Source organism: Peromyscus eremicus, unplaced genomic scaffold (assembly GCF_949786415.1).
Source record: "Peromyscus eremicus unplaced genomic scaffold, PerEre_H2_v1 PerEre#2#chrX_unloc_1, whole genome shotgun sequence".
Lineage (NCBI taxonomy): Eukaryota > Metazoa > Chordata > Mammalia > Rodentia > Cricetidae > Peromyscus > Peromyscus eremicus.
The window spans coordinates 2,162,503-2,218,102 of NW_026734288.1; the positions used below are offsets into that span (position 1 = coordinate 2,162,503).

At 39.3% G+C, this 55,600-nt stretch overlaps 1 protein-coding gene across 4 annotated transcripts; it reads right to left on the reverse strand.

Annotated features, from left to right (window-relative positions):
- Positions 1–18,422: 18,422 nt before the first annotated feature.
- LOC131900983 (vomeronasal type-2 receptor 116-like) lies at positions 18,423–43,951 on the reverse strand. 4 transcript variants are annotated; one of them, XM_059252287.1, is made up of 6 exons: positions 43,746–43,951; positions 29,384–29,663; positions 28,201–29,007; positions 27,133–27,353; positions 26,236–26,369; positions 18,423–19,592 (listed from the first exon to the last, which is right to left on the reverse strand). In XM_059252287.1, the coding sequence occupies exons 1-6, from the start codon at positions 43,949–43,951 to the stop codon at positions 18,688–18,690; spliced, it is 2,553 nt and encodes an 850-aa protein (XP_059108270.1). In that variant the 3' UTR covers positions 18,423–18,687. The 4 variants fall into 4 exon arrangements, with proteins under 4 accessions (XP_059108270.1, XP_059108271.1, XP_059108273.1 ...); XM_059252288.1 differs by having other exon boundaries at positions 26,236–26,359; positions 27,129–27,353; XM_059252290.1 differs by lacking the exon at positions 27,133–27,353 and having other exon boundaries at positions 26,236–26,359.
- Between the last annotated feature and the right edge of the window lie 11,649 nt (positions 43,952–55,600).

Here is a 55,600-nt window from a genome sequence, read left to right on the forward strand (position 1 = left end):
TCTCATCATGTTGATGACTGCAGTGATGCTGCTACCTGGGATGAAGGGTTTACTGCTGCTGGTTCAGAGAAGAATTGCCAGGACCATCATGTTACAAGAAAGCATTGGCAAAGGTCAGTTTGGAAAAGATTGGCAAGACAAATGGTGGGGAGAAAGTGCTGTGAAGATTTTCTCTTCTAGGGAAGACCATTCATGGTTCCTAGAGACAGACATTTATCAGACTGTGATTACTCCAAACCACAGAGGAGGCACAAAAAAATCTGCAGGGAACCATGACCACGCCTAACAGCAACTTTGGAATCTTCAAAAGGATGACAGGATCCCACAATGATGTTTCCACATGGACTATGGTAAAACCATTAAGCTGATTAATACCAAGGAAAGATCGACTTTGGACTGCAAAGTGTTAAGGACAATTTCAATTTTGAGATGGCTAGCTGAGATGATCAAGCCTGACAGACTACTAAAGCAAGGATTTCTGACAAGCCCTGAACTTTCCTATTGTTCAGAGACTGGACAAATGATATAGGACTTGACAATTAACCCAAAAATTTTCTTTTCAAGATTCCCTAAAAATATCTTCACCCTCAGAAAGCAAAAAGAAAAAGAATAAGATATGAGATAGATCATTGAATCTACTCTGAGAAAAAAGATAAAAAAATAATAGGATAAATAGGTAGATCACTGAATCTACATTGAAGAAAAAGTGGAAGATATAAAAATGACAAAACGTAGACTACTGAATCTATTATGAAAAGAAAAAAGAGAATATGGATATGATAAGATAAAAAGGGAGATTGTGGAATCTACTTTTAAAAAGGAACTACTTGTTTTAAATAAGATAAGTAATGAAAATTTTTTGGTCTGAGTTTATCAGATGTTCCTGGACTGGACATTGTTAATATATATAATGGAGTTTTTATCTGAATCTGTCAAATGTTAATGCACTAAACATCGTTAATGTAATCTTGACTATATATTGTATATAATTACTGGATATAATTTTTCTTGTATTAGTTATAAGCTTTTTTAAATTTTGGACAAAAAGAGAGGAAATGTGGTATTGTATTTCCCCAAATATTGTGCATGCTAATAAACTTATCTGGGATCAGAGACAGAGCAGCCACAATATTAAACATAAAGGATAGACAGTGGTAGCACACACCTTTAATCCTAGCATTCTAGAGACAGAAATCCATGTGTTCAAGGATACAGACAGGCATGGTGACTCATCGTGCCTTTAGTCCCAGAAAGCAAGCCTTTCATCCCAGGGAGGGGTAGTAGAAAGCAGAAAGGTATACAAGGTGTGAGGACCAGAAATTAGAAGCATTTGGTTGGTTAAGCATTTGGACTGGTTAAGCATTTGGCTGGTTAAGCTTTCAGGCTTTGGAGCAGCAAAGTTCAGCTGAGATCTACTCTGGATGAGGATTCAGAGGCTTGCAGTCTGAGGAAGCAAGACCAGCTGAGGAATTGACAAGTTGAGATAGCTGTGGCTTGTCCTGCATCTGATCTACCAGCATTCATCGCAATACCTGGCCTCAGGTTTGATCTTGTTAATAAGAACTTTTAAGATTCATTCTACAAGTCCCATAACAACAAATACCAAAGAAGGGAAATATGCAACAATACTAACAAAAAATAACAGGAATTAACAATGACTGGTCATTAATATCCATCAATATTAATGGTCTCAATTCATCTATAAAAAACACAGGCTCGAAGAATGGATATGAAAACAAATCCATCCATTTACTATATACAAGAAACACACCTGAACTTCAAAGAAAGACACCACCTCAGAATAAAAGGCTGGGAAAAGATAATCCAGTCAAACAGATTTAAGACACAAGCTGGTGTAGCTATCCTAATATCTAATAAAATAGACTTCAAACTAAAATCAATTGAATGAGATCAGGAAGGACGCTACATATTTATCACAGGGAAAATCTGACAAGAGGAAGTCTCAATTCTGAATATTTATGCCTCAAATACAAGGGCACCAACGTTCGTAAAAGAAACATTACTAAAATTTAAATGGCACATAAAACACCAAACACTAGTAGTGGGAGACTTCAACATCCCACTCTCACCAATGGACAGGTCTGCCAATAAGAAACTTAACAGAGAAATAAGGGAACTAACAGATATTATGACTCAAATAGACTTAATAGATATCTACAGAATATTCCACCCTAACACAAAAGAATACACCTTTTTTTCAGTACCCCATGGAACCTTCTCAAAAACTGACCACACGCTTGGTCACAAAGCAAATCACAACAGATCCAAAAAAAATTGAAATAACCTCCTGTGTCTTAACAGACCACCATGGCTTAAAGTTAGACTTCAACAACAACAAAAATTACAGAAAGCCTACAATCTCATGGAAACTGAATAATGCCCACCTGAAACACCAATAGGTCAAGGAAGAAATAATGAAAGAAATTAAAGACTTAATAGAGATCAATGAAAATGAAAGTATATCATTCCCAAACTTATGGAACACTATGAAAGCAATGCAAAGAGTAAAATTCATAGCTCTGAAAGCACACATAAAGAAGGTGGCAAAATCTCATACCAAGGACTTAAGAACACAACTGAAAGCTCTAGTACAAAAAGAAACAAACACACCCAGAAGAAATAGATGCCAGAAAAAAAATCAAATTGAGGGCTGAAATCAATGAAATAGAAACCAAGAGAACAATAAGAAAAAAATCAATGAAACAAAGAGTGGGATCTTTGAAAAAAATCAACAAGATAGACAAACTCCTAACTAAATTAACCAAGAGGCAAAGAGAGAGCACCCAAATTAACAAAATCAGAAATGAAAAGGGAGACATAACAACACACAACAAGGAAATCCAGAGATTCATCAAGTCATACTTCAAAAACCTGTCCTCCACAAAATTGGAAAATCAGGAAGAAATGGACAATTTTATGGATAGGTACCACATACCAAAGCCAATTCAAGACTAGATAAACCATTTAAATAGACCAATAACCCCTAAAGAAAGAGAAACAGTCATCAAAATTCTCACAACCAAAGTAAAAGCCCAGGACCAGATGGTTTCAGTGCAGAATTCTACCAGAATTTCAAAGAAGAACTAATTCCAAAACTCTTCAAATTGTTCCACACAAGAGAAACAGAAGAAACATTATCAAACTCTTTTTATGTTGCTACAATCACCCTGATACCCAAACCACACAAAGATGCAACAAAGAGAATTACAGACCAATCTCACTCATGAACATTGAAGCAAAAATACTCAACAAAATATTGGCAAAGCCAATCCAAGAACACATCAAAAAGTTATCCACCATGACCAAGTAGGTTTCATCCTATGGATGCAAGGACAGTTCAACATATGAAAATCGGTCAATGTAATGCACCATATAAACAAACTGAAAGAAAAAGAACACATGATCATCTCATTGCATGCTTAAAAAGCCTTTGACAAAATCTAGCACTCCTTAATGATAAAGGTCTTAGGGAGATCAGGAATACAAGGAACATTCCTAAACATAGTAAAGGCAATTTACAGCATGCCAACAGCCACAATCAAATTATACGGAGAGACACTCAAAGTTATACCACTAAAATCAGGAACAAGACAAGGCTGGCTACTCTCCCCATATTTACTCAATATAGTACTTGAAGTTCTAGCTAGATCAATAAGACAACTGTAGCTGGAGAATTTTTCTCCAGCTCCTGCCACCAAGTCCCACCAGTCCCAGAGCCCACTTATAAAATAAACACACAAACTCTTACATTATTTAAACTGCTTGGCCATTAGCTCAGGCCTGTCATTGTCTAGCTCTTACTCTTATATTTAGCCCATTTTTATTAATCTTTTCTTTGCCGCATGGCTCATGGCTTACTGGTACCTTACATCTTCCTTGTCCTGGCAGCAGCTCCAGGCAGTCTCCCTTCCCTTCCTGTTCCCTCAATTCTCTTCTCTGTTAGTCCCGCCTATACTTCCTGTCTGGCTATTGGCCAATCAGAGTTTATTTACATATAGCGATATCCACAGCACTTCCCCTTTTCTTTTTTTTTTAAAAAAGGAAGGTTTTAACTTTAACATAGTAAAATTACATATAACAAAACAATTATCAAGCAAGAATTACAGTTACAATATTAAAGAAGAGATCTTATCTACCTTATATTTGTGAGTTTAAGGTTTTATATCTAACTTATCTTTTATTATAACTAAGGAAAATTGTAAATATCTAGACTTCAACCACATCAAAGACCTCAGAAGGATATAATACTGCCTGAGAAATGGGAGAAGGATGCAAGCAACTTTTGGGAGTCTTGCAGGGTAGACAGAGACAGCTGAGCCTGGACAGTCATCCAAAGTTTTCTTGTAAAGTTGGGGCATCTGTCTTCAGCCCACAGGCCTAGAGTCTCTTATTCACTTTTCTCTGTGTCTTGTAGAATGTCTGGCAGTTTCCTCTGCAAAGCAGGAACCTGAAGAACCATTTTGTCAAGCAAAGTTCAGTGGTCACCTTTTTATGGGTCCTACATGTCCAGTTGATCAAGCAGTCCAGGCAAGAACAGTTTCTTGCCCAAATGGCTATTTTTGTCAAGGTGAAGATAAACTCCATATGGAGTGTCTTCGATGCCCATCCTCCTCTCTGGAGTAAATCGGTGCTGTCAGGAGCAGACATGTCTCACTGTCCAAAAAGTCTAAATTTTTAAAACATTTTAAATGCCATATTCTGTAGGTCTTTGAAGTGTTTGAAGACTACCTATCTATCTGAAATATATCTATGTATACCTGGAAGACTTAACTAACATGGCTACAAATATTATCATAGATGACTAACTATTAATCTTTTTTTAATTATCCATTACAACTTTAAATGAGTTACATAAACATAATACCTCAAACAAGAATAGAAATATATATATGCAGTATAACAAAATTAAGTTTAAATTTGTATCAATAAACTATAATCTATAGCAATGTAAAACGTTTTAAACAAGTTGTTACTCTTTAAAAGTAGGTTCATTAATCTACCCTTTCATCCTATCATATCTAAACTATCCCCCCCTTTTTTTTTAGAAAGAGATTGTATTTATAATCAACCTGCTTTAAATAAAAATATTGGTTTTTCTCTGTCCCACACCAGAGGGCTCTTCTGATTTGGGACACAAGAATCTCTTAACCATTGTTTTTTTTTTTTTTTTGAGCAATATGTCTGGGTTTAGAGGGGGAGTGAGCCAATTCCATCTCTAAAGCCAGGTTGGTATATTTGGGAATTTGGGCGTAGCTTCTCCTACTACTTCCTGCTGGAGGGGGGCACAGTATCTTATGGGGAAAATTTTAGGATCATGGAGTAGTCCGTGAGGCTGTATCGTCTGAGCCAGTTGCCTTGAAACCATTCTGGATGTTGAATCATCTGGGCCATGGTGTCACTGAAGACCTTTCAGGGGGTCTTGGCTGGTCAAACCTGATGTATCTTAATCTGGAACAAATCCATAGTCTTTGGCTTTCTGTGGAAACAAAAGCAGAGAATCTTTTCCAAAGCAACATATCCTTATATCCAAATTTTGAAGTCAAGGTACCTTTAAAATTTACATTTTGGCATAACTCAACAGCTTTTACAATCAAATGTTTTTCTTCAGGTATGAATATCAAAGACAACATAATCCAGATTCTCTGTGTGATAGCCATTCTTTACATGGCTTATTACCTTTAATGTTTCTTTAAAGACTTTATTTTTAAAAACTATCTATTTGTTTATATAACTGTATATATCATCTTTTTTGTCTCTTTTAAGCCTACGTATATTTTACACACATTGTAAATTATTACATTTGAATCTGTCTTATTTTGAACTTATTGCTTTAAACTGCAGCCTTTTAAGCCTGAAACGGCGCTGTGGCTGCTGGCTCCGCCCACTTTTGCTTCCCAACATGGCGGTTCTGCCAGCTCTGGGAGCCATCAAGTCTCAGAAATAGTGGGTCTACGCTTTTATGAAAGCAGCGTGTAGCCCAGAAACCTCTCTCTCTCTCTCTCTCTCTCTCTCTCTCTCTCTCTCTCTCTCTCTCTCTCTCTCTCTCTTTTAAATACTAGTAAAGACTAAATCTACCACACAGCGTAATGTACCGCTGGCACACGTCTCATTCCCGCCATACTGCAGGTCAAGTGCACACGCCAGGAACCCGCCAGTAGCTCAAACCCGCGTTTTGCAGCACCTAGCTGCCCATATGAGACATGAAGCAGGAACCTGGTTTTGGCTCTGTTTAGAATTGGTTATTAAATATTGTTAGGTTTAAGGTGGAAACTTGAGCCGTTGGGCGCCATTTGTAGCTGGAGAATTTTTCTCCAGCTCCTGCCACCAAGTCCCACCAGTCCCAGAGCCCACTTATAAAATAAACACACAAACTCTTACATTATTTAAACTGCTTGGCCATTAGCTCAGGCCTGTCATTGTCTAGCTCTTACTCTTATATTTAGCCCATTTCTATTAATCTTTACTTTGCCACATGGCTCATGGCTTACTGGTACCTTACATCTTCCTTGTCCTGGCGGCGGCTCCAGGCAGTCTCCCTTCCCTTCCTGTTCCCTCAATTCTCTTCTCTGTTAGTCCCGCCTATACTTCCTGTCTGGCTATTGGCCAATCAGAGTTTATTTACATATAGCGATATCCACAGCAGACAACAAAAGGGGATCAAAGGGATACAAATTGGAAAAGAAGAAGTCAAACTTCCATCATTTGCAGATGATATAATAGTATACATAAGTGACCCCAAAAATTCTACCAGGAAACTCCTATAGCTGATAAACTCTTTCAGTAAGTTGGCAGGATAAAAGATCAACACAAAACAATCAGTAGCCCTCCTATACACAAATGAAAAAAGGGATGAGAAAGAAGTCAGAGAAACATCACCCTTTACAATAGCCACAAATAATATAAAATACATTGGGATAACACTAACTAAACAAGTGAAGGACCTTTTTGATAAGAACTTTAAATCTCTAAAGAAAGAAATTGAAGATGATATCAGAAAATGGAAAGATCTCCCATGCTCATGGATAGGTAAAATCAAAACAGTAAAAATGGCAATCTTACCAAAAGCAATCTACAGATTCAGTGCAATCCCCATCAAAATCCCAACACAATTCTTCAAAGACTTGGAAAGAAAAATACTCAACTTCATATAAAAAAACAAAAGACCTAGGATAGCTAAAAAAAATCCTGTATGATAAAGCAGCCTCTGGAGGCATCACCATCCCTGACCTGAAGCTCTACTGTAGAGCTATAGTAATAAAAACAGCTTGGTACTGATATAAAAACTGACATACAGACCAATGGAATTGAATTGAAGACCCTGACATTAATCCATGCGTATATGAACACCTGATTTTTTGACAAAGAGCCAAAACTATACAATGGAAAAAAGAAAGCACCTTCAACAAATGGTGCTGGCATAACTGTATGTCAATATGTAAAAGATTACAAATAGATCCATATCTGTCACCGTGCACAAAACTCAAATCCAAGTGGATCAAAGACCTCAACATAAATCCAATTACACTAAACTTAATAGAAGAGAAAGTAGAAAGTACTCTTGAACGCATTGGCATCAGAGACCACTTCCTAAATACAACACCAACAGCACAGACACTGATCACAACAATTAATAAATGGGACCTCTTGAAACTGAAAAACTTTTGCAGGGCAAAAGACAAGGTCAATAAGACAGAAAGACAGCCTACAGAATGGGAAAAGATCTTCACCAACCCCACATCTGACAGAGGACTGATCTCCACAGTATATAAAGAGCTCAAGAAACTAGACAGCAAAATACTGAACAATCCAATTAAAAAATGGGCTAAAGAGCTAAGCAGAGAATTCACAAAACAAGAATCACAAATGGCTGAAAGACATTTAATGAAATGCTCAACATCTTTAATCATCAGAGAAAAGCAAATCAAAACAACTCTGAGATACCACCTTACACCTGTCAGAATGGCTAAGATCAAAAACACTGAAGACAGTCTATGTTGGAGAGGATGTGGAGCAAAGGGAACACTCCTTCACTGTTGGTGGAAATGCAAGCTTATATAACCACTGTGGAAATCAGTATGGTAGTTTCTCAGAAAATTAGTAATCGAACTACCTCAAGATCCAGCCATAACACTCTTGGGCATATACCCAAGGAATGCTGATTGATACCACAAAGATACATGCTCATCTATGTTCACAGCAGCACTATTTGTAATAGCAAGAACCTGGAAACAACCTAGATGCCTGTAAACTGAAGAATGAATTAAGAAAATGTGGTAAATATACACAATGGAGTATTACTCAGCAGAGAATAACAATGACAGCATGAAATTTGCAGGCAAATGGATGGAACTAGAAAAAATCATCCTGAGTGAGGTAACACAAACCAGAAGGACAAACATGGTATGCACTCACTCATAAGTGGATTCTAGATATAAAGTAAAGAACAATCAGACTGCAACCGACAGAACCACAGAAGGTATATATTTATCATGGGGGACCCTAGGATGACTATGGCTTATAATAAGTTTTGGTTTTACTCAATTACTGAGCAAACCTCAATGAAACTTGTCATTATTAAGATAAGAATTTATACTATGTCAAGCTGATAATAGAATAATTAATTAATTAATTAATTTAAAAAGATAAAAATAAAAATAAAAAATAAAAAAAGAAAAGAAAAATTTAAACTATTAAAAAAAAAACCCAAACAAACATATTTTGCTAAAATAAAAAAGGGGAACTAAGGATTCATCATTCCTCTCCACATTCTATTCTTTCCCTTGTTTTATATATTTTCAATTTTTTATTGGTGGATTCTGCTGGAGTATCTGCTACAGATAAGCACTGGAGGGCTCCTGTTGCAAATCACCCTCTGGAGCAATGGAAGGATGCTGTGGGATGGTCTGTATGTCAAATGTGTTGCTAATTAGTCAATAAATAAAACACTGATTGGTCATTGGCTAGGCAGGAAGTGTAGGCAGGACAAGGAGGAGAATAAAGCTGGGAAGTGGAAGGCTGAGTCAGAGAGACACTGCCAGCCGCCGTCAGGACAAGGAAGATGTAAAGTACCGGTAAGCCACAAGCCACGTGGCAAGGTATAGATTTATAGAAATGGATTAATTTAAGCTGTAAGAACAGTTAGCAAGAAGCCTGCCACAGCCATACAGTTTGTAAGCAATATAAGTCTCTGTGTTTACTTGGATGGATCTGAGGCTGTGGGACTGGCAGGTGAGAGAGATTTGCCCTGACCATGGGCCAGGCAAGAAAACTCTAGCTACAGAAGGATCTTTCTACTGGCACTTGGAGGTGACTTGATCTGGTATTTGTCTGGGCCTAGGGTTCTGTTTATGTCGTTCCTCAGGACAATGAGGTTCCTCTTTGGATTCCTGAGTGCTGAGTGCTCCCTGTGGCTACTGCTGAAGCCCAACATGACAGAGACTTATTGGGTCTTTGTGATAAACTCTCCCCTTCTGATGCCAATGAGGATTGAGAGCCCAATATGGCCAACTTTGGCAAGCATTAATGTAAGCCTAGGAACTATAACCACGTGGTTGGATTCTCCAGAAGGTAATGTATGGTAACTGCTTTTTCATGTATGTTTGAGAACATGTCACCTAGACACCTTGGAGATTAAAGATAACACTGAAGGTCACTGACCTCTATTTGTTAACAGTTGCATGCCAGCTAAGCCTTCTCATTTTCAAATTCCACTTCAAGCTGGTTTAATACATACTTTTCAGGAGTGGCTCTGTGCAACATTTATTGGCCTCCTGAAATTCATTTAGCCCCCTTTGAAGATACCTTAAAATTTATCAGCCTAGCTGGGTGTTGGAGGCACACATCTTCAATTCCAGCATTTAGGAGGCAGAGCCAGGCAGATCTCTGTAAGTTCAAGGCTAACATGAGCTACCAAGTGAGCTCCAGGAAAAGTGCAAAGCTACACAGAGATACCCTGTCTCAAAAAACCACAAAAAAAATTATCAGCCTAAATGTAGCCATTACAAGACCATTAGTTATTCTCCTTGTGAGCTTCCTGTGTTTTCTTTATGGTTCTTAATTGTTCTTTTGCAGAGCAGCCTGATTAAGTCATGCTGGGATCAAGAAAAATGGACCTTGGCGGTTTGTGTTCCTGGAATTGTATCCATGTCATTGGATGCCCACATACTCCAGAAGAGAATTTGACATTGCTGCTGCTGTTGTTGCTGTTATAGCAGAAGCGGCCATCACTGGTACTGTTTCTGGGATTACCATTTCATAGTTGCTTACTACAGCTAGCACAGTGGAGACTCTGGCAGCAAAAGTAGATATCACAGTTAATTAATCTTTCATTTTATTGAGGATGATAAATTTAATTCAATAATTATATACACTTCAAATGTTTTTTAAAACTATAAATTTATAAACTCAAGTTCCATTTGCCTTTGAGATACCATCTTACAAGGACTCCAATTTGCAGTAAGGCTCGTTAAGGAAGGGAATGTCTCAGTAGCCTTTAGCCTAATGGCTATGGATGGGTTAGGACTTCTGTTGGTCTTTTCTGTGTTGAACACACAGATTGCAAGCCCAGCACCACTTTGAGATCTTTGGCAGCAGTTAAGTCTGCAGCTCACATACAATTGAACCTGTATGATAATGAGTATTCAGAGACAGGTAATGCCTAGAGGGCGTTCATCAACCTAAGACAGAGTGCCTATGTGGCCTGGGCAGGCGTCTGTATGATGTACGGTAAGGTGACCTGCTGACGTCCCATGCAACCTAAGTCAGAAGCTCATTTTTTAGTAAAAGGGGGACCTGTAGGTCCCTGGCCACTGTTTTGGATAACTGTTGCTTTGCTTGCTGAACTTGACCTTGATATCCTCCCTATGCTAATTTCCTCTGGGGTTTCAACCTCCTGAATGCTTAAGGCAAGTTCTTTGTCTATGTATCCTGCATAATGGGTGTTAACAGCTTAGATGAAAGATTGTAAAACATCTGTAGCAAACTTCTGCCCTCCAGGGTCTTCCCATTGTGCTATAAGCCTGTATTCAAAACCTTCTCCCTCCTTCAATAAATGGCAATTGGCATAAAAAAAAAGAAAAAAATCAGTAGCCCTGCTATATACAAATGAAAAGGGGGCTGAGAAAGAAATCAGAGAAACATCACCCTTTATAATAGCCAAAAATAATATAAAATTCCTTGGGTTAATTCTAACTAACCAAGTGAATGACCTGTATGATAAGAACTTTAAGTCTCTGAAGAAATAAATTGAAGAAGATATCAGAAAATGGAAAGATCCCCCATGCTCATGGATAGGTAAAATCAAAACAGTAAAAATGGCAATCTTACCAAAAGCAATATACAGATCCAATGCAATCCTCATCAAAATCCCAATACAGTTCTTCACAGACTTGGAAAGAACAGTGATTACCTTTATATGGAAAAACAAAAAACCTAAGATAGCTAAAAGAACCCTGTATAATAAAGCAACACCTGGAGGCATCATGATGTCTGACCTCAAGCTCTACTATAGAGCAACACTAATAAAAACAGCTTAGTACTGACATAAAAACCAACATATGTACCAATGGAATAGAATTGAAGACCTTGACATTAATGCACACATCTATGAACATATGATTCTCGACAAAGAAGCCAAAACTGTACAATGGAAAAAAGAATGTATCTTCAACAAATGGTGCTGGCATAACTGGATGTCAACATGCAGAAGATTGCAAATAGATACATATCTGTCACCATGCACAAAACTCAAGTCCAAGTGGATCAAAGACCTCAACATAAATCCAGTTACACTGAACTTGATAGAAGAGAAAGTAGGAAATAGTCTGGAATGAATTGGCACAGGAGACCACTTCCTAAATATAACACCAATAGCACAGATACTGAGAGTGACAATTAATAAATGGGACCTCCAGAAACTGAGAAGGTTATATAGAACAAAAGACACGGTCAATAAGACAAAATGACAGCCTACCTAATGGGAACAGATCTTCACCAACCCCATATCTGACAGAGGGTTGATCTCCAAAATATATAAAGAACTCATAGAGTTCATAATACTGAACAATACAATTTAAAAAATGGGCTACAGAGCTTAACAGAGAATTCTCAACAGAATAATCTCAAATGCCTGAAAGGCATTTAAGGAATTGGTTAACATCTTTAGTCATCAGGGAAACATAAATCAAAACAACTCTGAGATACAAAATGGTTAAGATCAAAAACACTGAGGACAATTTATGTCAGAGAGGATGTGGAGCAAGGTAAACATTCCTCCACTGTTGGTGGGAATGAAAACTTGTACAGCCACTCTAGAAATCAATATGGTGGCTTCTCAGAAAACTGGGAATAAGTCTTCCTCAAGACATAGCTATACCACTCTTGGGCATATACCCAAGGAATTCTCAATCATACCACAAGGACACATGCTCAACTATGTTCATAGCAGCATTATTCATAATAGCAAGAACCTGGAAACAACCTAGATGCTCCTCAACTGAAGAATGGATAAATAAATTGTGGTACATATTCATAATGGAGTACTACTCAGCAGTAAAAAAACAATGATATCATGAAATTTGGAGGTAAATGGATAAAACTAGAAAATATCACCTTGAATGAGGTAACCCAGATTCAGGAGGACAAATGTACTATGTACTCACTCATAAGTGGGTACTAGATATGAAGGAAGGGATGGCCAGACTGCAAACCACAGCTCCAGAGAGGATAGCTAACAGAGAAAGACCCTAGGAGAGACACATGGATGACCCTGCAAAGGAGAAGTGGATGAGATCTACATGAGCAGACTTGGTGTGTGGGGATGGCAAAGGGCGAGGAGTTGGGGATGAGAACCTAGCTAGAGAAATGGGAGGGTCAAGCTGGAACAGGGACAGAGTGGGAGGGCAGGGTGGGAGGTATCATGATAGATGAAGACATCATGGAAATAGGAAGAGGCAGGGTGCTGGGGGCGCTCTCAGGAATCCACAAGGATGACCCCATCTTTTCTGCTGGTAGTGTTTCAGAGGGTGCCTGGTCTAGTCTACTTTGGTGACCAGTCTAGTGCATAACCTAGCTGTGATCATAGAGCCTTTGTCCAGTGACTGATGGAGGCAGATACAGAAATCCACAGCCAGGCACCAGGCTGAGATCTGGGAATCCAACTGATAAGAGAAAAGAGGGCTTCTGCAGGCAGGGGATGTTGAGGTCATGATGGGAGGATGTGCAGAGATGATTGGTCATACCAGTGGAAGCCCATGAACTGTGGACTGGTGGCTGTGGAGCCCTCATTGGCCTGGACTAGGCACTCTGGATATGGAAGATGGTTGTTTGGCTTGAACTGTTTCGGAGGCACCCAGGCATGGGAATCGGGCTCTGTCCCTGGTGCATGGGCAGGCTTCTGGGAATCTGGGGCATGTGGTATAACACCTTGTGCATCCTTGGTGCAGTGGGAAGGTACTTGGATGTGCCTAGGCTCAGTGTGTGGGGCTCTGTGACTCCGCATGGGAGACCTTGATTTGGGAGATGTGGGGATGTGGGGTGGCTTGGGAGAAAGGGCTGGGGGTGGAAGGAGGGAGGAGGGTAGATCTGTGGGTGGTATGTGAAGTAAGTAGAAAATTTCTTAATACAGAAAAATGAAAAGAAAAATTATCCATGACTAATTCCTCTTTACATTGGAAAGTAGCTGGGGATCCAAAAGCCTGGGATGTTGACCGGATCTGGGAAGAGCAAACTGCTTCCTTCATTGTGTGTGCTCTGTGGCATTATCAGAGGCTGGGGATAGGCAGGCAACAGTTGGAGCAGTTAGTAGTTTTTTTGCAGAGCTGGGGGGCCATGGGTTGTCAAATAAAACACAGGATCTTTATTAACTTTAATTTTTTCCTGTTTTTATTTTATTAAATTTTTAAAATTCATTTTACATACTAACCACAGATCCTTCTCTCCTTTATCCTCCCTGCTCCCAGTCTTCCTCCCCAACCTTCTCCTGATTCCCACCTCCTCCAAGGCAAGGTCTCCCCATGGGGAGTGAGCAGAGCCTGGTGCATTCAGTTGAGGCAGGTCTAAGACCCTCATCCCTGCTCCTAGGTTGTACAAAGTGTCCCGCCATAGGCTCTGCACTCCAAAATGCCAGCTCATGTACCAGGGATGAATTCCAATCTCACTGTCTGGAGGCCCCTAAATAGTTCAAGCTAAACAACTTTCTTGCCTATCTAGAGGGCCAAGTCCAGTCCCAGGGAGGCTCCTTAGCTATTGGTCCACAGTTCATGTGTTTCCACTAATGTGTCTAGTCATTTCTGTATGTTTTCCCATCTTGGTCTCAATGTCCTTTTCCAACAGAATCCCTCTTCTCTCATTGATTGGATTCCCTGAAAGAGATACCATGATAAATGAAGATATCGCGGGAATAGGAAGAGCCAGGGTACTGGGGAAGTTTTCAAGAATCCACAAGGATGACTCCACCTTGGACTATTGGCAATGGTCAAGAGGTTGCCTAGACTGGTTTACTCTAGTTACTGGATTATTGAATACCCTAACTGTCATCATAGAGCCTTCATCCAGTGACTGATGGAAGCAGATGTAGAGATCCACGTCCTGGTGCCAGGCTGAGCTCTTGGAATTATTATTATTTTTATTTATTTAGACAAAAAAAGGGAAAGTGTGATATTTTATTTGTGGACATTTTGTGTTAAGTATTTGTTGAATTTAAAATTTTCTTTGATGATTTCTTTTATTGTATCTTCAATGCCCAAGAATATCTCTTCTGTCTCTTATATTCTTTTGGTAACACTTGCTTTTATAGTTCTTGCTTGTTTACTCATTTCCAGCCTTCCTTCAGTTTATGTCTTCTTCAATGCTTCTAGTTCAATTTTCAAGTCTAGAACTGTTTTCCTTATGTGTTTGATTGTTTTTTCTTGATATTTAAGGGATTTATTGATTACTTTCATTTTTCTATGTATTTTCCTCAATTCCTTTAAAGGAATTTTTCATTTGCCCCTTAAGGGCCCCTATCATCTTCATAAAGTTATTTTAAGGTTGTTTTCTTCTGTTTCATTTACATTGGGATGTCCAGGTTTTGCTGTTGTAGAACTGCTCATTTCTGGTGGTGCCATGTTGCTCCTTCTGTTGTTGAATGTATTCTTATACTACGCTCTACCCATCTCATCTTCCAACTGTTACAGGTGAGGCCTGGGTCTCCTGGGGTTTCCGAGACCTCAGGAGATTCTGCTTCCCATTTCCTGGGGCTCTTCCTCCATTTGGAGCAGGTGGGGCCTGTGGCTCCTGTGGTCATTTTTCCACCATTCAGTGCATGTGGAGTCTCTGGTTCTAGAGGTTGCTCTTCCACCAATTGGTGCAGGTGGGACCTTTGTTTCAGATGGTCACTCTTCCAACAATTGGAATATTTGAGGCCTTTGGTTCAAGTTGTTACTCTTCCACCTGTCTGTGCAGATGGTGCCTGTGGCCCCACTGGTCACTGATATGGTGGAGTATGGTGGCATAGGGAACAGGCTTTGGCCCAGTCTCTGAGGCTGTGGTGGGTTGGGAAGGGGCATGGAATGTGCCCCCATGGCCTAGGATCAAGAGAGGACTGTCTAATTGGGAACTAAGACACTCAAAGAATCCATCAATCAGTCCAGGGGGGTCCTGTGTGACATGGTGTCTTAACAGAATTTTAATTTTTATTTCCTTGATGGTTGAGCACCTTTTAGAAATTCACATTTTTTATCCCATTGGACATTTCATACAATATATTTTGTGGAATATGATTTTTTTCATTTTTACTTGATGAAAATTTCATGCAGAACTATATTTACATCATTTCTACCACATCCTCTCCCTCTACCCTATCTCATGTCACTATTTTCCATCTAAAGTTCAAACCCTCTCTTTAACATTATTTTTATATACCTGGAGAGATAGAAATGTGCACACCAACACAGAAAGAGACACAAACAGCTGATGAGTACAATTACTGTTTCTAGTTTGATCTCATTTGTAGAGAGGATGGAATCACCATCTCTCAGAACCACGCCTGTAGTTCTCCCTGCAGAGGTGTGGACATGTCAGAATTCTCTCATCTCTTTGACTGGTCTACTTTCACTGTGCAGGCTGTATTTAGATAACAAACTTGTTAAGATATCATAGGTTCAGCTTCATTGCCATAGAAAAGACACTCCTTCTCAGCAGACACCATAGTCTTCCAGGACTTACTGGTCTTTCTGCCCCTTTCCAAAATGGTGTGTGTGTGTGTGTGTGTGTGTGTGTGTGTGTGTGTGTGTATGTATAAAATTGTGTTGGGTGTCCCAGTTCCTCACCTATTGATAAGTTGGGTGTTTCTGCTTTGGATTCAGTGTATTGAAGAAGAAGCTTTATCATGAGTGGCCAGAACTATGCTTATCCAGGCATAGAAGAATAAGTTTCCAGAATTATACTGATTCAGGAAATAGGAAGCATTGATTCTCCCTTAGAGTCTAAGACATCACTAATCCTAGGTACTTGGCTAGGTTTACAGTAACAAACATAAATTCCCTTCTGTTGAGGGATGAATTAGAGATGACTAAACAGGTGTTGGTTACCCCAAATATAACTTTCCCACAATCACATCTTTGAATATATCTTGCTGTGATAGTCTTTATGGTGGTTCATAAGCTTTACTGCTGAAAAATTATTATAATTACATTTATTTCTCTTCTTTTAAGCATTTATTTATTTATTCATTTATTACTTATTTATTTATTATGTACACCTTTTTTTGCCTGCACACCAGCAGAGGGCACCAGCTCTCATTATACATGGTTTTGAGCCCCACTGTGGTTGCTGGAAATAGATCTCAGGACATCTAGAAGAGCAGTCAGTGCTCTTAATTGCTGATACAGGTTTGGATGGCCCCCTGGTGGAAGGATAAGAATCTTTCCCTGGTGCACGAGTGGGATTTTTTGAGCACACTACCTATGATGGGACACCTTGTGCAGCCTTGAGGCAGAGAGAAGGGCTTAGACTTGCCTCTACGGATGTGCCTCCCCAAGGGAGGCCTTGCCTTCTTGTGGGTAGGAGTAAGGGGTGTTGGGAGGGAGAGGCTGGAGGGGTAGGAGAATGGAAGAAGGGGACCTTTGGTGTGTAAAATGAATGAAAAAATTCTTAGCTAAAAATAATAATTGTGTTTCTTTCTTGGCAGTTTTTAGCAGCTTCAAATACTCTGAAAGCTGGTCCTCAGGCAGGAGGCTTCCCAGTCAATTCCATGTCAATACTTGCATATCTGTATCTGAAGTGTGTGGTGTCTTCATTAATAGAGCATATTTTCAATTTCTGGGAAGCAACAAGATGAGTGTCCTCAGCTTATATGGTTGTGAGCTTATTTTGGATTCCCCTGAAAAATGACCTAGAGAAAGGTTTCTCATGCCTGATATTGAGATTCTTGTAAGACGGTTTGTGTATCTAGGGAATTGCTATCATCCCCAAAGTGCAATTCATTTAACATTTATATGTAAACACATACTCAATTAGTTATTTCACACATGTATTTCATATTTTACTTTTTATTAAATCTGTCCTCTAAATACTATATTTTTATCATATTTTCCCCTCTATTTATGGCTCCCCAATCTTACACACAGATCTTTGAATCCAATTTTATATTTTTTCTTATCTCTCTTAAACAAAACAAACCACAAATGGAAATCATAACAAATAAGCAAAAAGAATAAAATAAACCAATGCCCGAAGAAAAAGAATAAAAGGAAGCCCCCTGCCCAGAACACAGAAAATAAAAACCAACGAAATATATCTTGTGTGTCCAGCTACAACAAAATGCATGACCCAAGAGTGTGGTTGAAATAATCATTGAAACACCATTCTAGAAAATTCTTTTGCAAAAAGCAAGAACTGCACACTATTTCTTCTTTATGGATTGGATTTGAGTCCACGTCTACTTGTTAGTACTGTGATATTTTTTTGGCTGGTACCACTGCAGATCTTATGTATGTTTCCAACACTGTTGTGATTTCATGTGATTGTTTAGTCCTGCTGATTTCTAGGTGATAATGTTACCATGAAGATGTCCACTACCTCTGCCTCTTTAAATATTTCCACATTTTTTCCCATATAGATCCCTGAGGCTTGTGGGTTAGGATTTCTCTATAGTACCAGCTACTGAGGTGATATTCCAGGGTTCAACACTTACTTCTGTCATCAAATATGGAAAAGTCTACCTGGTGCCCAAGTAGAAGCCTTTCCCCTACTGACTAGCATGCAAGTTGCTAGAAAGTACTCTTCAGAATAACACATAGAAAAATAGGTGGGAATAAAGACTAGCAGGGTCCATTTATGAATGATTCCTCCCATTCAATATATACATGTAGAACCAAACAATCAATCCATCTACAAAACCCTCCCAACCTAAGGCTCAGGGAACATTGAAGAAGGAAGGAAAGATCTTGAAAGCCTGAAGATGAGGGAGATTCCTATGAGAATATGTGTACTATGAAGAGCAGAATGTATACAGTAAAGTCTCACCCACATTATCACCAAAATGTAAGGTCAACAAAGATGACATTATGAAACTTGATAAACTGGATAGGAAATGATGAAAGCTGGGAATGGAAGAGAGGGTCACCCCAAGGAAATGGAACAGAGATATTTTAAGTGTCATCTAAAAGTCTTAAAACTAGGAATGGATCAGTAAAGTGATTTATCCCTGAACTTTTGAAGAGAATTTAAATCTGGTCTCATGAAAATAACATAACATTTTGGGACAAAGATGCACCCTAACAACCCTGCACTGGAGGCCAAGATGGAGAGCACCTCCACAGCCACCATGACCTTTCCTTTGGTGCTGTGGTAGATAGGGAGGAAGGTGATCCAGATACTGCAGAACACCAGCATGCTGAAGGTCAGGAATTTAGCTTCATTGAATCTGTCAGAACGATTCTGGGCCAAGAAAGCCACAGTGAAGCTCCCCAGAGCCAAGGAGCCCAAGTATCCCAAGACAAAATGGAATGCAATAGCTGAAACTTTGCTGCACACAATGATAATCTGTCCATGCTCAGAGTGTGTATCTGTGTCAATAAAGGGAGGGGCCATGACCAGCCAGATTCCACAGAGAATGAATTGGATCAAGGTACAGATGGGAATGACAAATTTAGGTGCCCCTGATACCAGTATCCCTCTCATTCTTTTTCCTGGAGTTGTGAGCTTGAAGGCCAAGACAACCGTAATAGTCTTGGCCAAGACTGTAGACACAGCCACTGTGAAAAAGACTCCAAATGTGGTCTGCTGAAGGATACAGGTGACTATGTGGGGATGCCCAATGAAGAGCAATGAACAGAGGAAACAGATTGTGATGGAGATCAGTAGGATGTAGCTGAGAATGCGGTTATTGGCCTTCACTATGGGAGTGTTATTATACTTCACAAAAGCACCAAGAACAAGAGCCGTGAGGGCAGAGAAGCACAGGGACATGCAGGCCAGAGTCATCCCCAATGGGTCTTCATAAGCTAGAAAGGAGACATGTCTTTGCAGGCAGCGTGTGTGCTCTGGGTTGGAATACTGATCCTCTGGACAGTGAACACACTGCTCCACATCTGCAGAAGGAAATTAAAAATTCCATCATTATAGTCTTAATCTTTTAGTGTCTGTATTAATCAGTGGATACCTCAATAACTGTTTTTGTCTTCATTGATAATTTTTTCCTTGTTGCTATATGGAGCAGCAAGGTCAGGCTGCTCTGTAGCAATTCATCCTTGGTGATGGAAATCACCACCTTTACCATAAAGGGAACAGAGTAGCTTCTTATTCCCAGTTATCAACTTGCATATTTATGCAAGTTTTTAAAATAAGGAATAACTTGGTTTCTTAGGGCTTATAAATGGTAATAAAAACAGCTCAGATTAAATTCTCAAACATTATACTTATTATCTACAGATCTTTGTACTGTGAATGTGTGGTGGATAAAGTGAGAGAGGCTTTTATATGCTCAGAGATGTGATTGCTCAGTCACTAGGGAATGGACCTATTTGAAAAGATTAAAATATGTGTTCTTATTGTAGTAGGTTTGACCTTGTTGGGAGAAGTGTGTCACTGAGGATGGGCTTTCATTTTTTCAAAAGCTCAAGCATACCTCAGTGCCTCTCTTTTCATGCTCCTGTGGATCTGTATGTAGAACACTCATCTTCTCCAGAACTGTGTCTGTCTCTGTTCTGACATGTTCTCTGACATTATGACAATGGTTTAAAACTGTAAGCAAGCCCCAATTAAATGCTTTATTCATAAGTCTTGTCATGGTTATGGTGTCTCTTCACTGTAATATAACACACACGAAGACAAAAATAATAGGGAGGAGTGAAATATTACTGTGACAGGCCCAGCCATGCTTCTCATTGCCAAAATGTGGCCTTTGGAACTAGGGATTAGGAAAGCAGTTGAATGTTTTAAGTAAGGCTTCATTGGCCATGCTATTGGGATCATGGAAAGTAGTCCTGAGGGATATTTGAACAGTGGGAACCTCTGAAACTCAAGCAGTTTCATAGGCATAAAAATTAGCAAAATGCTCAGATGATATTCCTTTATATTTTGACTAAGAGTGTAGTTCCTACTTGTTCCAGTCCAAAAATATGTCTGAGGCCAAACTGAAGAGTTTTGAATTAGGAAAATTGAGGAAATTTTAAGACAGTCTAGTGTTGTCTTGCTGGGGATGCTGTGAATGTGTTGCTCTGATTGATTGATAAATAAAACACTGATTGGCCAGTAACCAGGCAGAAAGTATAGGATATGTGGGACAAGCAGAGAAGATAATTGTGGGAAATGGAAGGCTGAGTCAGGAGATGCCATCCTGCCATCCAGGAAGCAACATGTAAAGGCAACAGGTAAAGCCATAGAACATGTGGCGTCATACAGATTAACTGAAATGGGTTAATTGAAGATATAAGAACTGGATAACAAGGAGCCTGCCAGAGCCAAACAGTTTATAAGTAATGTAAGTCTCTATGTGTTTACTTGGCTGTGGGACTGGCTAGTGATAGACATTTGTCCTGATCATAAGCCAGGCAAGACCAGGAAAACTTGAGCAACATTCACTTCCTTATGTGGTTATTAATTGTCACTCTTAGTCAAATCCATAGTGAAAAGGAGCTAGGTGAGCATGGAAAAATACTAAATAAATGGTTTGAGAAGAAAAGGAGTCCCAGGAAGTGTAATCCAGGTAATTTCAGAGCTTAAAGAGATAAAATATTTCAAGGAAAGCCTGTTGCAAAATGGAATAAAGGAAATGACAACATCAAGGTAAGAATGCACTGAGCTAAGCTTCCAACTTGTGAAATGAAATACATTAGGTTTTGGTGAAAGAAATCATTGAAAATAAAAATCAGGTAAAACTGTATTTAAACATCCTAATAAGCAGAAAACATTGCAAGATTTGGTCACATGGTTCTGGCTTTGAGCAAAGGATAGAAGAAGGCAGGTGTGGAACCTCCATCCATAGCTAAGTAAGGTCACTAGGACAGGTATTTGTCCAAGGTGTCCCTACATGGAGGCCAAAAGGTACCTTTGACAGAAGCAGGGAAGGTGAAGCACAGATTTCATTGGAGATTCCAAGATGTTGGACATGGCAGAGTCATGAAGCACCTGCCAAGGTACTTGCAGACAGGGTGATGAACCAGCCCAAGAGAGAGTAGTTTGGTACAATCAACAAAACAGAAAGGTATTGGAGATCTGAAGAGTGCTTTAAAATAGACACGGAGATTCAGAATTTGGAGTTTGTCCTGCTGGACTTTTGACTTTGGACGAAATGCATTTTAAATTATGATGTGCCTATGAGCCTAGGGGGACCAGAGACCATTATATAGGATTTTGAGTGAGAATGACCCCCACAGGCTCCTAGATTATTATGCTTGTTCTCCAGGGAGAGGCATGATTGAAAAGGATTAAGTGATTTATTCTTGTGGGAGTACCTGTGACATTTTTGGAGGAAGTGTGTCATTGACGATGGGATTTGGTTTCTGAGTAAACATAAGTAGCCCCAGTGTCTCTCTCTTCCTTCTGCCTGAGAATCTGGAAAGAGAACACTCAGCCACTTCTCCAGAACCATATCTACCTGTGTGCGGCCGGGGTCCTTGTAATTACAACAATAGACTGAACCTCTGATACTGTCAGTGAGCCACAATTAAATTCTTTCCTCAAAAAATAATGTTCATGCTCATGGTGCCTCTTCATAATAATAGAACACTGACTAAGACAGCATACCCAGATCACAAAGGCAGGGGATGCAATGCTATGTATGTGTATTTTGCTTGTGCCGTTGGTCTGTATCTTCATACAGAGTCAATGATTGACAATTCTCTCAGGTACACACTGTTTTCATAAATCAATATTTCCATTAAAGAAAGCTGTACTCTCATGCACCATTGGAGATCCCATTGGAGATCACCATTGGAGATCCCAAGATGTTGGACACGGCAGAGTCATGAGGCACCTGACAAGGTACTTGCAGATAGGGTGATGAACCAGCCCAAGAGAGAGTAGTTTGGTACAATCAACAAAACAGGAAGGTATTGGAGATCTGAAGAGTGCTTTAAAATATACACGGAGATGCAGAATTTGGAGTTTGTCCTGCTGGACTTTTGACTTTGGACGAAATGCATTTTAAATTATGATGTGCCTATGAGCCTAGGGGGACCAGAGACCATTATATAGGATTTTGAGTGAGAATGACCCCCACAGGCTCCTAGATTATTATGCTTGTTCTCCAGAGAAAGGCATGATTGAAAAGGATTAAGTGATTTATTCTTGTGGGAGTACCTGTGACATTTTTGGAGGAAGTGTGTCATTGACGATGGGCTTTGGTTTCTGAGTAAACACAAGTAGCCCCAGTGTCTCTCTCTTCCTTCTGCCTGAGAATCTGGAAAGAGAACACTCAGCCACTTCTCCAGAACCATATCTACCTGTGTGCGGCCGGGGTCCTTGTAATTACAACAATAGACTGAACCTCTGATAGTGTCAGTGAGCCACAATTAAATGCTTTCCTCAAAAAATAATGTTCATGCTCATGGTGCCTCTTCATAATAATAGAACACTGACTAAGACAGCATGCCCAGATCACAAAGGCAGGGGATACGATGCTATGTATGTGTATTTTGCTTGTGCCGTTGGTCTTGTATCTTCATACAGAGTCAATGATTGACAATTCTCTCAGGTCCACACTGTTTTCATAAATCAATATTTCCATTAAAGAAAGCTGTACTCTCATGCACCAAAATGCCCATAGTTTTAAGTTCATAACATCAAAGTTTAATATAAATATTTGGACAAAAGGACATGTACTTTTTCTACTATGTTTTATTCCAATGATGTCTGGTATGTGGATATCTATAATTTTACATTTACTTTGATTCTTGCCACTATTCATCTATGTATTAGAAAAAAATCCAAACAACTCATGAATTTTGAATATGTTACAACATAAAAATTTAAATATTTTTAACATTGTATTTAAAATTCATCCATACATATAGTGTATTTGGATTTAATCTACCTTCCTTGTCTTTTTGCTATTGACTTGAGAATTGAGTAGACATGTCACTGTGTTTCAAGTGAGGCTAATGCTGGTAATGAAAAGAGAAATGAAAGGGACATAATTAATTTTAAACTAAAAAAGATTTAAATTAAATATATGCTCATGTTTACATGGTATGCATAAATGTGCACACGTGATTTTTTGAGTGATTTTTTGCATGTTAGTGTAAGCACACATGCATCTGTGCATGTATTTGCAGTTCATAAGACAATCATCAGGTGTTTTTCTTCAGTTCCCTCTCTTTTAGTAAGTCTCTTTTTGTTCCCAACTGCACTTTCCAACCTGGATGAGATGCAAGATTATGGCTATTCTGAAAACTTTTCTTATCTCTTGGTAGGATGTGATTGCTGAAGAATACTATCACATCTTGGGATGTATTCTTGGGAGCTGAATACTCATCCCAATCATTTCACAGTAATTGCTTTGCTCTGTAAGCTATTCCTTAAGATCTTAAATACATTTTATTAAATACAAGAGTCTGAAACTCTCTCTGGTCCTCATCAGTGATAAGCTGTGTGCCAGGTGGACAATAATGTGGACTGGCTGATTCTGTTTTAAATTCAATTCATACAAATGGTGAAGGAAGATTAGACATATGGGTAGCAATACTGTGTTCAAAGAATTCTTGTAGAATAAATTACAAAATATTTCTGGATTTCATTAAACATTTTTTGGAGTGAGGGACTCTTCTCCCAACCAGTGAGTCCTGCCTCTAGGATCTAGGCCCTTGGACACAGCCAGTCCTGGGAACCCTTACCCACCTCTGCCCCAGTTGCAGTCCAGCAGAGAAAGCTCCTCCATGCCCCGCTCAAAACCATCCATTAGACCCTGCAATTTACAAGACCCCCACCCTACCCCAATTCCCATCTGCCTGTGACCCAAGTAACTTCCTGAGACACAGAAACCAAAGTGCCATCTCTCATTGGACCAAGAGTGGCTTCCTGAGACAGAATCTGTCAGCTCTGACTGGACGAAGAGCCCTGATAAAACCAGGAGTGTCTCCCTGATTCACAGAATCACCTAGCTTGGATTGGACCAAGAGCAGCTCCCTGAGATACAGAATCTGTCAGCTCCAATTAGACCAAGAGCTAAGTTTAAGACAGACACAGAGTGGACCATAGCAGCTCACTTAGACACAGGCACCACTTGCACCTGTTGGAGGAAGAGAAGGGCAGATATGAGTGCAAAAATACATATAACAACATAAAGAGCAATATGGCATCACCAGAACATAGCTGTTCTACAACAGCAAGACCTGAACATCACAATGTAGCAGAAGCAGAAGAAAGTAACCTTAAAGATAATTCATGTAAATACTAGAGGCCTTTAAAGAGCAAATAAAATATTCCCTTAAAAATTGAGGAAAACACAAACAAAAAATGTGAAAAAAATCAATAATTCCCTTAAAGAAACCTAAGAAAAACATGAAAAATATTAATCATGTGAAGGAAACTGTTGAAGACTCATCCTGAGTGAGGTCACCCAGACTCAGGACAAACATGGTATGTTCTCACTCATAAGTGGATACGAGATGTAAAGGAAATGATAACCAGACTATATACCCCAGCTCCAGAGAAGCTAACTAACAAGGAAGACCCAAAGAGGGATGCATGGATCACCCTAGGAAAGGGGAATACTTGAGATTTCCATGAGTGAACTGGGGGTGAGGTGTGGCAATAAAGGATAGGGTATGGAGGATGAGAAATAAGAGAATGGGATGGTCAAGCTGGAAAAGTGATGGAGAGAGAATTCAATGAAAGAGATACCATGATAGAGGGAAATGTCATGGGAATAGAGAGAAAGTGGGTACAAGGGAAGTTGCCAGGAATCCACAAAGATGACCCCATCTTGGACAACTAGAAATAGTGGTGAGGGTGCTTGAACTGGTCTGCTCTAGTTATCTGTTATCATAGAGTCTTCATCCAGTAACTGATGGAAGCCTATACAGAGATCCACAGCCAAACACCAGGCAGTGCTCCAGGAATCCAGTCAAAGAGAGATAATAGGGATTCTATGAGCAGTGACATCAAGACCATGGTGGGAAAACATGCAGGGATGTCCAAACCAAACTTGTGGAAACTCATGAAAGTGGGATCAATGGCTGTGGAGCCTGCATGGGATTGGACTATGCTCTCTGCATCATGACACAGTTGTGTATCTTGATCTGCTTTGAGGCCCCCTGGAGGAAGGACAGAATCCATCTGATACATGAGAGGCTATTTTGGAGCTCACTAACTATAATAGGACACCTCGTGAAGCCTTGAGCCAGGGGAAGGGCTTGGACTTGCCTCTACTGGATGTGCTTACCCGTGGGAGGCCTTCCCTTCTTGTTGTATGGAATGGAGTTAAGTTGGGGGGGAGGCTGAAGGAGGGAAGAGAGGGATCTCTGATTGGTGTGTAAAATGACTGCAAAATTTTTATTGAAAAAAGTTTTTTTTTTAAAATATAGATTGTGTAACCTTCATTGTGTGAGCAAGATGTGTTATTTAAGGAAGACAGTTCAATTTCCTCCCAGAGTTCTTATTATGGTTGATATCAGAGAAATCATTCTATTAAAATCACATATTTTATGTCTTCAGTTTCCTTCAAGGACTATTCTATTTTTGAAAGGAGAAGATATTCCATTTCAGCAATGTCTTCTGCAGACAAACACATACCAGTCTCATTGGAAACCTCATGCTCTGGGCACCAGGCACAGTCAAAGCAGCAGTCTGCTGCGTGTTCTTGATGAAATTTCCTGAATCCAGGAGTGCATGTCACACTGCATGTAGAAGTCGGAAGCTGAAACGAACAAAGTAACAGACACAGGTTTCAAATATTTTTCTATTATCACACATTACATATCATATTCAGGTATCTGAGCATTTTCTATATACCTGCAATGAAGTTGAAGGACCCACAATGTTTATTACATTGAGTCACATTGTATGTATCAAGTTTGATTATAGAGATTAGAAATTGTGTCTTCCCTGATCAAAATCATCCAAAAGGCTTGCTTAGGAGGCATGCATTGCTCCCGAAGGGTTTAAAATCAAAATCAAGGATGATAAATTGGGTGGGGGAGAAGACAGAGTGGGATTATATAGAGTCACAGAATGAAAAAACTGGGCATGTGGTAGGAGTCTCTCACTGGCTTAAAATTTTATGTTAAATGAAAGTTTGGGATTTAGAAATATGTTTCTGGAAACAATTGCATGCTATCCTTGATTAAGCTATAAAGATGTTGACACAGAATCACAAAATTTAATGGTTTCTATCTAGTTATAAAATTTTAATGATCTACATATTGTGTTTTTATTTTGTATATCTGTTTCTGTGGTATGAGATGAATTGAAATACAACTCTTGGTGTCTATGGATCCCCAAAGGATTGTATCACCATGACCTGGACATATTGGAAGTTGTGAATCATCAAAAACAGAGCTGTGTGAACTGAGCTTGGGCCCTTCCCAAGAGCAGAGACTGTTGTTAACCACCAAGCCATCACTCTGATCCCACACATTTTTATAGCACAGATGTACTGCAAGGAATGAAAATGATTGTGTACACACCAGTGTTGCTCCCATGATCTGCTCCAAGTCTTCAGAAATGTGCAGTTGTTGGCTCTGTGGGAAATAGGAGGAATAACCTCCTAGTTTCACCTTTAATCCAAAGCCTTGTGGGAAATTCCAAATGTTGTATATGTCATAGTCTGCACACAGTTTTTCTCTCAGATTCATGTCCACCAGCTCTCCAATAGGGTTAGTAAATACCCTCTTCTTCAACAAAGAAGCCATCTAAGTGAGATACATAATTAAATGATTACCTATGCTTATCCAGTAAGGCAAAGTGACATTGTGAATGACCCATAATTTTCAATGTGTTCCAGAAAAGACAAGAATATTGATAATATCCTATCTAGTTAATATAAGATATCTCATGTATAATTACATTTTGTTACACTTCATATGCATTATTCATGGTGCAAATAGAAGAAATGTTATCAAATAATAACATAGTTAAAGAGATCTGAACATTTGTTATTTGCATGGAAACTGTCCAAAGGGATGGTTTTACTTAAGTGTGTATGGGTTAATTTGAGTATGTGTGTGTAGCAAAAATTATTTTTAAAAAGAGACAAGTTGTGTAATTAAGCAGGGAGAGGACTGGAAGTTTTTGAAAGGAATAGAGGGAATGCATATCAGGCAAATACATTATACATATAAGAGATAAAAGTAAAATTATTAACACCAAGCAGTCATTATTTGTCAACATTGATACTTCATATAAATAATTATTTATGACATTTATTAATACATATTTTGTGTCTCTAGAAAGAAATTCTTCTTTAGTTGTCACTTAAGGATTTTATGATAACATTTTCAGTGACTATTTCCAATATTAAACACATTTGTTAAAATGTTGAGATACATTCTCACAAAAATACCTACTTCACATACAAATAGTTGTCATCCATTGAGTGTTAATCTTATGAAGTCGATTTGTTGACATAAAATATTCATATTAGGGAGATTTGATAATTCTTTGTATTGATAGAACAGTCCATGACAAGTTTATATGAACACTTGTGGGGCCATTTAGTAATATAATGACTTAAGAATGATGGAAAGTAAGATAATTTACCTGATGACAGTCACGGAATATTCCTCTGAGTTCAGCTATAGGCTGAGAATCTACTAGTTGATAAACAATTTCATGGTAGGTGTGGGCAACAGCGTACACAGCATTGTATAAATTGTAACCTTCTGCACTCATGACCATGTCAAATTTGTGTTGTGATAACCACTCAACTGTAGTGCTGAACAAATAATAATTCATTGAGCTAAAATTAGTCTCAGAGACTGAACAGTTAAAATAATTCCACTTTGTTCTCATCTGAGAAATGTCTACTGGATATTTGGAAATGTTCAATATTTGCATAAAATGCCTAAATTTGGAAACTTTACCACAGTGCTCTTCAAAAGTGACAGTCCCTTGGAAGGGGTCAAGGCTGAAATCTCTCTTACTTGTGGTGACATCCCAATGTGAGGTGGTGACCCAGATTCTCTGTACACCTAAATAGCCCCACCTTCTGAAGCTCACTTCTAGGGTAGAGTTCATTTCACCATAAATAATAACAACCTTTGCTGATGATGCCATGATTTGTTTGTCATATATTCCAGCCCTTGCTGTGTACAATTGCATGTTATCTGGGATCACATTCACAAAAGCTAAGCAAACTCCATTTCTTTGCATCTCTTCTCTTAAGTCTGAGAGAAACTGAATCCCCTGGTCATCATCTGAGACAACCAGCCCTACCCAGGTCCATGTAAAATAAAGCATCAAAGAGACCATGGCCTTGGGCAAACATGTATCCTTGTGTGCTATCTGGTAGACATAGGGAAATAGGACATTATCACTCAGGAGAGGATGAAATGGTCCAAAGAAAATCTGAAGGATAAAAACAAAGAAAGCAATGTGAGGAAATATAATAGGCAGAAACTTCATTCATAGATATGAGTTGTATTACTCACCTTCCAGACCTCCTACAGAAGACAGCTAGATAAACCTGTCAATGTTGAGTTGGATTCTAGAATATTTATGACAAGTCTGAATGTTCAACAAAGGTTTTGCATTTCTGCACCCCACCAATTCATTTATTTTTGTAATACAAAGAAATGTTGGTGACATACCAAAAAGTGATTTCTTAATCCTTTAGAAGATATAGATTAGCACACACCAACTCATGTTGCCCATTCATTCTCTGTAAAAGCTTGGGATTGGCATAGACAAGCTGCTATCTCTAATTTGTACCACTCTGTCATACCTTGGGAGATGTGATAATGGTTGTCATTTTTATAGAGGTACTCCATGATGGTCCTATAAGTGATACATCACATATAAAATTTCTACACTCATAATTAGGAATTATTGAAAAATTTGCTTGTGGTGAATATATTAAATCAATTACTTCTGTTGTATTAGAACACAGGCCAACAAGGATGGAAAATAGCAAAGACATGTTGGGTAAAAGGTAAGGGTTCCTGTTGATCTCTTCAGTAGCAAAAATCAATGCCAGAAAAAACTCAAATTTCTCTGTCGGTACTCTAAAAATGACACAAGAGCATCATAGAGGATATTACAAATATGAAATGTTCAAAGCCAATGAAATAAACCTTTTTCTATGCCCCCTCTAAATTTGTATATTAATTCTGGATTTCTTCATGTCAGGGTATGGAAAAAGTGATCTTTATAGGTGAAATCATTTCCAGAACTCATCTAAATAGATCATTCTGAGATAACAGTTTTCTCTTTGTCAAAATACATAAGGGGCTTTTGTGATCCCTGAATGCTATCTACAGGCCTAGACATTCAGTCTGCTCTACATTTGTTTTGTGATTGTCATTCTCTAGAGAAACATGAAAAAAACAATTACATGAACCATATATCTACAGAATGGCGCTTTATCCTTAATTTGTTAAAGGATAACTAAAGAAGGATTAAAGTTGTGCAGATTTTATTCATTAAAATTTTCATTCATATGTAAAAGTGTCTTGACCATATTGAGTATATCAAAAAAATCACACAATAGATCCTGGTCTTCAACCCAATGTAGAAGTCTCCTGCTCTTCCCAAGCTCATGCTGTAACTAGGAATTAAAAGAGATCAAGTGTATACAAATATAAAACGAAGAAGTCAAACTATTAATATTTGCAGAGGTTATTATAGTATACATAAATGACCATAAAATCCTATCAGGGAACTGCTACAGCTGATAATCACATTCAGTGTTGTGCATAAATACAAGATTAACTTAAAAACATCCCATGTCCTCTTATATATGAATGATCAATGGGCTGAAAAAACAATCAGAAAAACAACCCCATTGACAATAGCCACAAATTAAAAAAAAAATATATGGGTATAACTCTAACCAAGCAAATGAAAGTCCTGCATGAAAAAATCTTCAAGCATTTGAAGAAAGAGAAAGAAATATCAGAAGATGGAAAGATCTCCCATGCTCAGGAATTGGTAGAGTTAACATAGTTAAAATGTCAATCTTACCAAAATCCATATATAGATTCAAAGCAATTCCCATCACATTCCAATACAATTCTGTACAGATATTGAAAAAAAACAATACTCAATATCAAATGGGAAAACAAAAAAAAAAAACAGGATAGATAAACAATTCTCTACAATAAAATGACCCCGTAGTTAACATTGTCTCTGATTTCAAGCTCCACGACAAAGCTATAACAATAAAAACCACAGGTAACACAGGGTATTAGGATAAAAACAGAGAGTTTATCCAATGGGATTAAGTTGGAAGGTCCAGATATTAAACCAAAAACTGATGGACACCTGGTTTTTGAAAAGGAAACCAAAATTTTACAAAGGAAAATAGAAAGCATCTCAAAAAAGTGGTGCTGACATAACAGTGTGTCAACATATAGATGAATGCAAATAGATCCATATCTGTCACCATGCACAAAACTCAAGTCCATGAGGATGAAAGAACTCAATATAAAACAACTTACACTGAACCTGATAGAAAAGAAAGTTGCAAAGAGCCTTGAGCGCACGGCCAGGTGACATGTTCTTGAACAAAATACCAATAGTGCAAGCTCTAAGATTGAAAATTAATGAATGGTACCTCATGAAATTGAACAGCTTTTGTAAGGCAAAGAGAACCATCAATAGGGCCAAATGGCAGCCTACAAAATAGGGAAAGGTCTTCAACAACCCCCACATCAGACAAAATATAAAAAACTGATTTCTAAATATATAATGATTTGACTTCCAAAGCATATAATGAACTGAACTAGACATCAACAAACTAAATAATCTAATTAAAAATGGAGGACAAATGTAAAGAGAGAAAGTAAGTAAATTGGTTGCAACAACTCTGGGTTTAGTCCCTGATTTTAGCAGCAAAACGTGAGTATTGAAACTCTGGGAAAGGTGTCCTCTCTACCTGGGGAGTCAGGCAACAAATGGAGATGCACGGAATAGCTCTGATGGCTGAACTTCAAGGAGAAAGTTCAGCCCTGGAAGGTGAGGTATCTTGGACACCTGGAGTTGCTGAGAACAACAGATCTGCCCTGAAGGTTTCCTGGACACCTGGAGCTGTTGTGCAGAGCTCTGACTGCTGGAACTGCAAAAAAGCAGCCAAACCCTGGAAGGGACAATTTTTCTGACTTCCCAAGAAAGTCATGCCTGTAACTGTTTCAGCAGGCAAGGGTATACTGACTATTTGGGAAAGTCACAGTATAAATGGTGTGAAGGGGGATGATCTCCCAGCAGGATATAGCAATCTTGCTCCTCTCTTGGAGAGCTGCTACAGCTGAGCTTTGCTCTGTATCCACTTAAGGGGGCTTCCTAGCTGAGCTCTGCTTCTCTAGCCCAAGATGATGCTTCTTTTACTTCACACTGCAAAAGGGGAAACCATTGCATAAATGTAGCAATCTCCTCCAACTCCAGAGAAAAGTGTTATTTTTCAGCTCACTCTTTCTGTGTTCACTGAGAGACATCTCAGCAAAGATCTTCTGTTCAGCTCTTCCTTGCTCTGCTCTTTCAGCTCTCCCTTGTTTGGCCTCTGAGGGACATCTCAGCAAGGATCTTCTCTATGCCAGTGAATGAATATCTTCACACCCAAATCTCTGTTGAGAAAGAGATTTATTTGGGAAGAAGGTGTCCAGGAGAGTGGCTGCCTCTACCAGGGTGGAGAGAACAGCCATTTTTTTTCTAACTGACCAGGCAGGGTGGTTTACATAAAGAAGTCTTGGGGGTGCAGTCAATGAGGGGTTGACTTGGGGCCCAAGGTTCTACTGTCTTGCTCTGTGATTGGTTGGTTTCACAACTCATTTGGCCAAGGGCAGAGTTGGCTCTGATCTAAACTGAGCCAAACTGTGTTTTTCCTTCCCTGATCTGATCCACCTTTCCCTAGTTTTGGGCTCATGGTCAGGGTTGCTTTCTTTAGCCACCTTCTTTTCTCTACATTCCCCCTTGTTTTCTTTAGTAATAAATAAGCAGATGGGGGTTGGAAAGGGTAATAAGCAGCTGGGGATTGAAAAGGGAAATAAGCATTTGGAGGTTGGAAAGGGGGCAAAGTTATCATTAGACCGCTTCCTGCTGAATTGTGGCATCAAGGTTCTTGGTACAATCTTGATCTTCCTCCTCAAGATGTAACCAGGTTCTGCAGATGTCTGGCTTTGTTGACAGTGGCTGGTAATCCCGTAATATTAACATGTTCAGAGTTTGGTCCCAAATATTTTGGATCTGTTGTTGAATAAATCTAGCCGAGAAGTTTATGAGGGAGGGTGCAAATAGTAGAACCAGGAAAGTGAAGAAAAGATGGGATAAGAAAGGTAGCATCCATTTCTATATCTGACTATTAGTGCTCTACTGTCTAGGGGCATCAAGCTATTTCTGAGTTGAAGATGCATTTGGAGTTGTTGGGTCTTAACTTTCACTAACCCTGATTGATTGATATAAAAGCAACATTCTTACCCAAGAAACAGACAAAGACCACTTCTTTCTGCTGTTAAGAAACCCAATCCTCTCTGATTTTTAATACTACAGTGGCCAGTGAGTCTATTTGTTCCTGAAGAGTAAGGATGGTCTGAGCTACTTTTTGGAAATCCTGGATGAATTGTGAGAAAGGCTGATTATAAATAGCTAGAGAAGTAATCAGTTCTGCTATTCCAGTGGCTATACATGCAGTTATGCCCAGGATTGCTAGGAAGGGTATTATTTGGATGGCTTGTTTGTCATGCCTTGCTGCTATGAACTTAGTGATGGGAATTGGCAAGGGTTCTTCACCAGGTATCACCCCTGATTTAGGAAACAGGAATACTAGGGCAGAAGTCCCAGACCACCTAGCAGGTAAACAGTGATAAACCAGAGTACCACAGAGAATAGAGGCATTGTGAATGTTTGGACATAGGGGCTGGGTATTAGTACCAAGGGTAATGGTATTATTGCATTCTGAACAATCCAGAGTACCCATGAAGTGTACTCCTGAGGAGTTAAAGCAGTCTTTAATGCCAAAGAGAATGTGAGAGACATAAGGGGTAATGGTGAAATTTGGCTTGGAGTAATTAATAATTGGTAAGGTGGGAGAATCTAATAGGACAATGGGTGAGGCCACAAATGATGGATGAGTGTTTGACTCTGGAAGACTCATAACCAGCATTCTCCAAAATTGTCAGCCTGAGCATCATTCAATAGCTGATATGTGGTAGTTAGGGTCTGAAACAAGAGATGATGTGACAAGGAGGTGCTATCATAAAAAAAAAAAGAGGGTGACATTGAGGATGTAAGAGCCTTTGAGGATGTTGTACCACTTCTACTCTATCCATTCCTAGGGTCTGAGGGAGTGGAATGTGTGCCCTCTATAATTTGAGCATATCTGGTGGGCAAATTTGATAGATGCTATAGTAAAGTTTCCCAATAACTCCCATTTTTCAATTAGAATGCCATGGGTCCTTAATCAGAAAGTAAAAGATTCTCCATTTGTTATTACAGGCAGAGTTGTTTCCTGCATATGCATTATGTTTCCAGCAGTCTCCAGACCCTACCACATGAGTGGTCCAATTTAACAGCTGGGCATATGTCTCCTAAACCTTAAATCTCCAAATGTAGAGTTTAATAGCAATATGAGTGAGTGGGAAGAATTAGAAGGAGAAGAGGTAGGGCACGGCCTGATAGGGTGGGGCATGATCCTTGACAGGTTGATGAGGTCTCATTATTCTGAGACAAGGAGCAGGCTGGTGGTCTGTATATAGTTTTTGGGGTTGTCTCTTTGATAATTGACATGCATGGTTAGAACTATCAATTCAGCCTACTGATTTGTGGTATGGGCTGGAAGATATGGTGTTTTGACCACTATGGTATGTGAATTAATTGCATATCCTACTCCACGTACTCTTTGTTTATAAAGGTACTGCCATCTGTATACCATGTATAAGTAACCAGAGGTAGTGCTCTTTCCTGAGTATGTATCAGATAGTGTAGTAACTCTTTTAGAGTCTCAATGCATGAGTGTGATGGTAAGTATTCCAGGACTGGTTGGGAGAGAAGGTTTGAGATGTTAAGAGGTGGACAAGGTTGAAAAGTCATTGGTGTGTTCTCCACCAAAGCCACCTGAAGGGAGAGAACTTGAGAGGGAGGTAATATTTGAAGCCTGTTATATGTTAAAAGGTATGACAGATGGTGAGGAGAAAGGACAGTAATCAATGACCCAAATGTTGACTTCATTGGAGCTGGTTTCCATCTGGGGTCTCAGGATCCAAGTTGGTACAATTTGAGAGGGCCTACTCTTTCAGCTCTCCATTGTTTTGTCCACTGGGGGATATCTCTATGCCAGTGACCTTCTCTATGCCAGTGAATGAAGATCTTTACACCCAAAACTCTTTGGAGAAAAAGATTTATTCGGCAAGGAAAAGTCCAGAAGAGTACCTTCCTCTACCAGAGTGGAGAGAACAGACTTTTTTCCTAACTGACCAGGCAGGGCAGTTTACACAGGATGTCTTGGAGTCAATGAGGGGTTGACTTGGGGCCCAGGGTTCTACTGTCCTGCTATGTGATTGGTTGGTTTCACAACTCAGTTAGCCAGGGGCAGAGATGGCTCTGATCTGACTGAGCCAAACTGTGTTTCTTTCTGTCCTGATCTGATCCATCTTTCCCTAGTTCTGGGATCCAGATTCAGGGTGGGTTTCTTTAGCCAGACACTTTTCCCTATGGAGAATTCTCCAAAGAGAAATCTCACATGTCCCAGAAGTTTTAAAGAAATGTTCAATATCCTTAGTCATCAGGAAAATGTAAATCAAAACTTCACTGAGGTTACATATTATATCTGTCAGAATATTGAAGATCAGTAAAATAAATGATAGTTCACCCTCATGAGGATGCAAAGCAAGTGGAACACTCCTCCATTGTGGATGGGAGTGGACACTTATACAGCCAATATGGAAATCAGCATAGTTATTTTTCATGAAGATGAGAATTATTCTATCTCAAGATCCAGATATGCTACTCTTATGAATATACCTAAAGGATGCTTCATCCTATCAAAAGGACATTTTCTCAACCATATCCATTGCTGCTCTATTCTTATTTGCCAGAAAATATAAACAACATACATGTCTCTAAATGTAAAAATTGATAAAGAAAATGTATTGTACATTTCTACAATGAAGTATTACTCAGCAGTTAAAAAAATGACACCATGAAATTGGGAGACAAATGGGATGAACTAGAAAAAAATTACTCTAGGTAAGATAATGAAGACCCAAAACATAAATATGGTCCATACTCATTTATATGTGGATATTATTTGCTTAATACATGATAACACAGCTACAGACTGTAGACTCAGAGAGAAGAGGTATAGAAGACATGACGAGAGAGCATGTGGATTGCAATGGGGGTGGAGAAATAGAATACAAATTATGGGTTGACTGGGAATGGGAGAGTGAAAATGTGGAAGTAGGCATTAACTGTGGTACACCTGGTCATGAGAAAAAATTACACTCAGGGTGCTCCTAGAAGCAATGCTTCTTATAGAAATAACCCAAACAGGAGACTTCAACCTCCTGGATTATGCAGAAGATGTGGCAAAGGCTGACACTGGACTAATGAATGCAGATCGACAAGAGATACACATGGCAATCCTTTACCATTGGAAAACACCTAAGAGGGCCTCCTCCAGGCACCCAGATTGAATGTGGTCCAGTCATTTCCAGTCATTGTGGAGGAAATTCCTCCACAGGACAATAAAATAATCCAGGACCTATTGTAAAGCACAGTAATGCACTGGATGATAGAACAGCTCTGATCAAAAACTGTAAAAAAACATGATAAAACAAACATTTTGGAAGACCTCCATAAAAGAACAAAGACCAAAGCTTTGAGTATGAATTGATCACATTATTCTAGAAGGCTTTGAGGACACAGGTGCAGATCTCACTATAACTACACCAAAATCATGGCATCCGGATTGTCCTCTTCAAAAGGCAGATGTCCAGTTTCTAAGGATTGGAACCCCATCTCGGGTAAAACAAAGCACAAGATATGTTGAATGCATAGGGCCAGAATGACAATGGGGAAGGCTGAAGCTGTATGTGACTAATGTAGCAGTGAATCTTTGTGGCAGAGATACGTTTCAGCAATGGAATACCTAGATCAACATTTCTCCAATCTCAGAAGTGGAATATAGACCAATTTATGTTTCTTGGAATAATATTATGACATATGATAAATATAGCCTCCAACCATTCAGGCTGTACACAAACAGAGCACAACCACCATTAAACAATATACCTCTCAGAGGTACCATTGGCACTGCTTTTGAAATAGCTAGCTGGTAAACCTGTCAGGGTTGGACCATGCCCTATGACAAAGGACAAACTACAAGCCTTAGAACAGCTTGTTCAGGAGCAGTTAAATGCTCAGCATATTGAAGAATCTACCAGCCCTTCAAATTCTCCTGTATTTGTGATTAAAAAGAAATCTGTTCAATGGAGAATGCAGATGGATCTGAAAACCATCAATAACGTCATTCAGTCAACGGGATCTGTACAGCCTGGAACACCTTTGCTTTCTCTGTTACCTAAAAGATGACCTATTATAGTTACTGACTTAAAAGACTGTTTTTTAACACTATCTCTACAAGAAAAGCACAGGGAAATATCTGCCTTCACAGTACCTACTTATAGTAATTCTCAGGCAGTTAAGAGATATCGGTTGAAGTTATTCCCCCAGGGTAGGTTAAATTGCCTTACCCTGGGCAATATTTCATGTAAAAAATGTTGGAAATAATTTGTGCACAATTTCCACTATATATTTATCTGATCCAAAATCAGGTAAGTAAAAGAGCATGTATAAAGAAGTCACAAAAGTACATTTCTAACTCTATTTAAGATATTTTGTGTATTGTCACAATTTTGAGGTCACTGTCCATATATGCTATATCTGTTTACAGATTACTTATATGGATTATGTGAAACCTGAGTCCTTAAGTTATTTAGGGAGGTAAGACTTACAGATTAATAGTCACCCATGCTTGTCATATCAATAGTTAAGTTAGGTAAGCTTTCCAGATTTACAGGAAATCAGGTCAGATGGATATGTCGTCTGCTGTGGGATGGTCTGTATGTCAAATGTGTTGCTGATTGGTCAATAAATAAATCACTGATTGGCCAGTGGTCAGGCAGGAATTATAGGCGGGACTAACAGAGAGGAGAATTGAGAGAACAGGAAGCTGGGTGGGAGAGACACTGCCAGCCGCCACCATGACAAGCTGCATGGGAAGATGCTGGTAAGCCATGAGCCAAGTGGCAAGGTATAGATTTATAGAAATGGATTAATTTAAGATATAAGAACAGTTAACAAGAAGCCTGCCACGGCCATACAGTTTGTAAGCAATATAAGTCTCTGTGTTTACTTGGTTGGGTCTGAGTGGCTATGGGACTGGCGGGTGAGAGAGATTTGTCCTGACTGTGGGCCAGGCAGGAAAACTCTAGTGACAAATGGTGCCCAACGTGTTAGCAAGAGTTTCCACCTATAACCTGAGGAAAAAAAAAGATTTTAAAACAGAGCCAAAAACAGTTCCTAGTTGTTTCTCTCAAGTTAGTGGCAGCCTGCATGTTTGAGCTACTATGGCAGGTTCCTGGCATGTGCCCTCGACCTGCAGTATGGCGGGAATGAGGCCTGTACAAGTGGCACATTAAGCTGTGTGGTAGATTTAGCCTTTGCTAGTACAAAACAACAAAAAAAGAGGTTTCTGTGCTACACGCTGCTTTGAATGAAGCATAGACCCACTATTTCTGAGAGTTGATGGCTCCCAGAGCTGCCAGAAAAGGTACCACTGCCATGTTGGGAAGCTGAAGTGGGCGGAGCCAGCAGCCACAGCACCAGCGCCTTTTGAGGCTTAGAAGGCTGCAGTTTAAAGCAATAGGCTCAAGCTAATATAAGAAAATAAGCCACGTAAAGATGGCTACCACACAGAGAATCTGGATTATGTTCTCTTTTATATTTGTAACTGAAGAAAAACATTTGATCGTAAAAGTTGTTGAGTTAAACCAATATGGATATTTTAAAGGTACCTTGACTTCAAAATTTGGATGTAAGGATATGTTGCTTTAGAAAGGAGGCTCTGCTTTTGTTTCCACAGAAAGCCAGAGGCTATGGATTTGTTCCAGATTAAGATACATCAGGTTTGACCAGCCAAGACCACCTGAAAGGTCTCCGATGACACCATGGCCCAAATGATCCAACATCCAGAACCGTTTCAAGGCAACTGGCTCAGACAATACACCCTCATGGACTATTCCATAATCCTAAAATAGTCTTTGTGTCCCCATAAGATACAGTGCCCCCCTCCAGCAGGAAGTAGTAAGAGAATCTACGCCCAAATTCCCAAATATACCAAGCTGACTTTGGAGATGTATAAAGGTTAAAACCTTCCTTTATAAGAAAAGAAAAGGGGAAGTGCTGTGGGATGGTCTGTATGTCAAATGTGTTGCTGATTGGTCAATAAATAAATCACTGATTGGCCAGTGGTCAGGCAGAAAGTATAGGTGGGACTAACAGAGAGGAGAATTGAGAGAACAGGAAGCTGGGTGGGAGAGACACTGCCAGCCGCCACCATGACAAACCGCATGGGAAAATGCTGGTAAGCCACGAGCCGAGTGGCAAGGTATAGATTTATAGAAATGGATTAATTTAAGATATAAGAACAGTTAGCAAGAAGCCTGCCATGGCCATACAGTTTGTAAGCAATATAAGTCTCTGTGTTTACTTGGTTGGGTCTGAGTGGCTGTGGGACTGGCGGGTGAGAGAGCTTTGTCCTGACTGTGGGCCAGGCAAGAAAACTCTAGCAACAGTAGTCTTCAAATATTTCATAGACCTAGAGACTATGGCATTTAATAGTTTTGATAATTTATAATTCTGTTTATGAGAGGCACAATAGTTCCTGGCAGCACTGATCTACTCCCAAGAGAATGTTGGGGTTCTAAGACATTCCTTCTATAAGTTTGTCTTCTTCTTGGCACAAAATGGCCTCCTGGGCAAAGACTGCCCTTGCCTTAACTGATGACAGTATGCATACTGATCTTTTTGGATGAGTGGGACACAAGAAAACGAGACTTCTGAAACTTGCCAAGACACAGTAAGATGGTTTTCCAAAATTCCTGCTTCTAAAAATTGTCGGTCAGATATTCTCGGACTGTAGTCAGAATTAATGCCACAATGATGCTCCCAATTTTTAGGTGACTTTCCATATTTTCAGCTGTCTCTATCTATTTTCAAATTTTTTTGGTAATTGCTTGCAATTTGTATTTTCCCAGGTACTAATATCTTCCTTCTTAGATCTTTGATGGGATTGAAGATTAGATAGTTACAGTTATAGTCCCCTCATATCTTAGCTAAGAACATCTTAGATACTAAACTTAGTATATTAAGGCTAGGGCAGCTATTGGAATCATCTTGACAATTGGCCATTTACCTATGATCCAGACATGTAGCATGTGTTTCTTGTTTGATGTTGTTTTTGTCAGTTGTAGTTCCATTTTTCTTTATGTGATTTACTCTTTGTATTTCCTGGATAACATTTGATAATCATTCTTAATGTATATAGTTTGCATTAGGTTTAGAACCTTCTTATTGAGACAAAAAAGGAGGAAATATAAGGGTATTTGCTTTGCCCATAACCTGGGACTATGGAGCCCAAAGAAGCCAGTGCTGCTTGACATTGTATGTGACCTCTTAAAAGGAGGATAAAAGATAAAATAAATGGGTAAAACAGAGAAGAACTTCATGATCACTCTTTCCTCTCCTTTTAAGAGGTCACATACAGTGGCAAGAAGCACTTCTTACTTTGGGCCATATCGCCCAAAGTAAGCAAAAACCACTACAAACTGGAGGCAAAACAGTTGAGGGAGGGAATGTGGGCAAAGACATGTAGCATTTAGGGGAATTTAAGGAGTGACAAGGAAATCCAGTGCAGTGAATATTTTCTTAAATATGTGAAAGTGATCCTGATGATGTCTCCTAATTATGAGGGAGATGGCGTTCCAACTGGCAACCCCACTCACCAAATAATGCTTCCAGGACTAGAACTGGGTTACATACAATTTTGTTCTTGGTCAATGAGGTACCATGGAAAATCCAAGCAAAACCAACTCTTTGCAAGATAATAATATATTCCTGCAAAAGGATAGCAAGGCCTCATTGCTGAAGATGACATCCATACAATGCATTGACTATGCAGAGGTTAAGCTGCTGCCTCCATACAACCTTTGCACATACATTCTAGTATCTTTGGCATGTGAAGGTACTCTGAAGGCTATGAAAGAGAAACTTAAAATATTTGACCCAAAAAGAAAAACATATATATCATCTTCTTAGCATGTCGTGGAAATTTTTCCAAAAGTGATCACATACTTGGACACAAAGCTAGTCTCAACAAATATAAGAACATTGAAATAACACCCTGTTATCTGACCCTCATGGAATAAAAGTATATTTCAACAACAACCAAAAGATGACAATTCATGTGGAAGAAGCACTATATTACATGACTACTGGATCAAGACAGACCTAAAGAAAGAAATTAAAGACTTTCTGTAGTTCAGGGAAAATGAATACACAATATACAAAAACTTATGAGACATTATGAAAGTGATGCCAGCACTAAGGGTGTGTATGAAAACAATTAGATACCACACTAACTACTTCACAGCACATCTGACAGCTCAAAAAAAAAAAAAAAACAGGCAAGCACACAGAAGAGAAGTTGATGACAGGAAATCAACAGAGGGCTGAAATTGAATAGATTTTTGCACTTGGACTGGGAATGGGTGGAGATGTTAACAGGAGGGATCAGGTGTGGGACACATGGAGGAAAGGAGAGAGTAGAGAAAGACAACTGCAAGTTGGATGGCTCAGAAATGTAGAGTAAAACCAAACATGACTAACAGGAAGAAAGAAAAGTATGGAAAGGAAGAACAAAAGAAGAAAAAGAAAGGAAGGAGGGAAGGAAGGAAAGACAGAAGTCAATGAAATGATTTCTAATGTTACTCTACTATATCCATAGAACAGTGTAGTCTGATCATCATCAGAAAGACTACCTTGAGCACCTAATCGGATAAGGTGCAGAGACCCACACCTGAAAAACAGGCAGAGTTAGGGAACCCTGCAAAAGAAGGAGAGGAAGGATGGAGGCCCAGAGTGGTCAAGGACCCCAGGAGAACACAGTTCATAGAATCAACAAAGAAGGGTTCCTACAGGCTCACAGAGACTGATGTGACAATCAGAGTCTGCAGGCTCTGTGCTAGGTCCTCTGCATATGTTATGATTGTTTACCTTTCAGTTTTTGTGGGACGTTGAACAGTGGGATTCAGGGTATGTCTGACTCTGTTGCCTGCTTGGGACCATTTTCCTTTTTTTTTTTTTTTGTTTTTTCGAGACAGGGTTTCTCTGTGTAGCTTTGCGCCTTTCCTGGAACTCGCTTTGGAGACCAGGCTGGCCTCGAACTCACAGAGATCCGCCTGGCTCTGCCTCCCGAGTGCTGGGATTAAAGGCGTGCGCCACCACCGCCCAGCCCATTTTCCTTTTACTAGTTTGCCTTGTCCTCCTTGACATGAGTGTTTGTGCCTCATCTTAAGTTATGCTGAATACAATAAGTACCTATGATAATTAAGAGTTCATCAAATGTTTTGTTTCCATTGGTAGAGATAGAAAGGTTTTCTATGTTTATTGTTCTATGCTATTTATATGTAAAAATTATGTGAAAGACCCTAAAAGCTATGTGATGTGTGTTTAAGTTTGGTTCAATACATTTTGCAATAAAAGATCAGCCATGCAAATAACTTTATTAAAGTATCATTAATAAAAATTTTCATTACGAGGTAGAATATCAAAGAGGAGGTGACAGAAATGCCAACCCTGCTGACCTGAAACTGAAAAACAATAATGGGAAGCAACCATCAGAATGAAAGTGTGCCCAGGACAGTAGGGCTAACAATTGCAATACATTCTTTAAAATTCCCATGAGAAAGCACAAAGAACCTCAGTACATGGATCAAAAAGGCCCAGGCACATTATACATCAGCAAAGATGAGGAATTTCAATACTATGTCCCTGTTATCTCTGCTCTGCTTCTACCAGTTTCAACATCTAACACATAGGATCTGAAAACCTCATTGATAAATTTCATCTTTTTTTCTCGTAAGAATATTTTAGTTCTCCAATAATTCTCTTCATGTTGCGTTTACTAATTAACTCTAAGGAATATCGATCACCTATCTGATATTAATCATGCCCCAAATCTGTGACTGGGCACAAGTGAAGCAAAATAAAACTGGGTTGGTATAGAATCTGACAGCTCATGGTTTTATTTTATCCATTGTCATTTTCAGCTGGAGAACATCAGGGACTGGTATAGAGATGATTTTTTTTTTTTTTTTTTTTTTGGTTTTTCGAGACAGGGTTTCTCTGTGTTAGCTTTGCACCTTTCCTGGAACTCGCTTTGGAGACCAAGCTGGCCTCGAACTCACAGAGATCTGCCTGGCTCTGCCTCCCGAGTGCTGGGATTAAAGGCATGCGCCACCACTGCCCGGCTTAGAGATGATTTTTAAAGTAATGTCTATGTCTACTCACACATATCTATGTAATACTTGACCTGCCATCTTATATACTAGTCACACACTTCTATTTCTATGGGTGAACATCTGCACTCTGGTTAGAGACCAAAATTAAGAAGCCTCTTTATGAATGGTTTGGTTACAATTACTAATGGAGGAATCCTTTGCACACACTTGAAGAGACACTGTAACACAGCCTCTAAACAGGGAACTCATGCCAGTTGTTTGTATTTGTGTTTTCATGTCCTATTCTGAGACCCTGGGCCATGACAGCTTTCACAATCAGGAGAACCATGAGGAGACAAGAAAGAGAAACCCGTCTCTCTCACCTTCCAGATTAATGAATTGGAATCTAATCTAAGAAAACTGCAGTACAATAAAAATGCATGAGAAAATACCAAAATAGTGATCAATAAAGGAGAAAATTTTCTGTGGTTCAAGCATGACAGAGGGAACCACAGAACAGAACTCCCTGAGTTTTCTTACACAAACTTGTAACTTATGACATTGATGCTGGAATTGAAGAAGTGAATGACTTACATAAAATCCGTCATATTATTATACAAATCTTCCTCGGGCGGTTCTGGAGACAGGTAAAGAAAAAACTCACAGTCATTCCTTAAACCTCCATGATCCTCTTCTGCATGCTTTAGTCTCCAAAAGCAGCTCGTTTCTGTCCAACTGTACAAGATGAGAGAAAACTTCAGGAGCAAGAGGGATATCAGGAGAGCACACAGCTTCCCCATGGCTCCCGTGATCTAAGACTGAGCAGAGGTGAAACCCTTTTCTCCTGCAGACCAACATGACACATGCCTTTAAGTCTAAGTGCCTGTTTTCTTCCTCTAGCCGCATGGGGATCATGTGTGTAGATCGCAGTTCCCATATGCCCATCTGTGTCATGATTCCTGGATGCATCTGGAAATTTCTGGCCTAAGGATCTGCACCTGAGGTCTGCCACCTTTCATAAACACTGGTAGGAAAACATGTTGTGAGAATTACAGTCTGCAGCCACAGGTGCTATGATGTCATTTATATGCAGAGTGTCAATGCCCCAGGGACACTCTCCTGTTGAGCAGCTGGGGCTCCTGTCCTGTTTCAACACCCATGTGCATGAACACCACTGGAGATCATTTCAGTGGGTTTCCTCAGTTTTTCTGTATTAGTGAGAGGTGAGAGGATCATCAAGTGCCTGTGTCATTCAGAGCTTGAGCTGAATCATGGGACTTGTACTTTTTTGTCTGTGATAGGGAAGGGCAGTACCACATACAACATTCAGCCTTGAATGTTGTTCATGCTGTAGCTTGTGTGCAAATGTATGCTAGTCACACGTGTAGAATCTCCTGAAAATACCTGTTTCCTGTCCTCTGTAGAACCTGTCATCAGGCCAGATTGCCTGGTATTGACCAGAAAATTAATGAATTATTGTGACTCAACACCCACTCTGTTATTCCAACATTCTTACCAATGCAGACATTCACAATCTAACCAAGTTCTAAAATGTGATCTCCTGGCTGCTCTTCAGTTCCTGTATTTAGTGTCTTGTAGTGAAACGTGTCTCCACCCAGCACTGTGGTTTCCTCCAAACTCATTACTGTTGCTGAGTATCACATCTAATTTCAACCTGCCATCTTTTCTTTTAAGATTTTTTATACCAATGGAACCTTTGTTGGGTTGGAATGCAGGAAATCCATTGCCTGATAGAGATTCCATGAACAAGTGTGGATGAGTTTCTTTCATGTGTTATTAAGGGTGACAGAGAAAATGTATTCAGTCTTTCAAGTCAGTGACCACCACATTGATTTATAGACAAAAATATATCTTATCTATTTTTCATTTCTCTCATGTTGTTATCTATATAGTTTCCATATCTTGACTGGCTGACATTATCTTATCAATTAATATGGATGTGTCTTAGGATGTCAAGTGACACATATGGACTCCATTCCCACAAGTGGTTGAGAGAGATCAATTAGTTTGACTTCTCATTTTGGATCCAACTTTACACTGATTTCCACAGTGACCATGGTAGATAGATTCCATAACCACCATGAAAAGAGGGGATTCTTGCCCACTGCATCCTCACCTACACTGTCGAAGTTATTTTTGAAATGTTTGCTTCTTCAATGGGTGAGGATGGAATCTCATGTGGATTTGACATGTTCTTTCTCCATCAGTATAATTATGATCTCTTTTCATAAACTGTTTGAATAATGTATTATTTCTAGTGTCTTCTCTTCAGACTTGAGTGGACTGAGCATTTGGATGTTTGAGATTTTTCTTTCTCCATGTGTTATGGACATGAATTGCAGGTGAAATGAATAGGAATCAGACATTCCCCACATCTAGAGGCCATCTCTTCATGGCTTCCTGACCATGCAGAGACTTTGTGACTGCAGCGTCCCATGCAGCAGCTCTGAAACACACTTCTTGGCCATGGACAGCCATCCAGGATGTTACTGCCTGAGTGTATACATAAGAACAAGATTCATATAATATCCGAGTTATTTCAGACCTGTAGGTCAGAAACCATATTTGCATTTTCCCCAAAGAATGAGAGATAAAGCCTCATCTTCTTTTGAAGCACAAGGATTGAACATGTACTTCATTATTCTGTCTTGATGTTTAATTGTTCAAGTCCTATGAGGAATGTGTGACAGGTATATAGAACTGTCATTCTAGTTCTTGAAGGGAAGAGCATTGCAATCAAGGATCTGACTGGGAAAGATGAGTCATCCAAATATGGGGCTGGCACTGTTACTGGATGACAAAGTCATTCTTCAATGACAGCATCCTGAGAACAAAGGTTCAGAGAATCAGAGATAAAGATAATAGAACCTGTTGTCTCAGGAGGTCTTGCGTACTCTATTCCTTATGCCAAGCAAGATTATTATGAAGGATAGCATCACAAAGGCTCTCTTCAAATGGGACAGAGTCAGTAGAAACTGTCACACAATGGAATGATGTCAATGGGAGCAACTGAACAATGCTGCACAGGGGGAACACATGATGTCTAATGATAATTACAGACTGAGCACACAGTGGCCTTGGGACTGACAAACATTTTGCTGTACACATAGAGATGTTTACTCTCCAGAAGCTGGACTTTGACTCCTTGGGTGCACTGGCTCCAGCCCCAGAATGGCTTTGCTTTGTTTCCTCCTGGGCAAAGACACAGAATTAATGTTCTCTTAGTCTTCCTTTCAGGGCCTCAGAGAAAGTTGTGGGTAGGTATGGCTCCCAACAGGCTTGGGACCCTAACAGCATAAATAGAATAATGTTGACTGAACAACAGCATTAATTTTCTGCTTCCTGACTGCATATCATGTGACCAACATTATTCCCCACCATAATGTCCTGTATCCATTTGAAATTTAAACCTCTGTCTACCATGACTCCTTTAAATTGCCTATTGTCCCAGGAACACAAAGCATTAATAATATTCTTCCCTCTATTTTCTGAGGAATTCTTTCAAAATTTCTCCTCTTTTGTTTGATAGTGAAGAAAGCTATTTTAATCCTTCTATCTAAAATGTTTCAAGCAAATGTATACACGGACCTCAATTACAACGTTAATTCAATCAGGACACATTTTTCTTATTGTCTAGAGAGTTTTAAAGACTGTTTTCTTTGTGCTTTTTTAAAGCATTCTATTCTGACTTAATTTTCCATTGTGAATCTACCCATAGCTGTTACAAGGACAACTTTGTCAGGATCTATTGAGTTTAACTCAATGGGGGAATGGAGAGGAAGTTGTCACCATCACTCAGGTTACCAGCAGGATCCCTGGCTGGTGGTTGGCAGGATATATGTTAAGGTGCTGTCATTGATGATGTGCTGTAATTTGACAGTGACCTTGTGACTTTCAAATCCCTGTGAAACAGTACATTGACATTTAACACTGCAAGCATGATTTGTGTCTTTTTTAAAAAAGGTAGGTTTTCTATGAATCATTTTATGTAGAATTAGGGTGAGGTGGACATTAGAAAAATCTCTGACAAGAAACTTTAAACAACAGAAACAGGAAGAGTTGTGGAAGAAAATTTGTTATCACAGGGTGATGCCACTTGTCATACAACAGAAGGCAAAGGTACTGACTTCCCTATCCTTAATTCTTTCAGATGCACATGTCTGTGTGCCACTGTTTTGTATTGGATAACTGACTTTCTGGATTGTTCAAGGTCAATTTCTAAATATTTCTATAGAAATTTGACTTTTCTTTATAGATTCATATCCCCCAATTTAAAACTAACAGTGTTGTATTCATTTGATGACACTTATCCCTGTGTACTATGGACAGTCTTGATTTGGAATAGCACTACATTTGGTTTGCCTCCAGTGAGTAAGCACTAATTTGCATCTGGTTATTTTATGTTTATTGGAAATGTAGTATTTTTTATAATGATTTTAAAAATACAAAGTATTTTGTGCCATTCAAAATGTAAAGAAAAAAATTTGCATGCATAAAATGTTGAATATAAGCTCTGGTTCTCTATGATTTGTGCCCAAATCTGCTTTGAATGGTGTTCCTATGTGAGTGAATCAGTGAGTGTGGTGTGTGTGTGTGTGTGTGTGTGTGTGTGTGTGTGTGTGTGTGTGTGAAAGTGGGTCCTAATGTAGATGGATATATGTACATAAAGTAGCTTTTGTATTAATTTTGATTTAATTGTCATTCAGTTATAATTTCAGATGCCCACAACTATTCCATTTGAGAAGGGGTAGTTTAATTTTTCAAAAAGCATTAGAGCTTCCACTTTAGCAAATTTTATTCCCAATGCATTTTGCCCACACACATTGCATTACATCACACAAAGAACAGAAGTTGCTATGACTCTCAAAGAGCAATTAGGGACAGGAGTAATCTTGTGGTAGTTCACTCTTAGAGGACACAGTAATAAAGTAAAAAATACTTATGACACATGTTCTAGTCTGTTTCTATGGTTCTAATAAAGACATGGATTTCCATAGTAGCAGTAAATACTTTTAGTCCCAACAGCCATGGATGGGCATTCCCCTTTTTCTAAATTCTTGGGAGCATGAGATGTCATTTGTTTTAATGATTATTGGCCCTTCTGATGGATGTCAGAAGAAATCTGAGTAACATTTTTTATTTGGATTTCCCAGATGACTAAGGATGCTGAACCATTTTTAAATGTGTCTCATCCATGTGTGTTTCTTCCTTTGAAAATATACCGTTTAGTTCCATACCACATTTTACTTGGATTATTTGTTGTCTTGATATCTAGTTTTTTTTTAGTTCTTTACATATTGATATTGACCCTTTATCAGATATGTATTTGGTAAACATATTTTCCCATTGTGTAGCCCACTTCTCTGTGTTAAGGATGGTATCTGTTGAAAAACAGAAGCCTTTTCAGTTTAATGAAGCCCCATGTATTCATGGTTGTTGTTTCCTGTTCACAAAGTCTGTTCCCATTCTAATGTGGTCAGGACTCTCCTCCACTTTCCTTTTTTATCATATTCAATCCAACTGGTCTTAGGTTGAGATCCTTATTCCATTGAAAGTTAAGTTTTGTGCAAGGTGAACAATATTAATCTATTTGCCTTCTACAATCAGTCATTGAGTTGCAAAAACACCACTTGTTGAAGATCTCTTTTTTCTAGTGTGCATATCTGGCTTCTTTATCAAAAATCAGGTTTCCATGGGTGTGTGGATGTAGACCGATTTTTTTTTTAAATTTTTATTTTGCAATACAATTCAGTTCTACATATCAGCCACAGATTCCCTTGTTCTCCCCCCTCCCTCACCCCTCACCTTCCACCCAGCCCGCCCCCCATTCCAATCTCCTCCAGGGCAAAGCCTTCCCCACAGACTGAGATCAACCTGGTGGACTCAGTCCAGGTAGGGCCAGTCCCCTCCTCCCAGGCCGAGCCAAGGGACCCTGCATAGGCCCCAGGTTTCAAACAGCTGACTCATGCAATGAGCACAGGACCCGGTGCCACTGCCTGGATGCCTCCCAAACAGATCAGGCCAATCAACTGTCTCACCCACTCAGAGGGCCTGATCCAGTTGGTGACCCCTCAGCCATTGGTTCATATTTCATGTGTTTCCATTTGTTTGGCTATTTGTCTCTGTGCTTTATCCGACCTTGGTCTCAACAATTCTCGCTCATATAAACCCTCCTCATTCTCACTAATTGGACTCCCAGAGATCCACCTGGGGCCTAGTCATGGATCTCTGCATCCAGATCCCTCAGTAGTTCGATGAGGTTTCTAGCACGACAATTAGGGTGTTTGGCCATCCCATCACCAGAGTAGGTCAGTTCGGACTGTGTAGACAGATTTTTAAACAGACTTACTAATAAGAAACACAGAGCCAAATACAGAGTTAGTAGCCAAAAAGATCAGAGCAAGAGCCATGACTAACTAGCTTACCATGAGCAGTAGCTTCCCCAGAGAGAGAAATCTCTTCTTACCTGACTTGTATTTTTATTGCCTTTCTGTTCTACCTCCTCATTGGCTCTAAGCCCAGCCACATGACTTCCTCATCACTGCCTGTCTATACAGATGTCCAGGTCTTTGTGGTTGGTACTAGGATTAAAAGCTCCTGTGACCGTGCTTGGCTGTGTCCTTGACCACACCCAAAGTCTGCCTGCCATGTGATTGGATTAAGGGCATATAATACCACTTCCTGACTCTGCTTATAGGTTGCTTTGACCTCTGATCTCCAGGCAGCTTTATTTATTAACATACAAATAAAATCACATTTCAACACAATTAAAATATCACCACATTTCCCCTTATTAATCTAATAAAAAGAAAAAAAGAGAGAAAAGTTATAACTTATAGAAGAAAAACTCTATACAGTAAGTACAATAACTACATACAATATATACAGGCAATAAATACCTCAACAATGCATAGTCAATTTGCATTTGACAGACTCAGAGAAAATATTCCAATGTCTATCCTATTTTTGTAAGTTCAACATGGACCTAATTTACTTTCTATCCTATCTTGTATTAATAACAGAGAACTATCTTATAATGCCTTTCAAATTTACACACTTATACCTCTTTAGTGTGTTTCCTTTCTGAAATTCTTTACAAGGAAACTATAATTATAACTACCTAATCTTTAACTATAAATATCTAACCTTCAACTCCCTCAGACCCAAGAAGGAAATAATATTACCTAGTAAAACAGGAAGTGCACACAAGCAGCTTCCATAAGCAATGTGAGTTAACAGAAACAGCCAGCTGCCTGGACAATCACCAGAGTTTTCTCTGCAACATTGGGGCATCATCTTTAGTCTATAGGCATAGGGTATCTGACAGACTCATTTGTGTAGTAGGATATACAAAAGGCCCACAGTTCGTACTCACATTGGTGAGAGTAGTCCATGTACCAGAAACACCTGAATTCTACCATTTCCCTGTCATGATTCAGGATTATAAATTCTGGAAAATGTTGATTTTTTTTAATTCAGTTGTCCATTAATTTTGGCTTGTGAGTGGCTTCATCTCTTTTATTAAATGCCATGGAAACCTGATTTTTGATAAAGAAGCCAGATATGCACACTAGTCTAAATGCCAGTTAGACTCCATCAGCTTAGTTACTCTTTCAAGAATAACTGTTTCAGCTTGTTCCATTGAACACCAGAAGCCACCAGTCCACTGCCTGTTCAGCTACTTTCTAAGAAAAGGGCACTATACTTTTTCCAGATTGCAAAGGCCACTTCGGGGATGGTGCCATATTGTTCTGGCCTCAGAGAATGCCTGTTAATAAAGCCTCAAACACACTTGTCTTGGCAAGAATCGGTAGTCCTTAGGTTCATGTCCTGTCTGTCTATTTTGTCATGTTTGTCAGCAGTTGATTAGAGGATACTTCGTTGTCCAGTGGCTAACTTTGCCACAATTAAAGCTAACTCCACATGCAGTTTCTTCAATGACCATATTTTCCCTGAAGTAGATTGGTACTGCCAGGAGCCAACACATCTCATAGTAATAAAAAAGAAAAAATTTCTAAGTTATTAAAATATTTTAAATGCCATATTCTGTGGACCTCTGAAGGGTTTGATGATGACCTGTCTATCTAAAATATATCTGCACTATCTTGAAAACATACCTAATAAGATTACAAGTTTGATTGTAATGTCTAACCACTAACTTTCATTTCTTTATAGCCTAACAGTTGGTAATAATAACATTCAAGGATCAGCAAAATGCATTACATTGTTAAATGAACAGTATAAGTACAATATCTTGAACAAAATTAGAAATATACATATAGCATTTTCTAACAATATCAATCTCAATATATATAATTTGTATACAATATACAAAAATCCAATCTTATGTCAAGTATTTAAAACTAGTAATTGTCTTTAAAAGTATATTCAATAATCTATCCTTTTATCTATATCATATCTATATATTCTCTTTATTTTTCTGAGTAGATTCAATAATCAACCCTTTATTCTATCATTTCCATATATCCTTTTTTTTAAACAGGAACCTTAAATCTAATCTTCTTTGCTTAGCCCTTTTTCTAACCCTTAACGACTTATAACCAACCCTCCTAAACAATTGAAATTATCCCAGACCCAAAACCCATTAAAAGACCAAAAAACCACCTGCCCCACACTGCCTCTTTGGGAATGGTATTCTTAAAATTGCTTCCTGCTGGATATGGGCGAAGGTATCTTTATTCTGAAAAGAAAATTTTTAGATTAATTGTCAAATTCTAGAAAAGGTAGCTATATCCTTTGTTGTCCAGTCTGAGCATAATGCCAAAGTTCAGGGCTTATCTCAAGTCCTTACTCAAGTAGTCTTTGAAACTGGATCATCTCAGCTAGCCATCTCAAAATTGCTCTCAACAATTTGTAGTCCAAAACTTATCTGTAGATGATGTTTGACAGCTCAATGGTATTATTGTTGTCCACATGGAATTGTTGTTGTGGTGATGCACCATTTTCTTCCTGGAGACTTCAAACTTGATGTTAAGCCTGGCCATGATTTCCTACAAAAAACTGAAAAAGACTCGAATACAAAGTCATGTGTAGGCAGCTAATTGAAGCCTTTTTTCTAGAATTAGTTAGAACTATATATGATCATTTATATCATAACAAAAGTTTAAAATATATATGAATTTTATAAATTTTGATATAAAATTCATACTTTGAGAAAAGTTTAAAGACACAAAATGGAACCAAAAATTGAGATTAGTAGTCATTGAATAGTTCCTTAATTATTTTTTGTTTGTTTTCTCCTGTCACATATCAGATGATGGCTCTTTTTTTCTGGCATGATACAGGTGCTTGGGTTTAAAGAAGGAGAGAGCCACTCTCCAGCTCCAAAGTCAGCTTTAATTTTTAATTGAACTGGGACTACAAGAAGACCAATAGTGTTAAATGTCTTTAGAGAAGAGCAGAAACAAATATTTAGGAAGACTTAATGAAATTTTATAGATGGTATACCAATAGGCCATTTTACTTTTTTTCTTGAGACAGATGATTTGTACTTTTTCTTCAGTTGTCTTATTTGTCCAGTTTTCTTCATATTACTTAGCTTTTATTCTGCTAAAAGACAAAAACAAGAACCTTTAACCAAGACTAACTTAGGGGAGGTTCCCTTTTGGCATGTTATAGCTGATTAAATGAAAAGGCATGTGTTAATGGTATAAGTTATTTTAAATTAGATGGTCTTTCTTTTTGATGATCTATTACCCCTTCTAATTAAGAGGTCTCTCTTGTTCAAATTGAACCTTTATCAATTTTGATGGTATCCACAACTAATCTTCTCCTATAGAAACAAAAGCAAAACCTCATCCCCAATGTAACATATATCCTTGTTTCCATTCTGAGGTCAGCACATCCTTAAAGTATATAGGCCAATTTAATTCTGTATATTTTTTCTATTATTCAATGTCTCACTGCAGCTGTTGTTCCTTTCTCATTAGCATTGAGAAAATTCAAAGTTAATAGAGCATTATGCAGTCTATTTCTGGGGGGAGTTGTTACCCCTTCTGTTTATTTAGAATATCCTTTAGAGTTCTGTTTGATCTTTCTATAACTGCTTGACCTATAGAATTATGTGGTATACCTGTAATATGCTTTATATTGTAATAATTAAAAAATTCTTTCATTTTAACAGAGACATGATGGAGCATTGTCAGTTTTGATTTGTGCAGTTATGCACATGATGGCCATAACTTCTAGCAAATGATTGATTACAGAATCAGCTTTATCAGAACTCAAAGCAGTTGCCCATTAAAATCCTGAATTGTCAGGGACAAAAATAGAATCTCTAGTTAGTGGAAAAATACAGACCCCCGATAAGACAGGGAACTAGATCATCTTACAGTCAGGTTGCCTACCAACAGGACATTGAGGCAGAGCCCTTGACCCTTTCACCCTGTAAACATCCTATACAAACATCCTGTTAGCTTGCCCCACCTTATGCAGATGACAGCTTCTTGCTCCCCCCACCCTGCAGGAACTATATAAACCCTCTTGGAGAAAAATATAGTTGCACCTTGATCAGAATCTAGACTTGGTGTATTTCCTTGTATCTACTGTTTCTATCATACCATCCTTAGGGTGGTCGAGAACCCGTTGATGAAACCACCTCTTGAGGATTCAGAACGTCATCTCCTGGAGAAAGACCAAGGCCTTGGTGAAGTTGTTGGATCCCCCTGAAATTGCCGGGTTCAGGACGCGATCCTGGAGGAGGGTGGAGACGACGCAGGTAAGAAAGTGACGAGCCATGGGACAGGCAACTTCGTCATGAGATTTGTTTATTTCTGGCCTAAATGAGCCCCTCAAGATACAAGAAACTAGGGTAAAGAAAAAAAGACCTTAAAGCGTTTGTTGATTATTAATGATATTCTTAGGGTCTATAAATATTCCCCTGACATACAAGAGCTTATTAATACAGGAGAAAAAACTTCAAAGAAGCCTTTTGCTCCCCCTCTACCTGCCCTAAGACCCCCCCCCCCCCCGAGCGCTTTCTGGTCCGCTTTCAGTCTGTCCCTGGGTTCACAACCTGTCCTCTATGGAAGAGGGGATGCTCACGACTTTTAAACCTAACAATCCCTAGGAGTCCGCTTTTGCCCATCCTCATCCATCTGTTAATAATTTTACCTCTAACTCCCCTCTAGACCCCACCGAGAAGGCTTCCCTAGAGAAAGGGGCAGCCTGTTACCATAATCCAGACTGGCCCCCCTGCAAAAATCTCCCCTTAAAACAGGAGTCCTTGGGCCCTTTTATACCACCTCAAAAATCTCTGGCAGTTCCCCCTTCCGCAATGCCCCCTCCCTATATTTCTCCGTCTTCCCATTTTTGCGGGCCTACTCTTGATGAGTTGGCTCCCCCTGTCCCAGATCTTGGTTCACTGTGATGGGCCCTCCAGGCTCACAGGGAACATGTTGAGCTTTTAAGGGAATTGAAAACTCTTGACAAAGAACTTAAACATCTTGCCCTTGAAGTGGTGGCTCCCGGTCCACTAAAACCATCTCAAAAATCTAGTAAATCGAAGAGTAAGCCTCAGCCTGTCCTGGCATTTCTTGTTACCAGGAGCCATACCTCTGGGGACTCATCTGAGGCGGCTGCCCAGAGCGGCCCCTCAGGGGGTTTGGAAGATCAAAATGAGGAGGGGGAAGAGGAGGAGGAGGAGGAGGAGGAGCCGCCACCAGAGGACCACCACCCACCCCCCCACCCCCCGGCCAGGACAGACTTATCATAAATTAAATTTCTGCCTTGTTGAAAAGCTGAAATCTGCCTGTGTTCAGTATGGTTCTACAGCTCCTTTTATGTTAGCCTTGGTGGAAAACCAGAGCGAACATTGGTTGGCCCCTAAAGACTGGTATTTTCTTGCCTGTGCGGCTCTTTCTGGGGGTGACTTTGTCCTCTGGAAAACAGAATTTACAGAAAATTGTCAAGAAGTTGCTGAAAAAAATACTGAACAGCCGTCCTCAAAAACTTGGACACTAAAGAAACTCCTCGGCAACCCCTCTTATGATACAAATGCAGCACAGGCAAAATTCCCTCCTGGCCTCCTGGCCCAGATTCAAAATGCGAGGGTCTGGGCCTGGAAACGCCTGCCCCAAAAGGGTTCAGCTACCACCTCATTAGCAAAGATTCATAAGGGCTCTGATGAACCTTTTAGTGAATTTGTCTCTCACTTAAATGATGCAGCAAGCACCTTTGTTAAACACTTGGCCTTTGAAAATGCAAACCCTGCCTGCCAGGAAGTCCCCATAAAAACAGAGCAGACCTGTCTGAATATGTGAGACTCTGTTCAGGTGTTGGCACTGCCCATGCCATGGGATTAGCTATAGGTGCTGCCCTCAGGGCTTCACAACAGCCTGGAGCCCGCACCTGTTATTTCTGTAAACAACCTGGACATTTCGCTAGGGAATGTCCCCAGAAAGGTCACA

What these genes read in the sequence shown, in the direction of transcription:
- LOC131900983 (XM_059252287.1), bottom strand. Translation starts at nt 43,951, where the DNA reads ATGGGGAAGCTGTGTGCTCTCCTGATATCCCTCTTGCTCCTGAAGTTT. An exon ending in AATAATATGACGGATTTTAT is followed by an intron (nt 29,664 to 43,745) that starts GTAAGTCATTCA and finishes TGTCATTTTTAG; the next exon opens with AGTACCGACAGAGAAATTTG. An exon ending in TGAGGTTTCCAATGAGACTG is followed by an intron (nt 19,593 to 26,235) that starts GTATGTGTTTGT and finishes TTCCTTCTGCAG; the next exon opens with ATGTGGAGCAGTGTGTTCAC.